The following is a 72,089-nucleotide window of genomic DNA, read 5'->3' as shown; positions in this document are numbered from 1 at the left end:
GGGCTTGAGCTGTAGCCAAGAAAAAGGAAAGTCAGCCAAGGTGCTATACAAGTACATACACAGTCTGTGAATAAAAGCAGTATCTGTCCTTTCATCTGAGGGGAGGTGAGGAGAAGCAGACAAAAAACCCCACTAGCTATGTGACTTAGCCTAGGCATAGCAGAGCTTAAAACACCACGTGAAAACAGTAATAAATTTCTGTCTTCCTGAAGAGGTCTGACTTGAGACATTTGAATATTTTACACACATACAACATTATCTAATGCTCAAGACACCAAAAACATAAAAAATCAGAGCAGAAGCTAAAATACATAAGTGGTAAAACCAGCCACAGTTTATAGAAATTGTTTATACTGGAGAGTCAGTGTAGCACCCCTAGGGAGGTCTGGGATATCTGGTTCTGAGTCTTCCCAAAACTCCAGCGTCTGTCAAGAGGTATTTATACACAGTCCTCAATAGGATGATTTATGCCACTTTTATCAGAATATCATCAGGAATTGCAAAAGCTGAGTCAGTTCACAGCTGCAGACAGCCAGAGAGATTAACCTCTCTCTTGTTGCTATTGCTGGCAACAGAAGATGAAGGAAAGCCATGTAAAGGTGGAAATGACAAGTTTTGTTCTAGAGCTGTAAGACCATATCAGTAATGAAGTAATGAGAAAGTTGCAAGTGGTATCACTTTGGGGCCAAAGTATGGTTTAAGTCATAGACTGTAGCAGTATGGGACCACTCTACTAAATCACCTAAGTACACGGCCTCAAGAGATCCCTGGAAGGATGTGAACTACCACAACCAGTGCCTCTCTAAACTGGCCTCTTTGCTTTCCTTGATAAGTTGTTCCACTTCTGTCAACAGAACACAAAACCTCTAAAATTTTCAGTTCTGCACTATTTGCAACCCAGGATTTCTTATGTGCCCTCCAGCAGTGAAAAGTGAAGGCTACTACCATCATTCTTGTAAAAAACCCTAATGTTGTGCAAACTCTCAATTTTTCCAACTAGGTGACTCCTCTCCTATTTCCATTTTGTTCAAGAAAATTTTTGCAGCATCATAGACCCCTGCTGAATCCAGTAAGGTTCTGGAGCAGGAACTCTGAATTTGATTTGAACAGTGCATTCTCGTGAACTGCTATCTACTTGGTAACAATGATAGATATTTCCTTTGGCAGGAATAAAAAAAAAAAAGAATAAAAAAATAGAATGAGGCTTAGAAAAACAACTAAAAATCTGGCTGACTATTCTTATATAAAAGATCTATGAAAGATTTTAAAGAGCGGCACAGAAGACTTAAAATTTCTAGTTTAAAAATGTGTAAGTGCATATAAAAAAAATCACACCTTGATCGATCTGATGTCTAGGGCCTTTCATTTATCAAAACAAGTTTGGAGTAAGCCTTAAAAATATTTTACAAACATATTTTTGAAATAAGTTCCTCACTGTGCTGGTTTTGGCTGGGATAGAGTTAATTTTCTTCACAGGAGATAGTATGGGGCTGTGTTTTGGATTTGTGCTGGAAACAGGGTTGACAATACAGGGATGTTTTCGTTATTGCTGAGCAGTGCTTGCACAGAGTCAGGGCCTTTTCCACTTCCCACCTCACCCCACCAGCGAGGAGGCTGGGGGTGCACAAGGAGCTGGGAGGGGACACAGCCGGGACAGCTGACCCCAGCTGCCCAAAGGGACATTCCATACCATAGGACGTCATGCTCAGCATCTAAAGCTGGGGGAAGAAGAAGGAAGGGGGGGATGTTCAGAGTGATGGCGTTGGTCTTCCCAAGTCACCGTTACACATGATGGAGCCCTGCTTTCCTGGAGATGGCTGAACACCTGCCTGCCCATGGGAAGCGGTGAATGAATTCCTTGTTTTGCTTTGCTTGCGTGCGTGGCTTTTGCTTTCCCTATTAAACTGTCTTTATCTCAACCCACGAGTTTTCTCACTTTTACTCTTCCGATTCTCTCCCCCATCCCGACGTGGGGGGGAGCGAGCGAGTGACTGTGTGGGGCTTAGTTGCCAACTGGGGTTAAGCCACGACACTCACGCAACTACAAGAGATTACGGTGCATAGCAAATTTTAAAATATAGCCCACTGTCTTCATTGAAAAAAAATCTCAGATGTTCGTTTGGATGTAAGGCATTATCCAAAAGACTTTCAATGGGGAAAAGATGAACATCAGCAACATTGTTAAAGATAAAAATAGATCATGTTAATGGATAAATAAAGTAGAGTACCTTGGGGGTTTTTGTTGTTTCTTTGTTTTTAGCTTATTTGGAATAACTGTGGAATTGGATTTAGGTTTCAATTAATTATCATCTGCTCGTAAAGAAGCTAAAGAAATCTTTGATCTTAAAGGAGTCCTTCTATTCCAAGTAAAAGACGTGCACGATAAGAAAACACAGTACATAAAATCATGTTGTATCTTGTTAGTAACACATGAAAGGTGTGAAATCAACAAGCCACGGTTTCACTGTATGCCACATGACAGAGCCAAGATTAGACAGCTGGTTTGCCTAAGCATGCAGCTAAAATGAATCATGGTCACAATGTTCACCAGAGACAGCCATAGCCCAGTTTTTGCACAACAGTTTTAATCTCCCCGTCTCATGCAAAACTGAGCTGACTGCCAGTCTCAAGGCTGGAATTTAGGGCCCTGGTACTGCGTTATGCATTGCTACACATTAAACTCCTGTTCCTGTTTTATTTGTTTTGAAGGCACCATCTAAACAGCAAATGTTAATGCACATTCCTTTATCTCTGAAAATAATAGGATCAAACATGCTGTGCACAGCTAAATGTGCAAAGAATAGTTCCAGGTCAATTGTGTATGACCTGCTCCACTCTTAAGCAGGATTTTCCTATAATCTAAATCAACATAGTTGCAATTGTTCTTTTAAATCGCCAGTATTCATCAGCTTTCTGGTCAAAAATTCACAAGGCAAAAACCTGTCATCTCCATTTCAGCTTACCATCCCTTCCTTGCATGTATTTTTCTCTAAACTAGTAGAACAATGACTGTGTAGGGTTAAGAGATTAGCTCTCCAGGCAGTTGTACTTTAGTGACAAACAAAGCCACAAAGCTAGAAAAATGTCATATCAAAGGAGTATATTTAGTTCAGGCAATCACTTATAAACCATTTTATGTTTTAAAGTATTTTCTTCTGCTAAGAGACATTATGTAAACAAAACAGCTTCAGCTCTAAGACTGGTTGTTATATTTCTGGTCTGAGATTTCCTGGGCACAAATATACGTAGAAGAGAGCACAGCTGCTCTGTACCGTGCACTAAATCCAGCACTTTGGAGATGCATTGGATTTGCCGCATATGCACAAATTAACTGTAAGTCTCATGCTTTCTCGAACAGCCAGAACGGCTGTGGCTCTGAGAGACAGTCTGCATAAGCGTGGCAGACACATCCAAGACTTCTAGAGCTGAACAGGTCACTTACAGCTACTGCAGAGCAGCTACGAGGGATCAGATTGCTCTATGTCCAACACCCAGACAAACACAGAATATCCATCTGAACAACAAGAATGATTCCTTAGGGCATTTTTGAACAACATTCAGAAGAAAGGAATCAAAAAAAACCTTCTAAGGGTAGAGCAAAACCAGGAACAGCAGTTACACAAATAATCCAGTCCAAGTGACAGACAGAAGCTGAATGCAAACCTAAGCTACAATAGCAAAGATGGATCAAATAAGAGCTGGAAGATTTCTTTTCAAAACAGGAAGGGTCTTCTTTTGGTTTATTTCCCCCTGCATTTACTTGGATGGCAGCAGAGACAGGAAAAGATAGCCACACTACTTTTAAAATTAGAAATAACTGTCAAAAAAGCCAAAAGGATTAATAGTTTGGCATTACTGCAGGATGGCAGCCCTTATTAATCTGTTTCATCACAGCATTTTATATTGCAAGTGGAAAAAAAATGTGCTACGGGGAAGTTAAAATCGACGGGTTGTATCACCAAAATGTATTCATGGAATAGTTCAAGAATTTTTAAAAAAATTAAAAAAATAAAAAATCTCACCCATCAGAAAACTCTGAGATGCAAAATGAAACACTGCTTTTAGGATCCTTAACTGTGCTCCTTCAAAGTCTTCGGGCCTCGGTCCTTCACAGAACACATTACCTTGCTTTCTTTGCTTGCAAAACCTAAGACAGCAGGTCAGATGATGTGGTTATTACTGTTCCTCACTACATCATTCTTTGTTCTTTTTCTAGAACTTTTCATAATCTGTACACGATAACTTGTCTACAGACTATCCAGGAGTTCACCCAGCTAACACTAGATGGTGGTGTGATGCACTGCATTTTTTGATTGCAGACTGATTCATTCTTTTGGGGAAAGGAAAGTCATGATGAGTTTTCATTCCAATGGACTGCTGTTGAAATAGTTGGGATGGCTTATTTCAGAAAAAAACCAGCCATAACTCTCCATACCCCAATTTCTTTAAATGCTAATTTGATTATATTCACTCTGTCCTAAACTGGGGATGGTAGCCTTAGGTAATTGTCTTAGAATTGCAAGATTGGAAATTACACACTCTTTCTCTTACATCTCCCACACTCTTTCTCTTACATCTCCCCATCCTTTATAAGTTTTCCATACCAAAAGAATCACCACTGACATTTTTCAAAGTTTGAAGAAAAAAAAAAAAAAGTATGGTTAAAAAAAGTTTTGTTTCAAGTTTTTATTTTTATGATGAAGCCCTGAAAATTATTCAGAAAAAGAAACCCTTTCTACAAATAAAGAATGCCTCATGAAAATCCCCAATTTTTGTAAATTTAGATAGAAAACTTTGGGGAAGGGCTTTAAGTTCCAAGATTTGCAGTACTCTGAATCCTGGGGCTTTCTGAGATAGGAACCATCTATGCGAAGCTGCCACATCTCCCCACCATTTCTTCCAGCTCTACAGCAACCCAGCTCTTGCAAAAGATACACCTGGAGAAACTCATTGCTGCCATCAGAACCACACTCTAGAGGAGAAACAAAAGAGTGCAAAGGCACAGAGCACTGCTGAAATGGAAGGCCAATCTCTCGGCCTTGAAAGAAACTGCTATAGAGAACAACTACCCCAATACGCCCTCTTAGGTCTTCATACCAACTACAGAAAGATCTCCTAAGAAGGAGCAGCGTATAGCAAAACCATATTTCTTCCCCTACCTTCCCAGATCATATATTCAAACCTGTTTGAAGTGGAAGAAAAAATATCTGTCATTACTTTGCAATCACTCACTTATCTGTCACTGGAAACTGAAGGAGTGAAGCCACTTTTTTAAATGTCATTTTAGTTACTCACAGTGATCTGTTCATGGAAATTTAAATATCATTGTAAATATCATTGGAGTAAAAACTTTAATCTGAACTATCTTACTAACATTCTTCTCTTTCTAAAGACTTAAAGAGGTTAAAAAAATTCATTTGATTAGTTTTTTTAAAAGTCCATTTGCATGTGTTCTACTTTCTTCTTGAACAAGAAGAATCTTAAGTTTCCACGACTGTCAGGCCATTTTAATGACTTGAAGAAAGTGTTTTCTTATAAATTATTCATCTCTTTCCTCTCCTATTTTTTAGTTTCTTCTCTTCTTGCTATATTATATTAATATTCTATATCCTCTACAACAAAACCCTTACTTCAAAATTACCACATTCGACTTTTCCACCAAAAAAGTATAATAAATTAAGTGCTGTACAGAATCCTGCCTGCAATTTCAATGCATTGTATACAATTTCATCCTTTTTCATCTGTCCTCCTTTTTAATTTCTTTCTTTTTATCTGGTGGGAGGATATGGTAAAAAGAATGAGGGAGGGAGGGAGGAATCTGAGATTGATGAAGTAGCCCTGGGAGTGTGAAGGTTCAAGAAACGCCTAGTAGCTTTAACTTGTCTGCAGCACTGGCTAATATCACATGCTTCAGGTAAAATATCTAATATTGTCAAAAAACATAAAGGACCTGGCTAGTATAGGAAGAAAAATCACTAAACCTATCTAATGATCTATTTATATCCTGAAGCATGAGAACTAATAGTCTGGTAATTTTATCCCAGCTAGTGAAACAGCAGACTCTATTCTTATATTCATGATAAATGAATTTACCCCACCAGTGATTTAGAGTCTTATTGGGACAAACAGAGATGAAGTAGTCTTAGCCAACAATAAATGACTCCATTGCTTTTGGCTAAGTAGAACAGACTCTCAAAAACATGCTTCCTTCATATACTAGTTATTATAAAGACAATCACAGATAGTGAAGCTTTAACACAAAATAAGCAGCTGAACAATTTCAGTAAATATTAATGCTACTTATTAGTCCTTCAAAAACATTCACATCTATCAAATATATATTGTAAAGGTTATACTTTACAGGAAAGTGATCACACAACTCCCAGAAGGAGATGCTGAGCTGAATTACTCAGAAACTTATCTTGGTTTACTCAGGAACTTATCTTGGTTCCTTGAAATTATCAGAAGGTGCCTAAAGCTAATAATTAGTACTTAGACTTCAACATCTTCTCTTCTCTCCCACTATGAAGATTATTGTGTCCTGTTCTTTCTGGGGATTTATACTCATTTATATTCTAGGGCTCGTCTCTTAAGAGAAACAACCCCAGCATGAAGGAACAATGAGTAGAGGCTACACACTGAGAAGGGTCTTAGAATTTCACTAGTAAACTACATAGCAACTAAGATCCACAAATGCCAAAAGGTCAGATAGAAAAAAACAGGGAATAAATCTGGGACAGGTTGCAGAAGTGAGGAAAAGTGATAATCAATAAAAGTGTCAAATCTTGTAAATCAATTTATTATGATAGTGCTTGAGGCTCAAGGATGGTGCATGGGAAGGAAACAAGCAGCTGAAGCTCCAAAGAGCGTACACACTATATGTTAGACACATACAGGGCAATGGAGTGACAAAACTTGTACAAAGAGTAAAAAAAGACAAACAAAAAAACCCACCAGAACATAATGATAGCAAACTGCACATTAAACCAACATCCTATGAGGAGTAGTTTCCTTTAGTGTTAGGCTACCATAGATACAGCCGCCACAGAGTACCAGTATCTGGAGCAAGTCACTATGTAAGTTCCCTTAAAATAAAAACTTCAGATTTATCACAGTATTACTACCTGGAGCAGCCTGAAGTAGTTAAAACATATGTCATACTCCCAGCTTATCACACAGGAACACACAAAACTGCAGAAAAGTTGCCCATAGTTTTACGAGCCTGCCTTTATCAGGGTATCTGTGAATCTTAGCCAAATTCTAATTCCATTTCCTTCAATAACAGTAGATCATTGAAGGTACAGAAAGGCTGGGAGACCGCTCCTCTGAAAGTAAGAGAGACTTCTGTTCCCAAGAGTGACTATGTCACATCATCTTCTGAACATATTCCATTTCAGACTAATGTAAACCAGTAGATTCTATGCCAATGCATTTAGAAGACTGTCCTATGCAAATAAAAGCTCCACGTTTATGCCCAAACTGAGCTAGTAAATCTATTTCTATTAAACAGATGAAATTTCTTTTGATTGTTCACTGAACGGGTTTTTTTTTCCCTCTCTGTTCACTGAGCACTTTTTTTTTTTTTTCCCCTCCCCAGAAGTGGACAAAGATCTTTCCTTAGATTTTGCACAGCATATACAACCCCTGGTTCTCAACATGTAATTTCCCAGTTTGCTAATAAGTGCCCAAATGCCTACTTGAGATGATCTCCTACAGTCAGACAATCAGAGCTGTTCTGGTTTCTTCTGAGCTTCACATAGCTTCTCTATTTAATTAACTTCAAGTGCTATATTCTCCAAGGAAGCAGAGGGAGAGTTTATTAGGAGGTGTGGTATAAATTACATAGTAATTTGAACAGAGTGGAAACCCAAGACAGCTTGTGTGCAAGAAATCTTTCTTTAACACACCTACTGCTTGAGAGGCTAAAGGCCAGAACTTGGTTTCCTGCTCTTATTTAAGACCACATGGCAGTGTGATACCTCAGCATCTCTAGCAATTTGATCCATTAGGTATGCACACAAAGGCAAGCTCCCAAAGGCTTTGTACAGATTTTTAGAGATTAAATCAAAACTACCATCCGAAAAACCACATTCTTACTCGTTGCCTCGGTGAGAAACTCACAAAATCTCCCCTTTTGCCTGAAAGCTTTTAAAGTTGCATCTGAAGGATCCAACCCTTAGGAGCCAGGTACATAAATCCCAAGTCTCTAATTAAGCAGAGGGCCTCTTAACACCCTTGAGACCCCAATCTATTAAGCATGCTCCAAGCACAGCTAATAGACAAGAGCAACTGTATTGGCTTTAAATGATTGCCAGAGTATCACTTCTACATTATTAGATAATAGCTTAATAATTAGAACAGCCCTCCAGGGAAGTGAAAAACAGGTCAATACAATCTTCCTCCAGAGAGGATTCAAGACCACATCGTTCACTGCTGATGACGATACCCAAGTGAGCATCCTGTAGAGTAGGCTATGTAGAAACATGAAGAGGAAGGCAAATCTTTTTGCAAAATCATGCCAAATTAACATGCCACAAGAGAAGAGTGTAAAATTCACAATGATGCTGCAAGCCTTGTGATTATGACACCCTGCCAGAAGGTGGAACGGTGACCCGAGGTCTGCTCTCATTACTGTTTTACACGTTTTATGCTGCACAAGCATTGGGTTAAGGAGGAAATAACTCACACGTAGAATTCTTTTGGAAAGCTAGGACTAAAACTACAGCTTCCAACACACTCTCCACAGCTATGCCTCTACCACCAGACTACCAGCAATTCGTTCCTTTGGAGATGTGAATTTATACTTAGGCTGAAGTATGCATTAATACTGGCTGTAAGAGGCAGGTTCAAAGCATCTCCTTCAACCATACTTTAAAATAGTAAGCCCTGTTCAACACTTATTTAAGAAATTATGTAACCGCATAGTCTAAGCAAAGAGAGCACGTAATACAAAGGGGAGCCAAGCAAAGTTTACTTCTTGAATACCTATGAAAAGCAACACCATCAAATCCACATACACTAATAATTTATTCTTCCCTCAGCAATCAGTTAAGTAGAAATGCAAAAAGTTTTGCAACATAAAATGGCTACATTTTGGTGCAAGTGGAAAATCTTCATGAATTCTATCATCAGCTTCAATTTTATTAACACGATTCGTTTTAACTGTCAGCATTAACATGCTGACAAAATGTAAATGATTTGGGAAGCCTTTCTTAATTGCCACATAATTATAAAGGGGAAAAAAATTCTCTTGCATCAGGTTCATTATTAGAAAGGATAAGTAAACAAATCTATGAAATAATTTATTCTGTTAGTTGCTGGGAAACCTCATTGTTGATATGACAACCATGGCACAGTAAACCAGATTACAGCTTGCTTGTGATCTGTGTGTATTCTATACTTTCATTAAGGGAAGTGTTTTCTATATGCTATGCTATAGTGACACCTACAGAAAAAAAAATATTTAAAGTGGGGGACCTGAGAAGGAATTGGATTAGAAATAACATTTTAAATGCTGCATAACCACACTTGTGTATGTATGCATGCAATATGTATTGTTTAAAATCCAACAAGGAAGCTTTTGAATACCATATGCCAGTCTCTCAGGACCCAATTTATAAATGTTTTCAAGGTAGTCATGTCAGAAAATCATGCTAATAGCAAGTTTCCAAGCAAAGTTGGTTATTATAATTGCTGAATATATGTTGCTAACATTTCTTCAGAGGCAGTCATTTTTACAGTTTTCAAAGGATCAGCACTTTTTTCCCTGTAGCACTGCTGAATTTACAAAAAGGAGCATCTTCAGAATCTGCTGTTGTTTTTGTATTGTTGCACTAATGTCGTACAATGTGTTTTCTCTTGAAAATGTACTCAAGACTTTGCTTCTGCTTTTGCAGAAGGAAGGAATATTCCTTTTTTCTAGGCCTCCTTTCCTTTAATAACTCAAAATGAAATGCTCTAGGATGTTATGCCACATCTTTTGAGGTTGATGACATCTTCAACATCAGAAGCCATTTTCAGTACTTTAATTCATTTAATATCACATTCTTGAATACTCAAAGCCTGACACTTTAAACACTATTTTCCTTTTCCTTTTCAACAAGAATCGGGCAGTACAACCTCCTGTTCTTTGTGTTCTCTTCCCAGTGGGCCTTAACACTTTTAGGTATTACAGTTAATGAAGAGTTAAATAGTAGCATGACATCAAAGGCTTCTATGAAGAGGCCTCTTTCTTTGAAGGATTTGATAAAAAAAAAATAATCTTGAATCGATTAAAAAAAGTCTTCATTACATTTCCCAATACAAAATTACAATTAGTATATTTTAAAATTAGTATGATCTTCCTGGAGAGGAAATTCAGTACTGAGGGTAGTACTAAGCTTTCTGTGATAAAAATGCAACATCCAGAATAATCCTGCTTTTATAGAACTACAACATACACTTCCCTAAGTGGCTGAGATTATAAGAAAGAGATACAATGTGTTAAACAATACCATTTTGGCATATCCATCAGACAAACAGATTCTGCTACTCAGAAATAAAAAGATGTTAGTGATATGCAACCTCAGCAAGACAGAAATCTTGCGTGGGCTCAGAGATTCTCATGACAAGGCATTACAGTGAATGACCACACTCTGGAGGTATGACAGATCAAGGAATCTACTGTTTCATTGATTTTTCCAGCATCATCATTTAATAGAGGCATCTTGGGTGTAAGAAGGATACTTTGCTTTTTAGTCGATAACAGTGCCACAACCAGAAGGGAAAGATTGTGTAAGGTTTCTTCTCCCCCATGTTCAACATCTGTATATAATCAGATGCTGAGACCTAAATATCTGGACTTGGACCTAAATGTAACACAACAAACAGCTCTTGCAGTTGCCTTTATTCACTCCTATTCATTTAACCTATTCCTATTCCTTTTGGATAAAATGGTTTTTTTTGAGTTTTCTCATTTAACTTGACCTCAATTGTGCCTGTCCTAGACAAATGTATTTGCTAAATTGTACAGATGACATTTATTTGCACAGAGCAGCCACTCTCATTAATCTGAGCAGACCATAAGGACTCTAAGCAGTGCTTGATACTGGTCTTAGGACTGCGATCGTTCCGGGCTGGTAGCAGACGGCCTCTGTAGAGTTCCCTGTGAGTCTCTGAATAAATATAAATAGTCACAAAAAAGTTACCATCCATAAAACATTGTTTTATTACTCCCTGCACTTACATGTTTATTCAAAGTCACAGATGGTCCTTTCTAAATCGAATGATAAATGAAAAGAAACAAGGAAGAAATGACCTGGCTACCCCTATAAGAGATAAGGATTACTTCCTACCTCACTCCCTACCCAAACTGAAATGGAGAAGTTGGAATAAATAAGCAAGATGCACAGACATTTTTGACAGAGACAGACACCGCCTGTGAAGGACAGGCAGGAATTTTTTGCTGTGTACAGCAAGAGTTAAAACCAACTCCATTATCTCCTTCTTTAGAAAGCTCCTCACATTCCACCTACTGTTAAATTGTTCCCTGACTTAAGTAATCATCTCTTTCAAGCCCTTAAGCAATAATAACTGACTGCAGCTAGGGTGAGTGAAAACCAAATAACATCAGTATCAGTGGAGGTAGCACAGCAGAAGCAGAGGTATTTCTGATATCAGCAAGTGTATAAAACATTTGCAGTTTAGAAAGGAAGGAGTCCTTTTACATATTACAGACACACTGCAGCTAAAATATTAAAAACCTGAGTGTTGCCCTAGGCATCTCAAAGTTTGTTGTACGACATAATTCATTTTAACAATTCTCTCAGACATGGAAAGCAAAAATAAAATAAATAAAAAATGTCAAGTCAGGCAAACCTGTGTTTTTGTGGAATCCAAATCCACAGTTCACCCAAAGTGACAGCTCTCATCTAGACCCCCGTTCTGATTCTCTCTGCTTTTTCTACGGCAGGAAAGGCAGCTTTTGGAGTTGGTGATGTGACACGGCAGGCGTTTGCCCTAGCACAAGAAATGAAATGGCTCCTCCTTCTACAGCTATCTGCTGGTGCTGCCCATTATTTCCCCCATATTTGAAAGCCTTATGTCATCCGTCTGGCTGTAGGCCTCTGCAGCTGTATCACCGTTTTCATAAAGAACTGTATCGCTGTAGTTAATGCAGTCAAGTGTCCAAGTGGATGCTTGTATAAAGGCATGGGTGTGGATGTGTTCAAGATTTTAAAGCACTGATGGCACTAGGTGTCCATCACGCATCAGACAGTATTGTCTCTGTCAGTGGATTTTTCATTTACTTCAGTATCTGAAGAGCTGTGACTGATTTTGGATCAAATAGCAGGGCCACCTTGACGCCCCTACTTTGTGGCTCAACTCTCATAAAAGTATTGCTGCTTTAGCTTCCGTTATGTTTTCTGACTGCTTTAATTTTGTTCCATGCATCTCATGCTGGTGAAGAGTCAGTTATTAGGTTTCCTCCTCTCCTAATCCTTCTCTGTAGGCAGGAGAAAGAGATTGTGTAGTATTTTCAAGCCGTATCCTGCAGCAATGGTAAAATAAAAAGGGGAAAATCTGTTCCCAGATGTCTCACCTAGCTCTTGCAGCACCTTTTAAACTGATCACGTCTGGGTCTGTTTATGGCAGTTCAGCATGTTATGCAACAGGAAACGAGAACTTACACAGCATCATTCTCAAGCCTCTGTCTTTGCTGTAAAATGAGCTTTACACTTATTTTGATTTGCTTCCTTTTGCTCTCCATTTTGAGGCTTTGGACTGTGGATGCCTGGAAAGGGCTGATCACACTTGTGGCAACCAAAATATTAGCACCTCTGGACATCAGCATCATTTCATCTTCCCTCAAAGCAAATCATCTTGGTGGATTTGTTCGGTAACAGGGCTTTCAGGTTTCACTTTCTGACTGTGGTCAATTTTTGTGTCAGAGCAGTATTTCAGCCAGTTCCTGGTTTTTTTATCATTCAAGATAGGAATAGGCTTATTTAATTCAGCTCACGTTCCTTCCTTTATTTCATTTTCTTTTCACAAATCACAGTCTCAAGTCCCATCTCAATATTCAAAATACACTATAAAAATATGCAGCACTGATCTAAAGAAAATGCACGTACAAATCCCCCCTCTATATTTAACTAAGCACTCCTAAACAGTAATTTCATTGCAGGAAAGTCCAAGCATAGCTTTTAACCTCTGCTTTATATGCTACCTGTACATAAACACAACATCAACCACATCACAGACAGGGCAACAGCGCATGGGGTAAGAGTGTAGAATTTAGATTTCTGCTATAATACCACCTTCAAAGTTTAATTTTATCAACAGTTCTGTTTGCTCAGATATCTCCCTACCACTTCAGCTATCGTATCTGAACACGTGGATTGAGACACTCTCAAGAAGTACTAGACCAAGACAACTACCGAGTGACACCTGTTTCAAACACTTCTGAAAAATCTCACTCTAAATGCCCTCTGAAATCCACCATTTATATTATACGTGGAAGCAGATGCACAGTCACACAGTGAAAAGAGAATTTGTGATGTATGATCATGTTACACATAGAACACATTGCACAGAATTTAATATTATACATTGGACATAAATCTCCTCAGCTTTCAGAAGGCAAACGTCACACACACCATACACCTCAACAGGCCAAACTAGAATCCTTGAAAGTCATCTACAGACAGATGTGTTTGGTCCTGAAAGAAGTCCAAAATATACACACAAATGAAGAATATTTTTGGCCACCAGTGCAATAGGTAAGTTCAGAGGAGTTCTGAGTCCAGTAAGAACCTGATAAAGCAAGCTACTCAAACGAATAAGAAGCCATCCTACCAAGAGAGGAAGGAGAAATGTCTGTGGTATCTCAAATAACCTCCCTCTATCCACTGCCCTTACACAGTTTCAGCCAACCTTAGCCAAGCACTGAGCAAGCAAAAGTAGTTGAATAGTTTGAATCTGATGGAAAAGCAAGACAGAGCTGTGCATCACAGGCATACTGATGACATTATGACTCCAGGGACTTGGACAGTCACTGAACAAAGAAAAAAAAGAAGGTAAATATTTGAGCTGAAGATCAGGGGAGCTGTACCACATTACAGGAGACAACCACCCCCGCTCCCGACCTCCCCCAAAAAATTGGAACAGGTAAAAACATTTTGTCTAAATTATTAAATCACAAAACCAATATTAATGCCATTATCAAAAGCTAAGAACTGGTTCAGTTTAGTGTCTAGAAGACTAGTCAGCCAGTTAGGTTACTTTACTTTTCCTTTTGCATGCAATGGGACATAACTTCACAGGAAATGACCGTAGCAAACACCACAGCATGAAAGGCAATTTTCCTACTAAAATGGAGTGCAGCAGTCATTCTACAAGCCTACTGAAACCCCTACCAAAAATCAAGATTCAGTAACTCCAAATGTCTGAATTAAGCACCCAGCTGTTGTGGCAGGCCCAAGATCCTGAGCCAGTCCAAGGGAATCATCCTTCACAGACAAATGAGCGCTCTCAAGATTAAAAAAAAAAATTGTTCACAGGTGGCCAGCAGTAAACTGGATATAAATCAGATTACAGAATTATCAAATGCAAGATGAACTGTTCTCTATTCAGTAGGGAAAGAAGGTTCTCTCCATTGTTATGTTTGCTTAGGAAATTACAGAAATCACATCCCTGAAAAATACACAAATTCTTTATTATTTATTGAATAGCCTTAGATTTGCAACATAATACAGCCCTCAAAAAGCAATGTAAGCTAAACCACTCCTTTAGCTTGGACACAGAGTGTTTCCAGTTACTGAACTACTGGTAAAAGAAATTATTTATCCTTGCATAAAGTTGAACACTGGATAGTGAGAAAATTGTTTAGCTTCCACTTAGCGACTTACAAATGTCACATGCTACAGAAGATCATTCTTCTGTAGCTAATTTTCTTAATTTTAGATAAATTTGGGCTACCGTGCCTGTCTTAAAACGCCATTATTTAAAGCATCTTATTTTAATGTTGTATGTAAGCATCAAGCTTTATTGGTGGAATAAGAAACTACGAAACTAGCAAATTTTCCCCCAAATTTACCAACTTCTGTTGATGAGAGCTTCATGCTTTCTCAGACTGTGCCATTATTTATTCTTATCACTTGATGCTTTGCAGTATAATTTTCCATAAGCACCTTTGATCAAAAGCATCCAAATGTTTGCTTCTAGCTCTGCCAAATGCCAGATTTCGCATCTATGCAACAAATTTTATGAGCATTATACAGTCAGTCTTCATGGAATCTCAAAAGTCATTCGCTTCATCACGTGGATGGCTGCATTCAACCTCTTCTAAACCATTTAACTACATTACTAAACAATGCATCTAGCATACCTTTTATACCAAACATAGCTGTATTCATAAAAAAGTGAATTAGTCATATGCTATTATGAGGACCAAGGGGGATCTCCTGAAAGAGAGTGTTATCTTTGATCAGTTTAGCAAAGTACCATCTTTTGGGTTTTAATTGCTGCCTCTCATTAGATACAATGAATTGAAAGAAAAGCACTAATGGAGAGAGAAGATCCATTTAAACTAAAAATGCATTTAAAAATAAATATATTTCTGATGGCCAAATAAATTAATAAATACAATCAAAGTTAATCTGGAAGTGAGATGAAGGTTCCAACTTGACTCTTAGAGCAGCAAGGTTCTGGAAGCACCTCCCAAACATAGTATCAACAGCAAAAACCAACCAACCAACAAAAAAAAAAAAAAAAACAAACCAAAACCCCACCAAAAAAAAACGTGCTCCCTGCAAAATAAGGATTAGACTTGCTGATAGACGACTGCTTCTTCTAGGGCCTCTAATGGAGAAATTTTTTCCTAGAGTAGGCAGGGAATTTGAATCCTCCTTCTAATATTACATCAACAGTGCCAGTGTATACTGAACAACGTAGCATAACTAGCATCTACATAAAGAATTACATATGCTGCAGCTTGATTGCCATTCAGCTAACATTTTCAAGGAACTATAGACAATGATTATTTCCCAACTAGCAAATTTAAAACTCATCCGTGACTGACTAGGGTTCCTTCCCACCCACAGACAGTAATTCATTTATCAATATTCAATTTCCTCTGTCATCCAATCATTTCTGTAAGCTTCCACAGTCAGTTTTAATTAGAATATTCTGAGTCATTTTGTATCAACAGCAAATTGTCACCTATTTACCTCCTTTTCCAGACCACATTTGTTAGATAGTTCAGGCCTTGTAATTGTCCTCCACATGAAAACATACAATCCTGTCCTTCAGTTCCTCTTTTTTTTTTTTTTCAATAAGTGATAAATGCATAAAAGGCCTACTCTTTAATCCAATGCTTGTTCAATTTCCTAAGAGCTTTTTCTAATTTCTAAGAGGCTTTTTGGAAAAATCTATGCACAATATGTAAATTATGTCACCCACATCAACATAGTTGTTAACTTCTGCAAGGAACTATGATCTTCCAGGTACTGTTTATCTTCATAAAAGTTACAGTGATAACTCTCCAACATATGTTTATCCATTCCTCTGACTACCTTACTTTTTTCTTATGCTGTACTAATAAGTCAGACTTACTTGTCTTTGAATTCAGCTACACACTGAAACACCAAAAAGGCTGGCGTAATAGTTACTCCCTGCTATTCCTTCTGCACTGAGGTAGATTTAAGTGGTATACCACAGCAGCAGTCTGGTAATTTCACATTTTAATTCCCTTAGAAGTATTGGGTGAAGACCATCTGGTCTTTGTGAAGTGTTACTGCTCAATATATTGATTTGTTTCAAAACCTGAGGATTGCTAAAGAGAATAAAGCTGTGTTACAAAGGTCAATTCAGTTCAACAAACCTTACAGAAAACTCACATTTTGCAATATCATTTACCTAGAAAAACTCAACTACAGATGTGGCCCCTGTTTTTCAACAAGACATAGCTTGTTTGCCATCTTTCCAGCTGGGTTAAGTGAGGCAGGTATCATAAGGGAATCTGACCAAAGTTGTAATACTAAAGCTGCTATATATTCCACAATCTTGCTACAAATCATTTGCCTTTCTTAGGCCATTTACATTGCTTTTATACACACACACTCTGAAAACATATGAACATAAGGTTAAGCATCTATAAATACATTGCTGCTCTTGCAATATGTAATCTTTCCGTTTTATAACTAGTTCCCCCATGAAAAAATATGAAACAGTTCCTTAGTTTCACAGTCATATACACATACTGTATGCATCCATACAATTAAACCTACTCTGTCTTTCTCTCTACCGTTCCTTTCCCTACTCCCCTCATCTTCTAAAAAATAACCTGGAACCCAAGCTGATTGTAATAGGGATTTGTCTACTGGATGCTACATGTCTAATAACCCAAAATAAGTAAATCATTCTCATTTGATGGAAATGTACGCATCTTCCGAAGTTAGAATTGGTACGGAAGAATCGTGTTGCGTGCATCTTGTGGGAGCTTTTAGTTCTTGACTGTCATACACGCAAAAGAATAGCAATCGATTATTTTAGTTTCCTGACCTGAGATCTATACAAAGTGTTTAGAAGGTACTAGCAAAATCCCTGCTGAGGGCTGCCTACCAAAGAGGAACACTGATGAACAAAATAAAGGCTGGAGCCAGAGAGCCTGCTGAGCAACAGAGGTCAAGGCACTGCCTAACAGTAGGGAATCAAGAAAAAAATCAGGAGAACCTTCCCTTGACTGCGGCAAGGGTTGGGGTGGAGGGGGTGGTCGGGCGGGGAAAGAGGCCTGGATATGTCAGTGCTGGAGACCAGAAATTTCTGTAGCAAGTGCCTGAAACAGAACTTACCATTAAAGACCAACTCTGCTGTGCAATCAGCCACATCTTTTTCTTGTCTCTTCTTCTCTCCCCTCTATTTGTTCATTACCAGCTACAATGGGAAGGAAAAGAAGAGATTAAGGACAAGCAGCAAAGTTTGAGGAACAAGCAGTAGATGCCTCCTATAACAGGAGATAAAGGAAAAGGAGAAGGAATTGCGAATGTTTACACAATAACAGTTTATTTGCTTTACCTTGCGATATATTGCATCTTGATTAGCACTACTGGAACGAAAGGGGGCAAGGGCGGTTGGAGAACATCAAAAGAAAGCACAGAAGAATGTGGGAGGAAACTGGCCTAGATCTCTAACGGTGTTCAACACCCACAGTGCTTTGCATAGAAGATTTTGGAAACAGGCAGTTTATTCAGAAACCTAGATAAAAGTTTGGCTGTTTACTGTCAAAGAGGATTACTGAAAAAGTAATTTCTAATAAAAAAAATACTTTCACTAAACAAAACAAATAAAAACAGCTACACCATTCCTCAGTTATCTTTCATATAACACGAACGTAAGAATGGAACAGCCGCCACATTTGGCTGACAATTTGGTTGACATTTTGACACATCATTCAAATTCAGAGCATTTTTCTTCTCTCTGAAGCAAATAGATTTTGCTTTAAATAGCCCATTTCATGCAGTGATACTTGCATGCACAAATCCTTGGTTGTCATTCATGAAAAAGTGTTTAACTGATTTGTAAATTATGAGTGACTTTTAAAAGCACAGAGAGACTTTCACATTATAAGACAACAGAATTTGAATCAAAATGAAGAGTCAAATATAGAATAGATATCACCAAAAGAAGGAGACATTATGCTCCTTTTTTTAATTAAGGAGAAATAGCAATAAGCACACACGAGGACATTTAGCACTTTTCAGCATGCTTTTCTTCAAGCACCTGTTGAATTCCTGGACGCAGTCACTGACACGTAGCGCTCCACGAGTGAAGTGGGCACCAACCATACAACTCGTGCTCTGCAACACGAGCTACAATGCTGTAGCAAGAGCCTGCAGAAAACTTGAAAACATGAAAGCTCTGTCAGTAGAGGATTCATTCATGTCCAATTCAGCCTCACTGTACAGAAAACAAATGCTGCCAGTAACATGCATACTGCTCTGCTATTTCTTTCAGAAAAATTTCGAAAGGTGTTTCAGTTTATTCTATTTGATTTCTTAAGTTTGTGCTTACAACCATATTTAACTTCTCGTTTTGACTCAAATTCTGTTGTCCAATAATGTGAAAATCTTACTGTGCTCTTGAAAGTCACTCAAAATTGACAAATCAAACATTTTCACATGAAACAAAGTTCATGCCTAGCCTCACAAGGCTTAGCTCTCTTCCTTTTCTTATTTACATTCATACAGAGACATTTTAAGAGATTATAAAACATTTTTAAAAGGCGTTAACTTAAGGCCTGTTAACCTTTGTGGAAACTGAGAGACTTTCAGGACACAGTCACACACCAAAGTAGCATGGGCAACGATGGTGGTAATAGAACTGGGAGATCCCAAGAGAAGAGCAACAAATCTGCTCGTCTCTTCTGGCTTTTCAAAGATCATTAAGATACCTCTTTTGGAGGAAGAATGCAAAGGAGGTGCCATTAGGGCTTCAGAGGTTTTCCAGTGGGGTAGATCTTTCCTGGACAGGACATCTGGCCCTAGTCATCTTCCTTCACTAGATGAACTGTTATTAAACATTACTGCACTTAGTTGTTTTCTTGCTTTCCAGAATGCACAGCAGAAAGCAGTAAGAGAGTCTTAACACCAAGCAGGAAAAATACTGCATTATTCTGACAGTGATTTTCCTATGCCTTGGCAGACTACTTAACGCTGTTAATACCTTGGAGTGGCCCATAACTTTTGCTATGTGTTTTAAACTGATTAACTTCCTAGGCTGCTTTGGCTTCTGAGCCAAGTTTTATTTTGACAACACGCTGAGCGTACAGCTGTCTGGGCAAGTTATCTGCAACTAATAAAACTCTACAGTTATTTCTTTTTCTGATTTTTGACTAAATGAAAAAAAGCTTTTGTTGAGCAGTAAGCATTCTGTTTTGTTTAAAAAATTGTCAGGAAAGAAACCTCACCATTCTTCAGCTGCCTTGTTAAATGTAGATGCCATACAAAGTAGTAATGATAAACACCCTGCAGACTGATCAAAGTCCTGTAAGTGAAAAACAAACCCCACTGTTGCAAAATAGTTTGTGTACTGTGATTTTCTAAGCATACACAATACTCCCTACATGCTGTGCCATAAGCCATGGTCCTAGTACTGCTACACAATTGTCGTTTCTGCAGGTTTATGTTGTAGGAACAATGTAAATACATGAGACATTAATGCAGAAGTTGAACATCCCAACTTTTAAAGTTTCAGTATAAAATGCTTCAGGGAAGTGGAAGGGAAATGGATTACTTTAAGAGTATTGCTATATTCAAGTGTTATACACATAAGTTATATAAGCAAACTCATAAACTTTCCTGGAATCACATTGCCAAATATATTCAGGTAGAAAAATTAACATGCGAAATATTCTCTAGAAAGCTATTTTGACTTTCAGAACAGAGTCATCTCATGCAGCATTAGAAATGTTACTTGGTGATGCTTATCTAAGAAAGTTAAGCAAGTTTTAATTTGTACTGCAGAATGGAATTGCATAGAACTATAAAACACCGTCTTTTGAAGTGTTGTAAGTTATAAATGTCTGTTACATTATGAAAAGATACTTCATGTTCCCAGTGCAATATAGAAAAAAAAATAAAGGGTAACCATCACATTTCTGTATTGGTTTTTGATGAATTGAACAGCATTTTAAACTGTAAACTCCTCAGAACAGTAATCTCCTTATTCTTTCAAGCGGTTTGTAAAACACCAGGACAATTTCCAGTACCCTTTAAATACAAATTATATTGTTAATTTCAAAAATTTTCCATGAAAGTAGGTTCTTGCCAACAAGGCATATAAAGTTCCTAGTAAAATTAAAGCTGAATCAGCAACAATAACATTCATAACTATATATGTTATTTACCATTATTGCTAGTTACTCTGTCTTAACTTTGGCCTGGCTAATAATGTCTTGGTTGAACCAGTTCTTAAACCTTCAGCCTACTCAAGAATTTCATGATCTAACCAGTTCTTAGACAGTGGAAAAATGCCTGCGATTGCTTCAATACCTCTGTTAAAAATGTAAACTAGCAAAAATATTCCATACAAAGCAGGTTATTGTCTCTAGCCATACTGCATCTCCTATAAACAGAGCAAATCTAATCTATTTAATTCAGCAATGTCTTTCCATATTGGCTATGAAGCTTTCCAGCTTGAAAACTGAAAAATCTAATTAGCTTGCTTAATATCTACATTGAAATTGAAGTTTAGTGCTGTACTCCATCAAAATGGAAATTCTTTTTTTTCCCCATTCCCATCTCAAACCCATACAAGGCATGAAATTTCAAAGTATTCAACAGCAAGCAGTTTGAAAAGGGAAACAGAGCCACATGAACATGATTTAGAATTGCTGGTGTCCAGTTTTAGTTTTCCCACTCTTGGCTACATCACAAGAAGGAAAGAGTAATTTATAACCAAGCTCTTATTAAATACTACAGCTTCCAGCATGGGAAATATTAGTCTACCTACAACCAAGCTGAAGATTTTATTTCCTTCCACATTAATCTTGCAAGCACTGCAAATAAGCACAAGAAATTTAGACAGCAGAGTGTGAAAACTTTTTGACTGTCGCTCTTAGCACCTACCATGACAATACCTACTAGTGATGAAATTTTGCGTGTCTGGGGAATTATTTTAGAAATCATATCATAGCTTTAAATAAAAAAGATGGACGGGGATTTGTAAAAATTGGGTAATCTAAAAGGATTTAATGGTTAGCTTACAGCAGCAGTCAAGCCAGTCACCAGATCACACTGGGTACAGAATATGTTCTCTGTACTAGAACATTTTTTGGAAAATTATTTCCTTAGCTCTATATTTCTCAGGCAGTTTATTAGCCTGAACCCTGTCTCCTACACTTGAGAGAGTTCATAGCAGTTGAAAGACTTTGGAAATTATTCCCAGGAGCTCTTCTCTTAACAAACAGTACATAGGGGTACTGCTCTTGACGCTCCAAGCCTCTCTTTCCAAGCAATCCTGTACATTAGGTTGACTGACTAGAGTGAAAGCAGATGAAGTCCAGTACGCAGTAGCGTCCATTACAGCGATGCAGAAAGATATTGCATTATGTCGTACGTTCTATAAAATGGATTCCAAAGTCATTTAAACAGTGAAAGCAAAAATGTGACTAAAAACATTATGTGCTTTTTCACTGGCAAGACTCCCACAGACTTTATTAAGAACAGATAGGCTGTCCCTGGATGTTCTTAAGATTTCATCATTCAAAATTAAGCCATTTGCATAATCTGTGCTGAAAGGGAAGCCAGGATATTCTCTTCTTTTTACCAACGGTAGTAAAAAGTTTTGACCTTCTCCAAAAAAATACACAACAAAACCAACTTGTCATCTTTTAAATGGATACAAGCTCTCAAAGTCACCTTTAAAAATGCAAAAATCAGAAGGTAAGAAAAAATGGGGGGTGGGCGGGAGAGGAAAGGTCATATCTATAACTGTAGCTCTTTCTATTCTAAAAACTGTTCTCGTAATTCTGTTCCCTCACTCCTTTCTGGCTTGCTTCTGAGGTCCAGCTTCTCTGAAGCACAAGCCATCTCACCTACAAAGAATGCTGAGTAGCAGAATGAGGCTTTAACCTTGATTAGCATGTTTTAGTACTGTTCTCACAGATATACTAACAACTGGGGGGGACACACGACCAAAAACCAGTGTAAGAACAGCTTAGCCAAAAGAGAAATAATCTGTGAAAGCTTAATGACTGGAATTAAAGAGTACAGATGATATGGTACCTCTTTGCCTCAAAAGTTTCTGGGATTTTTAAAAAAAGCTCTTAGTTCTTTCTGTTGCGTAGCTGGTGTTCTAATTGTGATCATAAAAGCTATCTTTACAGCACTTGTTTTAAGCAACACGTGATGGCTTTGATAATTTAATAGTAATTCTAATGCAATATAGTAAATAGGAAAATGAAATATAGTAGGGGAGAAAGTATATATGTATTTGGCAAGCTACAGTAGCCAGACAGAAACGATGCAACTGAGCATTACTTTTTCGGGGCTATATATTCATAGTACGTTAAGAAAAACGTTCACATTTTTCAAACAGAGCCACATTCAATTAACTTTTCTTCAGGTTTCCCTTTAGAAATGATTCAAACCTACAGCAAAAAAATAAAATGCTTTGTCAGGGCTCTGGTGCAGAAACAGCATTGGTAGAAAAAGTTCGTGCACACCACATTATGGGCCACTATATTTATAAAAAGATTAGATTCTATCACAGATGAGCTCTCTGAGCCTGAACAGTGAATCTGTACCATCCCCGGGTCACAGTGACACAAGGCAGACACAGGCTCCGGGACTATCTCCTTCCAGGCCCTGTGGTCTTGGCCTCCTTCACAACGGAAGGAGTCTCTCATGCTTCTGAGACACATCTGCCCAGACAAGTTCCCTCATAATTTCACCTTGCTGTGGGAAGCGTAAGCACAGAGCTACAGGGAGCAACAGGCACAAAGCAAGGAAATACAGTTTCTGTAGAGAAATACATCAGTACACAGAACACAAGTTTAGACTCAAAGAATCATTTAAGGACTGCAAATACCTCTCTCCCAACAGATACTTGGACTGATTTTGTTCAAAACCTCTAGCAAAGGTTGTCCTACACTTTCTCCAGCTCCTACTTCTCATTCATATGGGTTTCTAAACTAGACAGGCATCCTCCTTTAAAATAGTCATTGTTAGTCTTCTCATCAGTTGAGAAACTGAAGCTGTCCCAGCAACACAACTGGAGAAATACTTTGCCCTCTTCTTTCTCCCCTCAAAATAGTTTTCTAGGAAGAAAAACTGTGCAAAGTTGAAAGCCGTGCTGGCACGTATTCGATGGTTCAGTGGAGGAATATAGATAGCTTTCATTCCTCTGTCTCAGTCATTTCTTTATCGCATCAAATTACTCCTACAGAATGGATTGCCCAATTTACAGCCATTTATGGTGATAAACAGAATCTTAAGTAAATCCAAGCATAATTCCCAGTTCACAAGGATCACCTCTACATCTTTATGCAATTGCTTATTTAAGAGTTCCTGCATCCACTGCCATTATTTTATGGTACAGAAAAACTTACTACAGCAGAAAACCATGGAAGGCCTCTCCCAAGGGAATAAGGAGTTCCTTTAGCCAGGAATTTTCAACCTTGTATACACAAATCTGTAGTAAATGTAACACATGGAAGACTCACACGCGACAAAGGAAAAGAAAAGAAATTGATGGAGTTTTACTATTTCTTCTTGCAAAATAATTTTTAGAAAAAAGGTAGAAGTACCATAACCAAAAGACTGCCAAAAAAAAAAACCCTAAAAATTATGTTTGTGTTCTTCAACATATTAATACTAGGTAATTTTTGTTGTATTAGGTTCAGAGAAATGTTTTATGTACACATTGGGCCAAATCCTGAAGGATCTGCTGAGGGGTTTTTGTTGGGTTCTTTTTTTTTTTTTTTCCCAGACTTTTCAGTTAAACTAGTACACAGAATCTACTTCTAACCTACCAAGGTTTCTCACCTGCCACGGCAAACTTTGCCTGCCTTATTAGCTACTACTCAGAAGTGAGCCTGAAATGACCTTTTGATACAGACTCCAAAACCTGACCTCTGCTTCTCAAAAAGCCTGTGCAAACGACAGTTTTGACTGAAGTAAAACAAAACCACTGGAAAAGATATTCTGCTAATATTTGTTCCTTAACATCTCTGTTCTAATTCCTTTGGAAATCAGCATTTGAAATCCCTGTTTTATTGAAATCAAAGATAGCTTTTTTTTTTTAGGGTCTTTACATCCCTCAATATATGGAAAATCAGTTTTGTTTTTCTGAGGCTTCCATTTCTTGTGCTTGTTAACTGATCTGTAATATTAAAGTAGATCATCATGTTTCCCTCCCTTACAAAAAGCATAAGCATATTCAACAACCTAATCAATCCTAATTAAATAGAAAGTCACGGAACACTTCTCTCAACCAAAATAATTTAGAAATGCCCTTGTGTTGATGGCTTGCAATTTGCAGAATTCATTTTTCAAACGAAAAAGACAGATGTATTTTTCCCTGATCTAAAGGGTCTGGATAAATTAAAACTAATTGGTTTTATGTGTTTCTGATAATTGAATGAGATGCACACAAGCTATGTTATGATGGAGGAAAGAGCAACCCTTAATTTTTATAAATGAGATGCAGCAAATGACAGCATCTTAAAGTCTATTAAAGGTTAGAATCACACAGTAAAACAGAGCTCTGCTCTGTTAGAGTCTTAGAGCATGTACCAGAGACCTTTACAGTACCAGCACGAGTAGAGTCACGAACAGTGTTTTCAATGTAGTTCATTCATTGCCAGAACTGGTTGAAATGAAACGTGAACAGAAAAATCTCAATTCTCACTTTCCAATCTTAACACATTCTTGTGTGTACAGCCAACTACATTAGCAGAAGTAGATAGCACTTCACGTGGTTTCTGTAACTCGACTACTTGGATGACTGCCCCTTCTATATAAAAAAAAAATAACAAAGTTAGACATTATCAGGCAGCCAGCCAAATGGCAGCCAATTAAAACATTTCAAGGACTCCCAGGTAAGTGCTTTAGAAGCAAGCATTGAAGTGAAGTTAACAGCTGTTAAGTTTGTCTGTATTTTGAGAATGAGGCACATTCATTTTACACTGCAAATTTGCCCATTAATGGTCATGGAAACACGGCTGTTTCACATTAAGCAACTACATAGACGCACGTCAGAATCTGGCATAACAGCACAGCACCCTGGCTGGATAGTGCCCATCTGATGCTGCTTTACCAGCGATTCTGTGACCTTCCCTGAAATGCACTGAGATACCTAGAGGAAGACAAGGAGAATAGAAGTCTTGGAATTATAGCACTTGGGAATAACACGAATTTCACATGACTCCTTTATCATTACGCTGGATATTTCTATTCTGGCAAGCTGGAAGAAGAACTGATATTTAAAACACCAAGATACAGAAACTGACTGAAAAATATTTAGCAACTTGCTACCAGCTAGATTTACCTGCAAAAGTCATCTACTGGTGCCAGTCAGTCTGGTAGGTACCCAGGGAAAGGTAATTTCAAGAGAACAGTATGAGCTCCACTCGATGCACCATCAGTTTGGGGTATAAGAAAAAAAGAAACACTGGCTGGTAGGAAAGAATTCTGTAATGAACTGGGGCTAGTAAAGCTCAAAATCTTAACACATGGGTAGAGCTTCCCCATCAGAGATGGGCAGAAGATCTCTGTGAAGCACAAGCATTCCTCCGAGCATCTAGAAACATCTGATTCATGCCATATGCTAACCCTCATTGCTTAGATCAGCAACACTCTGACATGTAAACTGCACAAGTACGCTGCTCTTGGTACAGGTCATAAAGCTTGACAATAGACAGCAGACAATTCCTAGGTTTTCATCCTTCCCAAATTATTCCATTCTCTGGTACTAAATATATTTGCAACAAGTTTCTAAGCAGAAGAGCGGTGGAGTCAGATTTTTCTTGGGTCTCACACCAAGCTGTTAAGAAAAAAATCATGGGGAAAAAAGGCTGAGAGTGTTGGAATACTAATATTTAAACATCGCACACAAAAATCACACCTCATGTATTTTCTTTAGTTGAAAGGACAGAAAGGAAACATTTGCTCCCAAGATAACAAAGGAGCCCTCAAAAATCTCTCCAGTAATCTGATCCTTGCCAGGTTCACCCATTCTTGTACTGTATAACCAAAAAAAAATAGTAAGCCCACCTGCCCACCAAGCAGTCTTTTACATCAATGTATATTATACTGAGAGTTGCTGGAAAAGAGAAAACGGCCACATTCAAAAAGGCAAAAAAAAGAGACAAACCTGCAGAGTCTGCCAGACTACTGAAAAGTAGGTGTGTCCACATGAATCCTAGAATACTTTAATATATAATGAATGTGATACCTCTTTCAAAATCCAAATTGATTGCCAAGTTAATTCATAGGATTTATGTTTTGTAAAATCAGGTTACCAAAAGTTAATGTACACAAAAAGACATGTAGACTCACCCTAGAAGCTCAAAAAAATAGACTGGTCTTTCACTTTTTTCCTCGCTTCTGTTCTCTTTCTCTAAATGGACAGAAAAGATCCATTTTCTGTGCAAATCCCTTGACACTTGAGTTCAGCTCTAGCCATCCCTACAACAGGCACAGGAGGAAATAAAATAAAAAAAAAAACCCACCGAAAAAACCAAACATAACCATTTGCACATTGTATTTGTATGACGGCAGAAATGCAGAGAAGTACATTAAACCACATCCATAATCATAAGCAGCAAGCTTTCAACACTAGATTTGTTCTATTTGCAACAGAGACACAAGCAATAAATGTCACAGAACTGCATGAGTTCAGATGCTTTTTTTGGTCTTCTAGTTAGGATATTAGTTCCACCACTATATGTTGAAGATAGGGAAAAAAAAAAAAATTCAACACAAGAAAGACATCTTCAAGTGTGTTAAACCTAGGAATACAAAACTGAGATGCATTTAAATCATCGCTGACTAACCAAAGAGATTGCTAATACATTGAAGGAAGCTTATTTTTAGTCCAAAGTTTGTTAGAGGTATTATGAGAAGCACTTTTTTCTTTCAATAAAAAGGGACAGGAAGGGAAAACTGTTAAAATCAGATGTTGAAAACAGTCAGTGACTTTCTAGTTATCTCCAACAAGCACAAACACAAAGGATTAACCTGACTGTTGAGGGCTCTAGGCACACACTGCAGTAGCACCTGCTTCATTGGTTTTCTAGTTAAAAAGGGCTGGGAACAGCATGGGAGCAGTCAGCCTATCTGTGCAAGGGAAATGAGTGTAATAGGAATATTTGGAAAAGTAACTCAAAGAAAGAAAAGGTTATATTCATGAGAGAAAAGCACTGGCCTTAATCTGCAAAGTAGAAGACCTTCTTTCTGATTTTATTCTTAGAATTTCTGGCAAAGAGCCACTGTAATAAAACATCAATATACGGTAAACTCTATAAAGAAAACTGAAGTGGAAAATATGCCCTCACCTTAAAGACAAGAAATGAGGCAGGAAATCAAATCAATGATCTGTTCAGCCTGAAGGCTCTAGTTTTTATGAATTAGGGTTACTGAAGTACTTTTTCCTGTAAAAGAAATTGTTGAAAAGATTACTATGTTGTCCAATACTAGTGCATAATTGATGGGTGGGACAGACGACAAACGCATACTACATTAGAGTCCTATGGCGTGGGGAGAATACAAACAAGTATGTGTTTAATTGTCAGAACCTAAACAATACATTGGAATGTTTCCACCGATACATTAATGATGGTCACTTGCCACCTCTGAACACAGAATCACAAGGTTTTCAAGATAAGCACTCAAAGACATCTTTAAACATTTGAGGCTATAAACAAAATTAATTTCTTAAAACTACGTACAGTGTTGCTCTCTGAATTTCATCTTCTATAAATTCCTTATTTAAAGCAGTTATGAGAGAACCGTGGAATATAGATGGAAGATGTAAAGCAGGATATAAAGCTTCTCTTTCTATATGTAAGTTTCTGTGAACCACAATTACGATTAATTTCAGAGTTCCTGTCAGGTGATTTACCCGTAAATGGGTAAGAACAATTGTCAGACAAAAGCTTTTAATTAGTCCCACTTTCAAAATTTCCCAACACAATGAGACAGAAATCTTTGTGACTGCAATTTGATACACTTTTTTTGGTCGAAACTGGGGGGTGCGTGTGAAGCATTTAAGGTGCTTTCAAAAGCATCTTAAAAACCCCAGTGGAGGAAACTAATAAAAGAAGGAAAAAGGTGTCCACCACATTCAAATAGAACACGATGAATGAAAAAAAACTTTAAAGAAAGCTGAAGCATGCTGCTGTGTCTGAGAATCCTAAAGATGTTACCAAAAGACACCACTTAGATCATTTCAAAACCGTAACTTCCTGCCACCTCCACAGACAACTACTCAACTACTGGGTACAATTAAGCATCTCCTCAAAAAGAGAGCAGAAAGCCACCGAACCCTCTTTACATTAAAGTACCATGTCAGCATGTAACAGTCAAGTGACCTTTTACTGAAGTTACATTAATTGCATTTAACCTTACATTAACTGGGAAGGGGAGAAGAGGAGAAAGTTGAGGCCTCGTCATGATCAGATAGAGAAATTTAAATGGTTTGGTGAAATCAAACCCACCCAAGATCATCTTTTAACTGTATTTCCTCTTTGTTCTCTTATCTTAAAAGGCCTGTAAGATAGCAACCTATAGTACAGTGAAAGTAGTACAGTGCAGAAAGAATTGACCTCCCATCGATGCTGAGCAGAGGGAGCCAAGTTTACTGCTAGCATATGCTACCTGCTAAAATTAAGAAGAAAGGAGTGTAGCAGGAGAAGTAAAATACACTGTGTAAAACTGTTAATTTCTAGTCTGCAAGGCAAAAGTCCCTTAGTGGGAAAATATATGATAAGGAGTAAAGTATACTAGACCTATTACACTTTCTACTATGCATCTCACCATATAAAATTGGCCATATTGAGACCCCCAATTTAAGAACGCTCCATGAATACCTCTTGCACATTACTTCTCAGCTTGGCAATGTAAAACTGCATTTGGAGACGCAAAATTCAATCTGTGGGCAAGGAACCTTATATTGAATAAAAATTAAAGAATAAAAAAATCCTAAAAAAATAATAGCACAAGACCATTTTTCTTTTATTCTGTTATTTCTTCATACTAATAAAAAAGCCAAAATCAAGGGATTTTTAAAAATTTTTATTGACAATTTTACAGAACAATTCTTAATAAATAATATCTTGAGCAGCACTCAAGACACCTCTTCGTCTGCTTCTTGGTTTTCTATGATACGCAAAGATAGAAATTGCATTAAGTTCTTTGCATGTTCACTGTAATGCAAGAACCTGCTGCTTATCCTCCAGAATTTCTTCCTCATCATCCATTTGGCTTTCATCCCAGCCCCTTAAAAGAAACACACCACAGTGATTTTTAGCAGCTTAAATTCCTCAAGCTACTCTGCTTTAAGCCTTAGTAACATATGTGAACATATGTAGAACTGAAAGGCATGAAAATAGCTTTTGCTGTATATTTTGCAAGTATACATACATTACAAGCTACTACATTCATTTTTTCCCCCCTCAGTTTTTGTCACATACAGTTTCACCTCTTAAACAAGTAGGAAGTAAATAACGTCACTATTGTGCGTTAAGAGAGAAATCCCACATCCTAGAACAGGTAAGCTAGGAAAGTAGGTCTCATTTATAGTATCTGCACTATTTGCAAGTATTGCTTAGTTTTCTGCTGACCTGCAATTTCATTATTATGAACATTAAAAAAAAAAAAACACCAAATTCAAACAACCACCAATCTCTGAATCAGCTATATTCACACAGCACGTAGTTAACTCACAGTGTCTCACTGACCCTTACTAGTTATGAGACCATAGTAAGAAACCAATGACAGACAGAACTTTGGGGAACTTCCTTGTTTCCAGTCATCTCCTTAGTCTCCAAGGCAATATAACAGATACATCACAGACTATAGTGAGTTAAATGCTATTGGCTCACCTGCTCACAACTGCTCTTTTAAAAAGTACCTTACATCCAAAGAATTTAGATGATTTGTAACACACATACTTTATCAATCTCAGTGCTGTGTATTAACAAAAGCTAATGCATTAAAAAAAAAACATGATCCCAAAATTTATAGTCTGGAGTCTCAACAACAAAATATATCACTTAATTCTTAATCTGAGCTGCCTGAGAGTACTGACTTAGAACACCAAGATACAAAATGGGTCATGCTGACATTTGTAATCAGTATGTAAAGTACAATCAGAAAGTCAAGACTGTTTTTATTTCAGTTCTGGCAAGATGTCTGGCATATTGAGCGTTTTACAATACCATAAAAACATACTCAGGAAGTTTAACTTACCTGAGCGTATCAACTCTGATGTGGTCTTTTAGCTCCAGGTTTTTATGGAAATCTGTAGTATTTCCACATATCTTCTCTGAGTGTCTGCTGGAGGAGGCTACATCTCCAGAAGTTAAGCTGTAACGTTTTTCAGGACCTGAAATATTTTAGGTCATTTCAGGAATAAATATAAACAAAAAAATGCAGTATCTACACTATCAATTTTAAAGAATTTCACAGTATCAACAAAAACTTGCCGTTAAAAGTCTCAAAACAACTGTAGTTGACGGAGGTCACTACAAGCCCTCAAATAAATGATGACTTTTTATTATAAGGTTACTGTATCATCAGAAGTAATGGAGAGGGTTTGCTTCTCAGACATTTATGCCAGTACAATACAAAACCTTATACAAAAGGCCCACTAATACGTATGCGACCTCAAAATACAGTAGCAAATGTAGAACTCGGGTAGCTGACAAATGGTAGTACATGTTTAAAACAGAGTAACAGGATATATCCCACATCCACCAATATAAAAAGATGATCAACTGGGGTCACAGTCTATGCTTCTTACACAACGCACATGCAAGTATGTTACTATTTTCCCAGCTAGCCATAAGTCTCTGCTATGAACTTATAAGTAAGTGAAAAGTATTTCAAGAAAGTGGAACGAAAAGGGAGAGAAAGAATGGGACAGCTCAACAATAACTTCCCTCCCTATTCTTCTCTGAGCATATTCAGCATGGATGTTCATTCTTCAAGCGTTAACAAGAGAAACTCTTCCAAAAACACATGGGTTCTGATGAGTACGTATCAAAAAAGGAAGGACAACTGTCCTGAAATGTGGTATTTGGAAGCCTCAGAAGAGCTGTGTGAAAAAATACAGCAAAATCTAAGGTAAAAACATTTTAAAAGATAGAACGCTCTGGAATCCAGACTACTTTTGTTTACTGAAGATGCATCATAGCCAGGACCTGCCAATATAAAAGCACCATAGCAACTCAGAAGGGAGGGACCATGATACAGCCTAAGAGATGCAGCCTATCAAGGCTGCTTACGGCACAAAGTGTCTTAGACATTTGACCTATCTCCTCATTGAGATGGAACAGAAGTATCCCAATTATTTTTTTTCCTGTATTCAAAGAACAAAACCAGAACTCACTCATTCTGTTCAACCATAACCAACTGACCTTGCCCGCCTGCCACCTCCCCCACCCTCGAAAAACAAGGAGATGGGTTTAAAAAGATAGGGGAAAGATGGTTGAGTCAAATTCAAAATGAGAGGTAATACCATGTCTATTGTGCCTTATTAGTGGCAGTTCTCGTCAGGATAGATGTATACAATTTCCTGTCAATCTCTTTCCCTTCTTGCTACCCTTGCATCAAATCACATCCAGCTTCTAACAACACCTGGGGTGTTCATTATTAAATATCCAAGGAAAGGATACCTATTTAAAGAAATCTATGATCTGAAATAACACCTAGCACAACCTGTAGATTTTTGCAACAAAATGCAAGGGATAAAAAACTTAAGAAAGTTGCATGAAACAGTTTGCTTCTACTAAATTAAGGGTAGGTCAGAGTATGATCAAATGGAAATAAATCACTGTTCAACCACAAGAGTCTTGCATCATCAAATGATTTAGTACATTTTTCATCAAAATCAGCTAGATCTGAGAAGGCAAACGAAATACCTACTTGTTTTAATTATGTTACTTGTAAGCATGAGGAAAAAAAAAAAAAGCAGCATTGCCACTTACCTGTATAACTTTGTAATTCTTTTTCCAGAGTAAGTAGGGCTTCTTGGTCAGCAATATATTCCCAAAGATACTCATCTTGTTCAGTTACACCAAGGCACTTGTGTTTTGATATCTCAGTATCAACTCTAAACATATGCATAGGTGAACTCTTTGGTCTTGGCTGTGTGTTTGTTGGACAATTTCCAGCCAGTTTACAGTGTAGCATATTTGTTGACCAAGGTCTTCTAGAATCATTCCCTGAAATAACAGAAAAGGTCACAACTTCTAATAATTCAAGATTTCACACACAAAGAGAATTTTATCTCAGCTCATTAATGACATTAATTGTAGTTTGATTATGAATTCACCTGAACAGATTATTAATTTTGCTTAAGATTGTGCATTAATAAATGATAATAAAGAGTTTACAATTATATTGGGAAGTAGCACCTTATACTTCAGGGGTATCTTTCAGAAAAAAAAATATTTCATTTAAACATTATGTACAATGGCACAAATTTGGGGGGAGAGGAGAGACTGAGAATGTGTGTAGAAAGCTAAAAACTTTGGTTCTGTCTTTTTTTAATTTAAGGCAATATGAATAAAATATAGACACTACCAAAGATTTTTCTGGGATTCAAAACTGACAGTTTCAATTTCCGCACATAGCGTTTTTAAAATTAAAATGCTGAACTGGTTGCTTAAGATGAGAGAAATAATGTAAGCTACGTTCCTTGAGATGGAGACAGTTGAAATTGAGAAAAGTAACTAAAAAGTGCAGATGCAGTTATACATTACTTGTTTCCTTGTTTCTTATAGTTCATGTAATAAGACTTATTTCAGTAGCATGAAGAAATCTTTTATTAGATCAAAACCATATTGTACTAGATGCTGCAAAACACACAGTAATACATAATCTTGTTCTAGACAGTTTATTATCTAAATATTGAAGCTAAGAGGCAAGTAATGGGGTAGAGGCAGGAGTAGAAACTAAGCACAATAAAAAGAATTATTAGTGACAGCTGGAAAGAGGTAATTTTTAACTCAAAAGCCCATTCTGATGAAAACAATGCCATGTATATAAGCCATTATACCCAAAATACAAATACACAGATGAAGATATAAAAGTGACCTAAATTCAACAGAATCATCACAGACAGCGCTTCTACTTTGTACATGGAAAAATTAACCTGTTAAAGTAGGACCTCAAAGCTGTTGCTATCCTTACCTGGGTATGACCTCCACGCTGCCGTCAGGGGAGAAATTCTATTTTGAGTCTCCAAACCACCTGAAGGTCTATTCAACTGACTTTCTAAGACACCTTGAACTACAGAGTCATCAGCATATTCACTTAAGCTCCTTTCAGTAACCCACTTTCCATCTCCTGCAATTAAAAAGTATTAGAGGAAATTACTTGCAGGTTTTGTGTTAATACACATTTACTGTTACTATACTTGTGCATTTAATGTGTGTGATTTAAATAAGTCATGCAACTACTTTTCTACACATAATGTAAAAAAGAAAAATCATATATAACACACTAACAAGCTTAAATTCAAGTGATATACTTGATGGAATTAATATTCATGTTCACCAATCATTTCACATGTTGTTTCATATACACCATTAAAAGCATTTTTTTGTGATGTATATTATGCACAAAGAAAAGCAGAAATTCCTAGTGGAACCAAATTCTCAGGGGACATAAAGAAACATATAAATCTATGGCACTATATTGATGTAATTTACCTCAAGGCAGGAAGTTTATTTTATCCTTCCACAGCACCATTTGTGTGTGTTGGCATGACTGTTACCCTGAAGTGACTTCTAAAAGTAAGCTAGATCCAAGTTACATGAAGAGAAGGATGTCTTACAGCAACAGGGATAAATATGTATATTGTTTGAGGATTTTATTCATATGCCATTACCTGGAAACGGGATACTACTGTCCATAGGGCTAGAGTCAGCACACCGTGAAGAACGTGCTTCAGGCATTACTTGTTTAGGGTTTGTACCTACAACAAAGAAACCTTCAAGTCCCCAATACCGCGTAGAAACAGATTTCTGTCTTTTGGCTACATCCTGTAACTTGAATAAAACACAAAGATATTAGAAACAGGAAAAGAAACAGGAAAATTCATAAGTTGCCCTTGCAAGTTTATATTAATAAAATGCTCATTTCATAAAACTTGGAATGATTCTGATAGCCTACTGTAATAGATATTCATAAGGATGATGGTTTTGCATGATATATGCTTTAAAATCCTATAAACTTCAATTGCTAATGTTGTGAGAGTTTGAGTCCATTCTTCCACTGTGGACATGAAAAGCAGTTTTTGTTTGTTTTCGCTTATCTTTGTGTACATCAACCAAAGTAGTACTGTTTAACAATGACTCCAAATCTAATGTCCCAACCTCCTCCATGATTTTTTGCTTTCAGTAAAACACCATTTAAATAATTTAGGTTAGATAAGAGTATCTACAATTTTTGGCATTCATTCAAGAGGTGAAGTGACCTTGATACTAACATGGGAAGAGCTGCCTCCTCCCCCAGCACACCTTTTTTTTTTTTTTTTGTCTGAGACTAGTCTGTTCTTTCTTTTTCTTTTTTTGAACATCAACAGAAGACTGACAATACAAAGTGGAAAGCATAGAGGCCTTCATCCCCTAGATATGAAATATAGTAGGCAGTGACAATTCTCTGATTAAAACTACACTCTTGATTGCTTTGGGGTGGGCTTTCTGGAGAAGAACAGGGAAAAGTGGTAGAGTATTTCATGGTAACCATACAACTATCACTCTCTCCCAACTGATTCAGGAACATGGTACGTTGCCTCATGCTAAACTGGGAAAGTAGATTAAGCAACATAGTTTATCTATTTAACAATCAAAGAAACGATATTTTACCACTGAAGACTTTGTAATTACAGGCAAAACCAAACTGTGACTACTGCAGACACTGTCCAGTTCTTGTGAATCTTTATTGTTTTTCTGCAGTTGTGTCTCAAGGTGATATTTGGTGCTCATTAGTTCAGTAGGATTAGAGATCTTCTCAGGTAGTTTACAGGAGCTAAGTGATCTTCTCATAGTCTTTAGTTTAATACTTTCCCTTTGCACTGCATTTCTTTCAAGATGACTGCAGACAATCATTTTTTCTACAAGAGTACAACAAAATCATGAAAATAGGAATTTTTTTTTTATGGCAATGAATATGAATTATAACCTGCAAGTCTACTGTATTTTCTTCATGAACTTAAAATATGAAACCTCCATTGCAGTTACCCCTAAGCCACAAAATTACAAATAAGAACAGTTAACTTTCATTAGCTTCCTGCCTGATATCCAGAGATGCCAACATACACAGACTAGACTTGCCAGGCAGTAGTACCAGTTCTGTATCTAATGCATATGTTCCTGTACATCATTGTCTATGAACACATTAGATCTTGATAATAATCTTAACACGTTTCCAACTACTACTTCATGCTAATGTAATTTTTTACATTTAGAATGCTATAATCTAACCAGAGCCAGTGTAAGAACTGCAATAATAGCAATTTCATAAAACTTCTTTAAAAGTAGTATAATGGTTTGAAATACATACTGTCAGGCTGGGAATGATTATGCAAGCTGTTTTTCTTTGTGTATACAAGACATAGCCATTTTATTTTTTATCCTGTGCCCAAAGAAGCACATAAATCACATCTCATTAGTCAGCTCTGGTTTGCTTTTTCACATTTGAAGACTTAAATAAGCAGTTTCTTGAACTAAGCACAAAGAGAACAAGTGCTAGGTCCTGAAGTGCTGGAGCAATTGTTCGGTACTTGCAAGAATAAGAAATTAATTACCCTTACATTCTAACTTATTTCTTAATATTTAAAAAGTGACAATATATTTTACATAGTTTTAGGACATGGAGTGAGATCTTTGGGACCCCTTAAGTGCGTCACAAAATAAAGCTGCCAAACTTTCATGGTGATTTCACTGACATGCAACAAGCACTGGAATACTTATACAAAAATGATGATCTTTCATGCAGAACAGGTAATCATTTATACAGTTTCTCAATCTATCTACATAAAAGTGTTTTTCTACATAAAAAGGACACGTGCCATACATTAAATCTAACACAGTACAGATAAATTAAGAGATCTGTAAGATCTCTTCATCTGCTTTATAATGGGTTTGTTTTCAGTATACAACTCATATTGGGGCAGTCTCTCCCTCAAATATGAGCTCACAGCTGTGAGATTACTCTCACAGCAGATGCCTATCATTTCAAAATAGTTTGTGCAGCCCATCAAATTGTGGTCAAGGGACCTGCATAGCTCAGGGAATGGTACATAATTTAATGATCTTTAATTATTTTTTTCGGACAACCATCGTAGTTGACTACCACATCCTATATGAGAATGAAAACTGTATACACTTATGTATATTGTACAAATAACTTTCAAAATTTACCTTGAGAAACTTCTTTAGAAGAAACAGGGTTTCTGTCAAGAGGAAGAGGTAAAAAATATTGAGTGTCAGGTGTGGACGTTAAATAACAAGATGACTTTCTCATTATGCCTACAGTTTCTCTTTGCAAAAGGTCTTGCGCTGCGTTGTTCTGATCTGCAACTGCTGAACCACTTTGAAACAGAGGAAGGAGAAAAGACCAGAAGAATAAAATATAACAAAACAGATCACATCTAATCATAAATAAATTTGGGGAGATCAGAAGAATTGCATATGTATCATTAATTATTAAGACTCTCAGTTTTGCCTGGAATTACAAGATTAGTTGAGTGAGAGTATCTTAAAAGTACACAACACTGACCAATTACAGATTGTCTGTATGCTAGTCCCTGCTCCTACTGAGATAAGAGCATACAAAAGAGAAATTCTACCTGTAATTCAGGACATACACATATAAAGAAATGTGTCTTACATGGTTTAACATTGGAGTGATCAAGCAACCAAAGAAATTTCCAAGTGATGCCTCTCTAATTACAGGCAGTTAATATACCTTGGTGGCTCGCTGACAAAGTCGAAGACACAAATTTAATATTCACTAACTTTGATGGTAAATGTGTCATACGCCTGTTAACTGCCAAACTGTTCTTAGACGGTCTTACAAACTACTCATCAAATCATTAGGTCATGCAAATGAAAACTTTCAAGGACAAAAAACACCAATCACAGACAGGACCTTGGAAGAAATGTAAAGGAAGGGAAAGCAGTAACTAAGTGTCGTGATACTGGCACAGACCATGTCTTGCACCAAGGATGAGAAGACGTATATCTTAACCATGCCTTAAAACAATTTACAATTTACAATCAAGGCTTCTTCCCTTTCATATGAAGTATGACTGTCTGCAAATAAAAGCGCCTGTTTCTTAGGAATGTAACTAAATCAGAAGATAGGATTATTCCCTTTTCTCTTCTAAATAATCTCTGCATCTCTGATACCTTCCACACTGCTTGAGTGGTTCAGTTTTTCCTTGCTTATTCATTCCCATAGACCCAGCTTCCAGCACCAAAAAGTTAGATGATTCTTCCAAGTCCTTGCCATAAGACTAATTAAAAAACAAAACCAAAAAACCCATATTCAGCAGCAGATTAAAATTCAAAAAAACATTAACTTAAGTGATTAAAAGCCTGCAGATTTTATTTTTAATTTCTATATAATTTATATATAGTAAGGGTCCCTGGACACAACAGGAAAAAATTACAGGGAACCTTTGGAAAGATAAATTTTCCACATTTGTATGGAAAAGATAAACAATGCACCAATATTTTTTTTTATTACAAATGATTTAACTGTTGCTATTTTAAATATTTAACAGATCAACATTTAAACAAATCACTTCAGATCAATGTGAAGATTCATTAAGTCCTTTATTACATACTTACATCATCAAGGAACTCAATTTTCAACGAGGACTCTGCACTTTCAGAAACAGCATTGGGTACTTCCTCTCTAAAAACAGATGTCCAATATCTCTTCACCTCTTCAACTATGAAATACAATTAATTTGATGCATTTCATTTTTTCCTGTTCAAGATACACTTACAAAAACGCAAACTTTTTATTTATTATGAAGTACCATAAATTTCTTCTTTCATTATGGTTACTTTCTTTAAGCAGAAACTGCTTAAGTATGTAACTGTTCAGCAATCATAGCAAAAAAAAAAAAAAAACAACCCAAGAAAAAGTACTTAATAGTTAGATTCAATAAACAGAAATCTATTACACCTGTTAAGTCATCAACATCATCATCACCGTCATCATCTCCTTCTCCCCCTCCTCCAAGCACAGCCTGATGTACACTCAGTGTTTGCACAGGCCTTAAATCTTTAATGCAACTACCAGAAATTTGATCAACAGGAGTTCTAAAAAAGGAAAAGAAATCAATCTTAAAAAGTCATCATTTTTTTATATATAATATCACAGTCATTAAAACAAAAAAAACAAAACACCACACTAGTTACTGCAGCAGTATTAACTGCTGCTGAAAAGCAGCAACTCTTCCTAATTTCATTGACATGACCTTCGCACCTCAGGGACTAACAAAACAACTCTGTAATGTTTATAAAAGTATCCAGAAGATTGCACTTTCTTTTTCTTATAAAACTCCTGTAGCAAACGCCCCAAAATTAAGCAACCAAGTATCGTTACCAGTCTTCAAATTCTAAAGTAAACTGATAGCTAAGAGAATCCCTCCAAATAATATTTCAGAATTACTGCAGAGGTAGCAAGTCATCAAGTCTGGTTATAATGGTTATTTTATTAAAATAAAGCACCCTGTATACAGTCACCTTAAGTCCTGATAATATATCTAATATTTTAAAAGTTTCAATGGAATTTTTGTTAATGCTATTAAGTATTTCTGATTTCTTTCATTAGTACCAACAACTTCAACAATACCTTCTGTATTTCTTAAGCAAGAGTTTCTCCATGTAGCTCAGGCCATCCTTCTTGAATTCAATTCGGATAGGTTCGTTCATAACAGTAAGATTGGTCTGTACCTCACAAATTCCCACAGATTCTATTAGAATTATTTAAAAAAAAAAATTTATACAGCTATTCAGATTTATAAACTTGCTATTTAACTACATTATTTTCAAATGAATGTCACGTTAGTAGCCTATGCCTAGCTAAGTCTGCGTAATTCCAAAATATAAATGGCCAGCAGTATTATATTTACACACCACAGTCAGTAGTGGGGGTAGCCAGTAAAAACTCATTTATTACATTTATTCTCACATAAAGGAAGATTACCACATTGCAGGGTGGGGGTGGAGGGGAATCCATGACTCCACAGATAAAAATCCCACCATATCACAGGAAAGAAGAAAAAAAAAGAAAGAAAAACAAATCAGTATAATATTTTTTGTACAAAAATACACTAAGAACGAACACCATCCACAGACTAGAGGAAAGAGACTAGCTTGCACAAATCCAATCAGACAAGAGGTTTTTTTCATATTTTTCCATGCATACTTCAACTGATTGCATCTTTTCACTGGGACAAAGAAATATTAAGAGCCTGTGGAAGGCAAGCAGAAAATGTACTTTGATACAACATATGAAATCCTGAGCCATACACATTCCTTGTCTCAGTTAAAAGCTGTGACTTTATGCTTGAGCATTACAGTTCATATTAAAGTCTCACGTGAGAAACAATGCCATAGAAAACTACAGGGACACAAGCTAAACAATCTGGCCAGTGCCACAGTTCATTACAAGAATTGGGGTAAACACTAATCTGCACTTTATTAAAAAAAAAACCAACTTCAGAGGTTGTTGTTAATTTAAAGGAACGCAGAGAGAAAACTTAAGAAGAAACACCTACTATTCTAACAGAACACCTACCTTCACCACTCAAAAATCTGCTAACTCACCAAAATGGCTCCTAATGTTTTTAAAATGCAATTAAAACAGAAAAAAATCATACCTGATAGGAGCTCACTGGCACGCAGTTGTTCTCTGTGATCACAACTACCTTTTCTCCATTGAAGCAAAGCTTCCTGAAAAGACTGTGCAGATTCCTCCTCATTAAATGTACCATTTAGGAATAATCCTTTGTCCTGATTTTCAAGGCCTGTACAGGTTGATTCTGAGGACAGTTCCTAAATCAGTGCCACAACATAATTAATACAGCACTTCTGATGATAATCCTCTCCCCAGTTACATGCAATAGCATCAATATTTTTAATATCAGCTATGGAAATGCAGCACCCTGTTTTCTGGGCTTAGTCTAGCTACCCTGAGAATCAAGATCACTCAATTTTTATGTGGTCTTGCTCACAACTAAATTGCAATGTTCTATCAAGAGCAAAATAAAAAAAAAAAAGTTTGTATAAGCAAACAAAAAAAAAACCATTTAACTTAAATGCTTTTAGTAGGCAGAAAGCAGTAGCTATGGATAGCTCACATCCTATGTATAGGATGGATATTATGTTGACAGACATGAACAGTGGTCAATGGGCTGTGCAAGTCTGACAGCCTGATCCCTCACCTGGCACACTGCAGAAAAACCTTAGGACATCTTGGGTAGAGTGGCCTTAACAAAAAGAAGGTTGTTTTTTTTCCGAACTGTACACTACCTCAGCGCTGCCTACTGATGCTAGGAGAGATGAAAACTTGTCTGATGTGACCTGATGCTTGCTGTTTACTTTCTTCTGCTCATGATTAATTTTTGATTCATTCAGATTTACTTCTTTGATGAAGTGATCAACGACTTCCAATTTTCCAACATGTATATCAGCTTCTGTCTGTTAATGAAACATTATGAAACCATTAATTTATTATAAACAGACTCAGACATTCCACCAAACAGCATATTAAAAGCACGTAGGTAACCACATATTGAAGAGTGATGGTGACATAAGCACGTAATAATTTCAATAATCAATAGTGTGCAAATGTGTGAGCAAAAATTCAATAATCTGAATATTCCATTAGGTACTACACAGGACAGACTAAGTGAGGCATTTTATGCAGCACATATCATTTAAACAAATTTATGAGCTATGTACTTTATTAATGAAGTTCTGCTTACTGAAGCTTTTCAGTAGACAGAAGCACATCTGTAGAGGTCAAAAAGAGGAAAATGTTCATTTAAGGAACTGACTGGAATACACATTCACACACAAAAAACCAGTCCAGGAAAGTCCAAACTATAAAGAACTAGACGAGTTTGACTGAAAACAGCTACAGAAGGAAAATAACAGTTTTACTCACACTGGGAATTTACTGATTTGCAACCTTCATTAGAACAAAGAAAATTACTGCGGAAATGTAATATGAAGGTTTTGATTGTCAACTCTTGAATGATTATCAAGCAAAACCAAAAAATACTTATGTTCATCCTTTCCCTATATGCCCTCCCTATGCACAGAGACCAGAAGGAAAGATCCTTTGTCTATAAAACCCTCGAGTAAGGAACACTTTCTTACCACAAAAACACAAGAGCAGTAAAGCTACAGGCAGAAAGTGTAATCAGAGAGAGTCAAAGATGTCAAGCAGCCACTGCAAAACTAGAATGTACTCACATCTCCTCCCTTCCACCTACTCTACGCTATAATCGACCCTGCGACTCTGCAGTTGCTTGTTGCACATTAAATGGTACTTGTGACGTGCCAGCGAGTATGCAGGGAGACTAACCACTTCAAACAGCAGTTACTTTTTTCCTTTTGCAGCCTTCTTCTGATTCTTCTACTGCAATGCAGGATGAATAAGGTTCAAAGTTTACTGTATGAACATGTGTGCTTTGTCTTCTTCCTCAATCCTAACAGCTCATAGTCATCCATAATTGACAGCAATTCTTTTTTTCCCCAACATCACCAACGTGTTCCTAACACACACGGAGATCACAGAAGCATATACTTAAAGAGGGGAATTTCTCTCTGTAATTGCCCTTCTCCTTGGTTCATTCTGTCTCCTATAGCACATGCATTCAAAAGTACATAGCTAAAGATTGTGTTGATTTCTTTTTCACCACATGAAGAAAATAATCTTAACTTTACAGTGGAAGTCACATTCCTTTGAATAGTTGCATTATGTATGGTTCTTTTTGGTACTCTGGCACACAGTATATAATAGCAGATCAATATTTGAAAGGCTCACCCTGCTGTGTTATTTGTATAAACAACATGAACATCTTCATTGAGATTTTGCTCAATTGCTTCAAAACACTTAAGCAAGAATTGCAAAACTGATTTTTGAGAATACTTGCAAAGCTTATTTGTTCTGGCCTCACATTAAACTTCCCAGAAGCTGAACTCAGACACTAATCTTCTCCTACTTCAATGCCTAACCAACCCAAATTGGTTACTCAAAAATGTCTACTCCCAAAGCAGCAGTCAGGAAGGGGGCAGGAAAGAGTCCAAGGCAGAAGCAACATGACCCATCGAGAAAGCTGGAAAGCACTTCTCTGGATTCTCACAACTAGAGTGATTGCCTTGAAATTTTCTATTGCATAATTTCTCTAAAAACAGCCTTTCCTCCTCACTCAGACAGCTAGAACTCTACATCAAGAATTACATGACCTCTCTTGGAGTGTAATATCTTTCCCCCCTTCGAAAAAATTGAATTACAGCTACTGTTTTCTATTCCAAATGCAAAAGACACCTTTTGCATCTCTCTACTTCCTGCACCCTTTTGTTAGCTCCCTTTATTAATAGAGGCAGTTTCTACTTAGTTTCAGAGTAGGATTGGAGAAAAGATGGAAGAAGACAAGGGGGCGAGGCAGAGAGAATCACAACAACTAAGGTGGAATTCTCCTTACGCCAATGGAGTGATCATAGCACTCCATGATTCTCTGTTTAAATCCTTGTGTTCTTCCACTGAACCGCTGTATGACCTTTAATCCCCACAAAAAAACTTCCAACATCTCAATCCAGTTTGTTTACCACCAAAAATGAGATAAGTGGCTTACCCCTTTAAAAAAAAAAAAGTCTAAAAGAGAACGCATTACAAATGTCAAGATTTATCACTGTTATCTTACTACTGCTACCACCCAGTTTTCAGTTCTAGGTTTAAAAGATCTGCTACAGTCTATTTAAAAAAAAAAAAAAAAAAAAAAAATCGTAAACAGTCTGCATTTAGATGTGCGTGGTGAAATATTTTTATATCCATGCAAAACAGCTCATGGAAAAACTTTTATATCCACTGCATAACTCAGGATAGCACATCATCCCAAAAAGATTATTTACCACTGGCTTTTCGTTACTCACAGGATGGTGTATCCTTCTGTAACTGCCTTAAATTCTCACCTGAAGTTTTTCCATCAAATGATGTAATCTTTCTACTAACATACTATAAGCAAAGATCATTTCGACAAGGATGTATTTATCAGGCCAATAGCTTTAACAATTTACTGCATTACTAAAAGGATTACATTTCTGGGAAGAAAGAATGAGATCATCAAATAAATTTTAGCAGGATAACAGAATGACATACCCAATGACACCATCAAAAAGTAAAATTTGCCTTCATGAAAATCTCATACGGTAGAACTGAAATAGTTAAATCGACTTACACTCAATCAAGACCCTATCTACATTTTCTATGTTTATGTTAGCTTGCATTCTCAGGATAAAGTAACTTTGATTCTTTGTAATCATACAAATGAAATACAAATCCAAACATCTTTTCATAAAAAGTTCTCGACATGGCTTCTCTTTGACTCATTAAGTCCAGCTATAAAACAGTCACCATTAAAAAGGAATGAAAAAAAATGAAAACAAGCATAATAATACTTATTTGGAAAGGTATTAAAAAAAGTAAATCATGGCATTTATCAAAATTAAATTTGGAATAACCTTAGGAGAACAAAAATAGTGGTTTTGTCCAAAAGATAAATTCCAAAACGTAGGTACAATTTGGTCCAAAAAAGAGTTGTTACAACACATTTATGAACTGCAATCAAATATTATGCATGAGAAACTTAAGTTTGTTACAATTAAGTGTTATACAATAATTCTAGGAGAAATCTTTACTACCCTAATTATAAAATTTTTATTGTTTCATAACAGATCTGCGAAAAAGTTGTACGTTAGAAACTGAATATTACTGAGCTGAATAATAAAATTACACACAACTTAAGTCTCCGCTGTACTGTACGACATTTACTTTCATCACAGTTTATTCCTTTGTGAGTGGAATCCAAGCATGAAAGAATCAGGAATGCTCAAAGTGGCATCTGACAAAACAGACATAATTCAGAGTTTCAAGCTTCCTTATAACTATATTTAAACTACAAGTAACATAGACTGTTAAATATACTCACAAGGGTATATAATTGTCTTTGATGAACAAACACACACCTTTGGCCATTTTTAGTACTGACAAATTTGTTTTTCCTAGAATGTCTGACATCCAACAATTTGGAAAAGTCTCAAACAATATACCAATAACAATATTTCAAAGAGCCTGTGTAAAAATCTCCCAACTCAGCAATTTGTTAAATATTTCCAACCACATAACACTACCATTGGTTCAATTTAACTCAGTTTTCTATGAGGCGTACATAACTATAAAATCCATCAAGGCACAAGAAAAGACAGCATGGGGGGGGGGGTTCAATAAGCATTGCAATAAAACTGCTATGCTACTTGCTTCTATGAAAACTCTTTAACTGAAAAACTTTCTACTGAGTAAGAAAGTCACATGTGATAGTGTGAAAGTAATCCCTTTGTAACCTAAGCAGCGTTAAAACAATGCCTTGTTATCCATCAGTGTTGTCCTGATCTTATAAGCGCTATACATGACCTACAAGACTTCCTGGAATCAAGAATTAAGTACCCAGGAGCATAGCTTCACTTACTGGGGGGGGGGGGCATTAAGGAAAAAGCAAATCGTAGTTCAAGTCATCATAAAGGTAACGATTCCTAGCCCACCCACTGCTTCAAACGTTTGAGCAGAGCCTCTGCGAGGTGCAAGAGCAAGTCGTGTCACGCACGGCGAGGGCGGCAGGGGCAGGGCCGGCTGCCGCCGCGGGGGCGGGGCCTCACCTTGCGCGGGAGCGTCCCGTGGGGGCGCAGCGCCGCCTGGCGGCGCGCCCCGGCCAAGCAGCCCCCGTACCCCAGGCGCGGGTCGGGCCGGTGCGGCGGGGCTCCCGTCCCGGGGAAAGCCCGCCCGGCCCCGGTCACAAATACACCCCGAGGAGAGACAGCCAGCGCCGCCGGCGGTGTTGCTGCAGCTGCGGCTCAACCGATGACACAGAGTTCTTAACCTCTTCGTTACAGCAGCTTCGGCAAAACGAGGTACCGGCTCGTACAAAAATAGGGATTGACAGCGCGGGTGGGCCTGCGCGTTAAAAGCTCGCAGGAGGGAAAAGCGCAGCCCTGGCACTGCCGGGGAGCTGCAGCTTGACTGCACCGGCGGGGTGCTCGTTCCTAGGGGAGCGCGAATGAAGCGGGAGGGGGGCGAGGAAAAAAAAAAAATAACAAAGAATCAAAGGAAGCAAAATCCCGGTGGCTTTGATGCCAGGTAATCTTAACAGAAAGTTAAAATCCACGGTATTTTTTCCTAAGGAAAACCATTAAAAAGACCCACACAAATAAAATATCTGTTCCTTTTGTTTTGAGTGTTAGCAGCTCCAACTGCTTTAATTTGCCGTAAAAGCAATACAAATATATCATGGCATGTATTACGGGGTGGGGGGGGGAATCTTTCTAAGACAGGTGCTCCTTTTTTAGAATAAAAATGTTGTTTCTTATTCAACAATGGAACTACCCTATTTGCACAAGTTACTTCAAAAATCGAATAGTATGGGGCTATATCATATTTTGGAGGCTCGGTTTCCTATTTATACTTGCTAAAAGGCAAAATCTCTCTATTAAATATAAATTACCTCATACTTCATAATACTAATTTCCACTCTAACATAGCCAGCAAGTGCCAGCTCAGAAAGCAGTCAGAACTAAAAAAGTGCCCTGGTGCTTATCAAAGTATTTAAAATTACAAAATATTCATGGACCACTCAATTTTGCCCTGTTTGCCTGAAACCATACGTCTTATTTTAATCGTGTGGTAGTGTTCTTCAGTTAAGTTAGAGATCAGTCCTCTTCAGTCACATTCACATGCTGGGCAAATTAATAAAAATACAGCTTAAAGAAAATGCCTGTTAAAGAACTGGTAACAGTTCTGATAACAGAATCATTTAATCTCTGTCCTTGCCATTCCGGAGATCAGCATATAAAACCTCCCTTTACCTTATGCGCACTAAGTAGTTATCACAGCGAGAAATCCTAGAATCAAAGTGGCTATCACCAACATATTTTGGGAACAGATGAGAAAAACTATAATTTCAATTCCAGAAAGAGAAGATATTTAAATAAGTAGGATCAAATTAATCTCAAATATTTAAGTAATTTTTTCTCTTTTTAAGTTGCTGCACATGTAGTAGTCAATATGGCACCTCAAGCTGACCATCTTAGAGAAGTCTTATTTTTCCCAGCAGAACAAAATGCAAAAATAAGGTATTAAAAAAATCTTCAATTCACCAGAAAAGCTAAGGCTAAAAGTTCAAATGAGCTCCTTGACTGTATCATTTCAAAGTAGCAATACTGCCATCAAAATGATTCCTTTTTACAGAAGGGGCGGAGGCCGCCAGTACAACGACTTCCACAAACTACCATAATACAACTGCATTGCACAGAAAAGCTAGCATACAGAAAGCTAACATAATACTTAGACTTGCACCTGTGTTTTAGGCACGCACATATGTATTTCCACATATAGGTCTCTTCATAAAGGAGCCTGGAAGTGAATTCCAGGTCAGACAGCTTGTCTGTGCAGAGCACACACAGCTTACAGCCTGCACAAACCCAAGGTAATTCCTTTTACAACATATTACACTATATAATATATGTATATCTAGATACTGCCACAAAGCTACTATATATACCCATTATATTCTGTTGCTGTAGAGTAATTTTTAAACCATTTGCTTACCAGCAGCACACTCTTAATTTCACATAGTCCACATGCTATCCCTTTCACTTCAGATTTTTCATGAGCTACAGCATTTGCCATTTCGTGCTCAAATGCTTCTTTCACTGGCTCTGGGGAAAAACAAAACAAAAAAAAAAAAAAAAAACCCAACAAACAACAAACTCAGTACTCCAGTCTCTGATTTCTTTATTGCTTAATTGCAGCAACCTCCAAGAATCAGATGCTCTACCAGAAGTTTGTGAGGTTTTATTTAGTTAACAAAGATGTCTTTACCTTGAATCTGTTCTTTGAGTATTTGCAACTTCACTTTTCCTGAAGAAACCTATACAGAAGAATATTTACATATATATATAAGGTGCTAATGAAAATGAATAAAAGCATAACTTTTATAGAATTAAAATGTTACTGTTTCTAGGAAAATAGCTAAGCACGTATTTAAAGAGAAAACTCCATGTATTGCTCATGACAGCCGTTAAGTCTGCGACCAGTCTCCCTCCGCATTCACAAAGTGACATTGTCCGTGTTTGCCCAGCCAGGTACGCAGCAAGCGTTTTCCACAAGCGCAGACCTGCAGAACCTTCATAACCATAGCGACTTAAGCTCAAATGTCAACCAGCAAAGTCTATTGCACATATCATCTGCACATCTATCTACCTATAGTTTGTTGAATGGGGGAGGTGTCAGTTTGTTTTCCTTCTGCTTCTCCTCATTACCCTTCCATGATGTAGCACCCCAGTAACTAATAATTTTCAACATTTTTGCTCCTCAGTTTTTCCCTGCAAACAGAGTCCACACTGCATCCTCACTTCCCCCCCCCCCCCGACTCTTATACACCTGCAGGCATTTTAATTTTGCCCTTTTGAAAATCCTGCCCCATGCATCGTCTCCTTAGCCATCACAGCTGAAATCTGAAGTCTTTGAAGTAGTAACAGCTCTGAGTTACTTGTCGCAGAGAAGGGGAAAGAGAAAGAGGTGGGTTAAAGAAAACCTTTTCATTCTGATCCTCTCTTCTACTCACAGGCAAGTAGGCAATTTTATTGAAATTGAGTGTGTTGGCTGAGAAGACCTTCACACCACACTGCTGCTGCTTCAAAAGACTTCAAATAGCAACTGCGACGGCTTAGTCCAAAGTTGTCACTGTCTGTTCAGACTTGTATAAGCTTTATTTCAGCCAGTTTCAAATGGTGTCTCTTAATTAACAGCTCTCACTTCAACATAGCATACATAGCATGGCTTCCAGGAAAAAAAAAAAAAATCATAAGAGAAAACTCTCTTTTTGTGTCCCACTCGGTCCAATTTGCATGCCCCTCCAGACACACCAATATCTGCTAAAGGAAAGAGGAATTGAATTAGTTTGGATTTGGGGATCCCCTACAGACTTTTCGTATTAATTCATGGAACAAATAAAGAACATAAGCTCTGTTATCGCAATTGGTATTTTAACAGCACTCATGAACATTATTTGATGACGGATACACCTAATGCTTGCTTCCATGATGTATAAAGCCTCAAAAACAAGAGCCTAAGCTATTAAAATGATGAATTTATTTCACCAGAGAATGGAGTATTAAGACTAGGTTATTACAGTTGGAAGTGATAACACTCCCTACAAGGTCCAGTCTTCAGCTACTTACAAATTTGACCAACTTTTACCATTCCCATACGTCTGCCTTATCCTTAATGCTTTTTGAGAGTTTGAGCAAAATTGCCCTAGTCATTTCCAAAAGGAAATAAGGGGAAAATACCCCATTGCGTACATATTAAAAATTAAACGGATTTTCAATGATTTAGCAGTAAAGTTCTACATCCCTCCTTTTAGGCCTGAGCAAGGATGTCATAAAACAAGAGTCAATTGATAAACCTAATCCACATTTTAAAACACTCAGAAGCATTCAGTGTCAGTTCAAGAGAATGGACTGAGTCCAGTCCTCGGACAAGAGAATGCTTCAAAGATCTGTTTAACCCACACTTGACCAGCTGGCATCAGTCCTCAGGGGATGAATGTAGGACTTCTCCAGCTACTGTGGGCCAAGTGGCAAGTTGGGTTCTCAATCTCCATCTGTACTTACTGAAAGAAATCCAGAAGCATCATAATAAAGATTACAGGACATGCAGAAGGTGGGGGCGGGGGGAGAGAATGAACCGGAGTCATATGGGAGTTCTACTGTGAATGCAGATGCCATTACACAGTGACTGAGTTAAAGAAAAAACTTTAACTGTAGTAGATTTTAATGTTGTGTGCCTTTCTCATAGCCTTTATCTATGAAGACAGAGAACTTGTACTCAAAACTTCACGTGAAGCCTTGTATTTCAGATTCATAATGGACATTAGACATTTGAAAGACGGGCTTTTGACTTCCATCACTACCAAATTAGACTCTTACAATATTAAATCTGTAGAAGCAATGATAATTTGCTATCTATTGCAATTAAAAAAACAATAGATCACCAAACAGAACTTGATGTTCCTCCAGCTCAAAGGGAAACATAAGCTTGGCATGGAAAAATAAACAATCAGAAATTTCTAAATCTTCTTTTGTTTTAAATAGCTTTACCTGCAAATACACTGATTGTGTACTACCTTATTATTGTTTTCTTTGCTTTGTGACAAAACTCGGGCTTGAATGGTCATTGGTCCTGCCTGTCCAGATTTCCAACGATAAGCACTTGATTTCCTATGAACCAAGAGCAAGACAGAACTTACAAATTACGTCTTCTGTAAGCAAGAAGAGCATAAAGGTTTTCCTTCAGGTTTTTAAATAAGAACAGAGCATCACAAAAATAAAACACTTGTCTCCAGGATCATCAATTCCCCAAAACAAACACCTCCCTTCCATTGAAAGCTGCTTAACATCTACTTTAATAGTAGTAAATGTATCAAATGTCTAAGAAAGTACTTATTTTTAGACCATCAAATTGGTCTAAGTTTTTAAACATAAGAAAATCCCATCAATTCTCTAAGGTTGGTTTTAGAAGAATAAAAATGTAACAGAAGTACACTTCAGACAAGTCTTCATTGTCCCAGTTTACTCTAGGGCATTCGTCCAGCACAGCTAAAATGCAGCATCTTTTAATAAGCCAGGAACACATACCTACAATTAAGATTTCAGTGAATATCAGTTTAGATATTGACTACTATGATGAACATGGAAGATAGTGGGGAAGACTTTAAGACTAAGGGAGATTAAACAGTGATTTTCAGCTTTAGCACACTGCATAATACACTATTGCATAATATTTAGCAAGTATTCAAATGACTGATCTACTTTGTTTTACAGAAAACCAAACATAGAGCAAAACAAACTACGGCATACAAAACAAGGGGTAAGAAAAACCTGTAGGAGGGAAGACGGAGGATCTTCCCACCAGTGGTGCAAATGCCAATGATTCCTGTCATTTGAACTCACCGTAACACCGCTATCAGGGTTTGCAGGTACAAGGCCATGAGAACAATACAAGAACAACTGCATGAGAACAACATGGGGAAAAGAGTGCCACGCACTATCTGGAAAACACTGCCTCAACAGCTCAAGCAAAAGTTTACAGAGCTGCAAACAGCAAGCCCTTAGCATTCCCAAGACTAAGGCACCAACGTATCCAAGGCACTTGTATTTCCGGTGACAAAGTACGTCAGGCAGAAATACAAAGAAATGGAAGCAGATGTTGCAGAGACTTGCCAGCTTTCAGAGTGAGTCAGTAACAGAGCTGAGAGATTGAAACTTCCACTTCAGCATTTGCTTCATTACATTATGCTGACTTTCCAAGCCATGTTTTCCATCACACAGAAAATGTCTTTCTGAGAAGCTACACAGATGCACGCAAAACAGGATCAAAGCAATATTAAGAACAGCATCCTCTTTAGAAACTTCAGAAATAAGACTGAAGTAGTGCAAGAGAAACTAGTTTCTGTCTCCTGCTTTAAAACTAAGGTGACAAATCCAACCGGACAGGGGAAAAAGGCAGAAGAGACAATAAATGAGGAAAAGGGATCTCTGCCACTGAAGGAATATCCCTGCCAGGAAGGATTTGTTAGTTTACTTCTTTTTAAAAAAAAAAATAAATAAATCAAAAAGTCACATGGGAGTTTAAAAATAAGAAAGTCATAGGGTAGCAAGTTTATCATTGGGATGAGAGATTGGAGAGAGGAGACTGAACACTATTGCAAATTCCAAATTTGCAAGAGATCCCATCTGGGGCAGGGGGAGGTGCGGAGGGAGCATCTCATTAGATTCCTTTTTTTGCAACAGAAATTTAACCTACTTTCTCTCTTCTTTTTCTCTGCTCATGTTTGACTGTAGTTGCCGTAATTTCTTCTCCATCTCTTTGTTTTCTTTTTCTAACTGTGCTTTCTCCAACTGCAATTCTCTGACAGTTCTGGAGGAGTTAAAGTAGTAAAATATTCATTAGCAATTACATGAAAGACAGATAAGCTTTAGAGTGGCCAACATAAAACTGATACAATTGTGTCTGTATTCAGAAAGGTTTGTTGCTTAATTATATTAAAATAAACTATGCCAGTGAATTCTTTACAAAGCATATATGTTAGATATACAGAGTTATAAGACCTATAACTTACTCAGAAAGTAGACTAAAGCCTAAGAAAATAAAGTCTTAAGGATAAAAGTGTAGGGAAAATACTGGAAAAGAAACACGTCATGATTCTTCTTGCTCTTACACAAATAAACTTTTCTACTTAATGATGCATTAAAACTTATTAAAACTGATGAAAAAACATCTCTATCACAATCAGATAAGATGCACTTACTTTGCTTTTAATCTCACCGAGGTTCCAGGTTTTGAGCCTGGGAGTATTACAAAATCATTGATGCTCATGATACCCAGTATAACCGCTTCTAAAAAAGAGAATTTCAATGATCTACAGTTAGCAACCTGTTGAAATGGGAATTCGATTGAAATTAAAACAGTAAAAACAAAATCCAAAAATATTAGTGTATAGAAGGAGAGAAATGGAGGACAGAACTTGTTTATATGAAGTGCCAATAAAATCCTGGAGCAACTCTAAATTAAATTTAACTGAAAGAAAAACTTTCTATTACATTTATGATACCAGGGAAAAGATTTACTTGTCTGTTTCATTTGGGCAATTCCCTAGAGTTCAATGAAAGCAGTTAAAGAAAACACAGCTTTCTTGAACCAGACCCATAGAAAGCACAGAGAAGGAGAAAATTGTATCAATGTCTATGAAGTCAAACCATCTCCACTGACTTGGAAAGATAAATGCCTTCTGTCATATACAAATTGATACAAAAGAATAGGGTAACTGGCAGAGCAGAGTTATTCCCTACTCTCAAAACTTCAAGACAGTGGTATTTTAAAGACAATTTTTTCCCCCAGGTTGTAAAATACTCTTCCAACAAGCAAGTTCATACAGCACAGAGTCCAAACTGAAGCTTAACACCCATACCCTCCCTGCGCTAGAATGTTTGCAGTATAGTACAGACTAAGCAGGCTGCTGGAAGAAACATGCCAACACTCGATTTCAAGCACAGTGCCAAAGCTGAACATTTACTTGTGCTGCTGGGGTGCATATGGAAAAGGAAAAAAAACTTTATAGTCCAGAGACTTACAGCTGACAGGATGTTTGGAAACTGTTCTTCAACTGTTGGCTATCAGATTCCAGCTGAAAGCAGGACCTAACTGAAATGACGTGGAGAAGCTTAGTAATTGAAATACAACAAAAGTGTAACTGAGCTCAAGAGCAAAAGCTCAGCTGCCTGTTGGCACGTAAACCTGAAAATGACCATTAATACAGTTAAAATGTGTCCAAATAATACCTCTGTCCATGAGGCAAAACGCCTGTCAACAGCACGTTACAAACAGTTAAAACATCTGGTGCCACAGAACCTAAAAGCAAGGACATTTCAGCGCTGACAGAGACGTCAGATGCGCGCACAAAACATGTTTCTTACTGTGCCGGAAAAACTGAGCACTCCATTCTTTCTTATAATTTCGAAACAATTATTCTTTTACCACATTTTAAGATAAAACAAGATTTTATTAACTTTGAATCAAAAAAGGTTCTTCTGTTGGCGAATGTGTGCTAGCAGGACTAGTGCATCTACACAGGCAGGGATAACACACTGGTTTTGATGTAGCCCAAAGACTACTTAATAGTAAAAACGGAGGTAAATGACAGAAGCCAGCTTACCAAGCTCAAGGAGGGAAATTAGTTAACTCATATAAATGCTATTTTTTTATAAACTTTAACATATTCCACTGGAAGCAAGTATTTAAAGAGGTAACTTAAAAGTTGTGATAGTATCAGAGATAAAACCATCTACAAAGTTTTGGGAATACAGTAATACTGGGTGGAAAAAACAAGCGTCAAGTTACAGATAACAGGGGGTATAGATAGACAGAAGGTGATGAAAAACCTGAATTGTTCTGCGAAAATACATGAATTCATTTAATAGCTATTAGAGCATAATCCTATTTTTTAGAGGAACAGCTGTTAAACACTGAGACTGTGATATTCAAAGTTAAACATACCCCATTTGGGGAAATATGCACCCTTAGCTTGTAAGACATCCTTAAGTACCCATGAGATGGGCTGCCAGGACTGCCAGGGAAGTCCACCAAAGGGAAGGACTAACGTGGCAAACCCAAACTCCTCAGAAACAAACTCCATACTTGGAAACAGACTTGTAATTTAAATACAGACAAGAGTTCCCTGTTTCTGTGTGCTTTTTGTTTAATGAATCCTTTTTCTCTTTCTAATACATAAGACAATTTTCCAGTGAGGCAAACAGTAAAGCAGCTCATCAACATAAATAAATCAAGCATTAATTATCCACATCCTTTCTGCCTGCTCTTCTACACACACTAGTACTCAAATTTCATCATTCTAGCGGATTCCTCTGTGCTGCTAATGGATATACAGTGCAACTGAACAAAACAAAAACTGGTGTTTCTGCTAAATGAAATTTAAGTCAACTTAATTTTAAAGCCTGCATAGCTAAATGAACATAAATTCCATATACCCTATATCTCGGCTTAGCTCAAATGTCTTCCTAATCAATTTAAAGATAGCTTTATAACTTAAAGACAGCTGAAGATGGGTGCAGTTTATTTCAAACTACAGGAGTTTAACTAGAGCAGACTAAATTCCAACAGCTTTCTCACATCATAAATCCATGAAATCCAAAGGGATACTACCGTATATGTAATAGCTCACATCCAATTATCATAACCATGAACACGGATTTCATGCTAGACTGAGTCCTATCCGCTTACCAATAATTCAAACCAAACTATTTCCTTTGAAGAAGAATTCTTAGTGTAACGAAAAAGTTGTCTAGCATTGCTCTCCACCCATTTGCTGTTAATTCTATCAACTGAGACTCTGAGTCTTCTGGTCCTTCCAAACAATGCCCTTTAACGTTTCACTAATTAGTAAAAAAAAAAAAAAAAAAAAAAAAAAAAAGGTGACATTAAAAAAAACCTCACACACAAACTTTGATTGCCTTGTAAATCTGCTCCTAACAGCTAGTCTAAATCCAGCAGTCAGGTATGCTAATGTAATCTCAGTCTCTTGGGATAAACTCATATTCTCCATGCCCCAATATCTGTGACATCAACAATTTCAAACTTCATTTTCTATTTTTAAACAAATGATCCATTTCTATGTTTAATGCTGTACAACATGCATAAAGAAAGATCATGAAAACCGAATTAAAACAGGTAAATGATACTTTCCCTAAATTATTTTCCCACTTAGCAATTTTGTCACACATTGAAAAGATGTATTGTCTCAATGACTCTGAGAAGTCAACACCTATTTCTACCAGTTGTGCATCTTCACTGTTTAACCAAAAACTATGATTTCAACTACATTCTAAGTAACTTCAAACACAAAAGACACTAGCAGAATGGGTCTCTGTCTCTCCATACAGTCTACTAAAAAAAAAAAAAAAAAATCACATTACCAAGTATGTTTCATGAGATAAATGCCTTATCATCCACATTAGATAGCTGCAGTAATTGCCCTGTGAACTCCTGCAAAAGCAGAGTAAGTGAAGAAGCAGGTGGGGATAAGAACAGGTGAATAAATGGAGCAAAGTCAGTACTTGCCTTTAATGCTTCTATCAAACTCTAGTCTCTGCTAAGCAAGGCTCACAGATTTCAAGCAGTCCAGACAACAGCTCTAGGAAGACACCGAACAATGCACAAAGGCAGACAAAAAAGGCATAAAAAAACCCCTGCTGTCAAAGCTGTGGGCTTTTTTTGTTTGTTTCGTTACCGATGGCTGTGTTTTTCAAGAAGACTGATGAAAGGTAGGAAGGACAGGGAAGAAGGAAACTGCCTAGAACTGTAACCTAAAACCAGAAAGCGGGGGGGGGGAGATAAAAGTGTAGAGGACGAATACAAATTCAGACTGTAAGGGTAGGTGGCGAGGGCATTCCCAGGCAGAATTTGGGGGCACTGGCACCTGCCCCCAAATATTCTCTCAGCCCTTCGGCACCGGCCTCGTGGCGGGCGGCAACTCCCGGGCAGGGACGCGCTTGCTCGGGCGGGAGCCTTCACCCCTGAGGGGAACCCCCCACGGCGGGGCCGCCCCCCACGGGCGCCGGCAGAGCTCGCTGGGCCGCAACCGCGCCACCCCCGCCCCGACACAGGCTTGGGCCTCCGCCCCCGGGTCCCACCGGACCCAACGTTCCCCCGGCCGCCGGCGCGGGCTCGGTCACCGGCTCCGGCTCACCCCCGCGGGGGATCGGTCCGCTCCCGCTCCCGCTTCCCCTCAGCGCTGCCGCCGCCGCACGCCGTTCCCATGGCAGCGGCGGCGCGCTGCGTCACCGGCAGGGGGCCGCGCCGGCCGCACGGGGAGAAGGAGAGTCCATTTGACGCTGTGGGGGTGAGATGTGGGGAGAGACCACTCCGTGCGGCGGGGGGGGCGTGCGGAGCTGGGCTGGGCTGCGGAGAGGGGCCTCCGCCCGCCGCCGGGGCCTGCGGCCCCGTTCTGCTCCGCAGGCCCGGGGCAGGGGCGGTGTGTTGGGATCCGGCTCCTCTGGAAGTGCCTGTGAGGCCGTGTTCGCACTTAGCTAAATTCAAACCCTAGGCCAGCACCACCTCCGGTGGGCTACGTCTCTCAGTTGTCCAAGGGCTGCCCTGTGGGCTCCAGCCCGGCAGACATTTCCATGGGTGGCCCAGGAGCTCCGCGCTCCAGCCTTCGCTGAGGAGGAGCAAAGCCAGGCCCTCATCACTCCCGGCTCCCTCTGGCTGGCCGGGCCTCTCAACTTTTCACTCACTGGCTTTAAAGCTGACCCTCAAAGTCCCTTTCTATCGAGTCGAGCCAGTGCTGCTGCCGCCACAGGCACCGTTAACAGCCATCGGGCCCGCAAGGCAAGAGCGAGGCCCTCCAAAAATCCTCGGATACAGTAGCGCAGTTACAGCACTACTATCCCCTGACTTTTAAGTTTTTCAGGATGTACTTTCTTCACGTTTTTGCCCCCACAATAAGTGCAAAGGCTTTTAAACAGTGAAAAATATGTGGCTGGTGTTTTCACGCTCCTGCATGGGGTAATGCTTGCGTGAGCTGCACCGCTCCCAGCAGAAGTGGTAGGGGATGCCCTGAAAAGCACGGCAATGGGGGAATTGCCTCAAATTGTATTGACTGTCCTCCCGTACCAGCCGAGTTAGAGCTGGCTTGGATCCACCTTTCAGTAGATAAGCTCAGTCGGTACATGGCTGTGCTGCAAAGTGAAGCCATGTCTTCTCCCCAGCACCCACACTGCTTCTGCTGCAAGCCTTCCCATCTCATTTCAACCTTTATTCCCAAAGCCACTGCAAAACATGCCTCTGTTTCTCTTTGTATCTGGGCTCTTCTATGTTTTCATTCTAACCTACTGTTTATTCAGAACTTCATCTCTGGAGGAACCAACATACTCTTCCTGCTGATTTAGTGCCATGCTTTAAGCAGCTAAATCTAAATCAACCTAGCTGAGTGCAAGGAGGCTTGGAATAGCTTTTTACACAAGTTAGCCCATTATCCACTGCTAACACGAACCTTTAGTTTGTGCTCAGGACCCAGAGGGCTATAGGGCTTCCTTGTGACATTGAATTTTTCAGAAAAGCTCTGTCTATGCCCACTCTGTAGATAAGTGCAGTTGTAGATCTGTGCATCACTTCTTGGCTATTCCAGACCAGGTACTTATGTATCTGCCAATAAGCAATAACTCCCATGCCATTCCCTCAAAGGATACCTAGAGTGCATGGCAAGATTATAATTTTTTAACCAATCATATTTTTTCAGTTTATTTGCTTCGAGTCTAGCCCTTCCAATTTTGGTGGCTAGACCATTATTTATAATTGATGCTCCTTTAGGGGGAAAAACAGTCTTTACAGAAAAGCTGGCATTTCAGGAAAAAGCACTCTGTTTGTGATCCAAGCCAAGCTTTAATAAGTGCAAACTATTATCTGTTTGAAATTTATGCACTCTAAGCTGTATTTCATTTGGAAAATTTGCATCTGTCCCATACGTATTCAAGCTAGGAGGCACAAAATAACTTACACTGTTTTTCTTGACTATATAATCTGTCTGGCAGTAATTTTCCTTCATCATCCTGGTTACAGTACAGTTTTCAAGATTTTACCCTGACAGGCAATTTGTGTTGAGAGCCTGTGGAAACACATATGGATTTTTTTGATCTTGAGAAGGAACCGTAGTTCGCATAATGTGTATCAATCTAAAAATATGTCCTAATGCTCTCTTCTTTGAAACGAATTCGGACTTGTTTTCTGTTTGACCAAAAATGTTTTGGTGAAAAAGTAGAAATAAATTATTATCTTTTTAACAAAATAATTCCAAACACCATGCAAACTGCAGCCAGCTTAGGCTCTCTTACCTGGCAGTAAACGAGTACTTCAGAATAAAAAGTGACATCGGCATCAGGAAAAAACACTATTTTTAGAAGATGTTTACACAAACCTCATATTTAAAAACAACCAGTAGCTGAATACAGGGGAGGCTGTATCATCCTAAACCCCGGTGTCTGCATCCTTTTGTCCTGTCTTTGTTGTGACAGAGCAGAACGGTGTCCACAGTGTCACTGTGCCATTAGCAATAGCCGATGTGTATTCTGGACAGTATTTGGAGCATTATTTTGTAGCATTTAAACATGTTCTTTCCTGTAGGAAGACCATGTTGTTAGTAGCCACGTAAATACAGTTCTTCATATCACATATTCTATAATAATGCCTTACTGAGAGGCATTGTACATGGGTGTCCTGGTTTTGGCTGGGGCAGAGTTAATTTTCTTCCTAGTAGCTGGTATAGTGCTGTGTTGTGGATTTAGTATGAGAATAATGTTGATGATAACACACTGATGTTTTTAGTTGTTGCTAAGTAGTGTTTATACCAAGTCAAGGATTTTTCAGCTTCTCCTGCCCAGCCAGCAAGAAGGCTGGAGGGGCACAAGAAGCTGGGAGGGGACACAGCCAGGACAGCTGACCCAAACTGGCCAAAGGGATATTCCATACTATAGGACGTCATGTCCAGTGTATAAACTGGGGGAGCTGGCTGGGAGGGGCAGATTGCTGCTCGGGAACTAACTGGGCATCGGTTGGCGAGTGGTGAGCAATCGCATTGTGCATCATTTGTTTTGTATATTCTAATTCATTTAGTATTATTATTGTCATTATTATCATTATTTTTCCTTCCTTTCTGTCCTATTAAACTGTTTTTATCTCAACCTACGAGGTGGGGTTTTTTTTCGATTCTCTCCCCCATCCCACTGGGTGGGGGGAGTGAGGGAGCGGCTGCGTGGTGCTTAGCTGCTGGCTGGAGTTAAACCACGACAATGGGATATCTTTAAAGAATGTAAAAGTAATACATTATTCTAGATAAATTATGTCCCAATCATTGTTACAATACTCAAGACTACTTTTAATTACAAAGTTTCCGCTAGGAAAAATGCAAGACTTGCCTTTTAGTTTATATGTAAGGTAATTTTCTGCAGAAAAATTGGGATTCAACTTCCAAAACTTAAATGATTCATACTGACTTTGTGAGCTTTGGATCAAGTACTTTAGCTGGAAGAGTATCAAGAGCCTGTTTTGTGTGAGGTTTGGACCATTAGATTTACATACATGGGAGATGAAGTAATGCAGAATTTGATGCTGGCATTCTATATGTCACCATGTTTATAATTAAATTATTTAAGTTTCAGCCATTTTATGTGTCTTCTCTGGTGTTCAGTTCTATTTTTTGTTTCATTTGCTTAGATCTGATTTTCATAATCAAACATAATTTTGTATTTTTGCAATCAACTTTCACAAATGTAGATCACACAAAATAAAGGAGTGCATGCCTAATTTCTCCCAGAGTCACTTTTCTTGGAAGTAAATGTAAAGTTTATAACCAACTGAAATTCAACTAAAATCCATCTGGTGGAGTTGTGCTATAAGTTATAAACCTTCTGTGTTTCTTAAGGCTGTTCCTGTTTCCCTTATCTACCTTTGTTCTCATACTGCTCTTGACAACAAGGGAAATCAGATTTGTTAACTTTGTGGCTTTTGTCCATTCAGTCCGTATTAAAATATTTTTAAACTGTTTTTGAAACTCTGTATTTAAAGCTACTGTTAGAAAGAACACCTGAGCACAGAGGCAAGAACCTTACCGAGACTGACTTTTAAGGTTTTGTGCCAACCCACATTCCTACTTTGATTTGCAATCCCTTAAATTTGTTTCAAGCTTCAGTTTCAAACAAAGTAAAAGGCTGTTTGTTCCTATTGTGCAATAATTGGAAGCAGCTTTTATTGCATCAGGACTGAGGAACTCCAAAACTCTTAAGATGTTTTTAAACAGATTTTCTCTTTAAATTTAGGTAAGGTACATAGGACTTAGCCCGCTCATTGCAGAGCTGAAAGATGCAGAGCTGAAAGATGCATGGGAAAGTAAGAAGGTCTGTGGAGTTCAGTACTGGGCAGTTTACGGATAGATGAAGACCAGGCATTTGGGCATTCCTAGTCAACTCCCTGCATCGCGTTCCGTGACCACATTTCCATACCGTAAGGCTCAGCCCTTGAGATGGATGACTGTTCTACAGTTTGTGGCCCTCAGGCTTGATCTGGCCAATTTTACTTCCATTCACAGAGGACGTGAGTCGCTGAGTGCAGCTGCATGCCAGTCCGAGAGGTGGGCCGTAGGGGAAAGCTGCCAAAGGAGGAGAGAAGGCTCCTCTTCAGAAAAGTCACTCTCCCCGTCCTTCCTGCGTCTGTGGTGGGCTGTGGCACCAGTGTGCCTACAGCAGAGACTGGTGGATAGGGAGACACCGCCTCCTGCGAAGGTGAGGTCCCAGACCCAAGATTTCAAGCTCTCTGAGGTTGGAGAGCTATGAGTTACATTAATACTGAAAATTAAGAAGGAACAGAAAATATAATCCTGTTTTTTCTCAAGCTCCCTTTGTTCACTTTCCACAAACATTCGTGCAGTTCAAATTCCACTTTCATGAACATTTACCAAAAGCCAGTTTTAAAATCTCATAAACCAGTATTTGCAGGAAATGAACTTCAAATTTGCTCTGGAACAGCTTGTTCTTATGACCAGGCAAGAAATGGAAAAAACATCTTTTTACTTACCTGGCCATGCACCACTAATACACTTTCAATAAAAGCAGGGTATTTTTAGTCTTCAAGAGGAGACCGCATTAGTTATTAGTTGTGAATTATTTGCTCCATTTTGTCATACAGCAAGAACCTTGTTTTCCCCCTTCCTCCACCATTTTTGGCTGCAGATATGTATATGGAATGAAAGCTGCCAATCAATCAGCTGTGAAGCATGTTATACTTTTAGTCACATCAGATCCCATTTAAGATCGTCCGGAGTATTAAAGCTATTTAAATGCAGGCCAACCCCTGAACAGCATAATCCCCTTTGCTGATAGGAGAGGGCTGGTTAAGTCTGCTGGGAAGACAAACCCAAGCAGGGTGCACGTTCAGGGAAGACGGTGGTGGAAACATGCCAGTTATCCAAGGAGCTTACTTGACCCTTGTGGTCAGTGAGCTGAAGCTCATGCTCCGAGTCATAAAATACTCCAGCTTTTCAGCCTGTCATTCAGTAAAAACCCTGAGATCAAAGTCTCTATTACGTGTTTGGTTTACTGTCAAAACTGTCCTTCACACTTCCCAGAACTCCAGGGCTACGTTGTCACGTTCAGTAATTTTTTAGCATTCTTCATAAATAGGGATTTCCTTGCTCAGCCAGAGCTCCTTGTTTGATTAAAAACCTTGAGTTCAACCTTGGGCTCAGCTAAGCACATGCAGAAATGAATTCAAAACTGCACAGAGGAACGCACATCAAAGCATCCGAGTTCACCTGACAAGAAGAGAGATTGTTCACCTTGAGGAGTGGTGTGAAGACTAGGTAATTAATTTGTGCTTACAAATGCCGTGAAGAAAAAACACTAGTGCCTTTATTGGCCCTGCTTCACCCAAAATTCAATCAAAAGTATCAAAACATGGAGGCAAGTTTCAAGTTTTTTGTGAGGCCAGGTGAGTTTCAGGTTTCATTACCAAGTTTCAGGCAGCTCTATAACCTGCAGCCTACACATCTGAAGGTAAAGCAGGCTGATACCTACAAAGAAAAGCACTTTGCAGTAATAAATGGAAGGGATTATCTTCAGTGCTTCCAGTGAATACAGCTGCTGGACAGTGTTTTATTTGTTCACTTTGTAAGGATAAAAAATAATGAACTTGTCTTAAGCCATTCAGGTTTAAGACAGGCTTTATCTCCCTGGTTGGAGGGAAAGATTAGCACTTATTAGAGCCTAATCTTAATCATATCCATTTATAAATAGGGCTTCAAATTGTCTGAAATATTTAAACGTGATGAAATGGAAAGACTTAAGACAGCTGAAGTCTTAAGAGAAAAAAAAAAATCGAAAACCTGAAGATTTATCTACAAAGATTAAAGTAGCTTTCATGGCAAAGCCCTAAGAAAATAAAAGAAAACAGAAGATCAGAAGAAGGAAAACAGCAGCCTTTGCTAGTGACTGTACAAGGCAAATTAAGTTATAGATGTACTAAAATGGCTTAAGAAATTATAAAGACTTAACCATTTAGTTGCTGTTTCATAGCCAAAGAGAACACAACCATTTTTCTTTGTCTAATCATTTGTTTGTCTGGTGTTTTAGACAGCCTTTGCTTTTCATATAGAAGAGTGTTACAGCATTCAGGCATTAAAAATAGAAATGGCACTTCTTCCCAAACTGTAGGAAAGAGAAAACAACTTCTTGTTTGTATGCAGACATTATAGTGAAGAAGCAAGAGAGTTACTCGCTGATCACAGGGTGAGGCCAGGTGGCAAGCGTTGCCTTGAAGACATTCCACATTTTAGCCCCCTGAAATTTCTGCCTCTGCCCAGGATCGTCCTTCCCTTTTGCTCAAAAGCTTCACCATCAGAAGTGAAAATGGTCTCTTATGCCCGAACCTCTGAGGAGCTTGGATATGAAAGGCCTTTTCTTGAAGGCTTTTCAGTAGAGAACCGGTGCGAAGAGCAGGATGGCAAGATAAGCGCAGTGATATCCATTGTTGAGAGGGGTTTGCTATCATGTTTAGTACCAACAATGGCTTTTTCCACGTGCGTGCATCATGAGATGTAGCCATCAAGCCTGAAGATTAGCATGTCAGTACTGTATTCAATCAGATGGACGGCAATTTTTTTCTGGGTAGACAGGGAATTGGCAGTTGGGTTTTTACGGAAGGATAGGCTGAATTTGGTTTGCTCCTTCTCCTCCCCAGGTACTGATCTATGATAACACATTTTTAAATGCCCGAGGTTATACAGATGTGAGCCTAAACTCACCTTGCATCCATTCCTCTCTTCCTCAGACCCACAGCACTACTTTTCTTACCTGATATCCCAAGTCTCTCAGTGCTGCTTTTTCGTACAGCCGTTTGTAGGACTGTTGCTGCCTTTCCATGACTGGCCATTAATATAGGTCTCATATAGGTCTTAGCTGTTTTAGGGCAGCATTTACCTAAACTGAACTGAGCAATTCTGATGTTTGAAGTGGTTAATAACCTTTTCCTTCAAATTTCACAACTGCAGCATCTCAGTTTCTCTCCATTCTGGAACAAGAAAAAACAGGAATCAGGAAATAGTATGTCTAAGATTATTTTTGTTTACAATAACATGCACAAACTTCCTATAAAGATTGAAACTAAGAAATCCTCAACTGAACTTTGTATAGCGACATTCACTTGACATGGTTAGTGAGTGCACCTCAGTTTTGCAATTTATTTCTGTAATAGCTTTGTAGAGCTTCTTCAAAGACTTGCCAAGGTATTTCTATGTCATCATCAACATTTTCTTCAAAAATTGGATATGAGAAACAGTAAATGGGCAGTTTATACGTGAATAATGAATAGCTTTAACAGCACTACCAAATTATTTCCCATAGCCCTAGTAGAAATAGTTCAACTATTTCACATATATAAAAAAAGTGAAAGAATAAGACACAAAAAGGAACGCAGATCACAGTCAAGTTTTACAGCTAGAATGCCAACATATCATCTTTTAAAGAACTTTCACTGGAATTGCTTACAAATATGAGGAAATATTGCTTATTTAGCACATCTGTAGGGGAAAGAGAGATGCTTCTCTAGAGAAGGAGGTTTTTAATATAATCATTAAAAAAACTGGGTCTAGCAAAAGTTTGCAGTTTTGCTTTTGCTAGGCTTTGCAAGACTGCAGTCTTGCCAACTTTTGCTAGACTTTTACTGTTCTTTTGTTCCAGCTCCTATATATTTAGTAGACTATGTGCAAAATGCGATAAGGATGGATTGGTCTGCTTGTATTGAAATCCTTTCGTTGCTAGCCCACTGCAATGGCATATTGAAATAAGAAAAATCAAAAGCTCAGATCCTGTTTTTCTGGGCTTGTAGGGATATCAGCTCTTAGAAGCACGTCATATTGCTATCATTTCTAACTTGCTGAATAACTTTTAACAAGCTGTACAGAAAGCACCGTGATCAACAGACAAATGTTACTGGAGTCATTGACATTGACATTGGTGCTAGGTGGGTCAGAAAAGGTGATGGAGCAAAACTGATGTGCATCTCAAAGTCTTTATTATATTAAAAAAAAGAACTCGCCTAATTCCTGTGTTTAAGTTGCTGGGAAACTTTCCATTATAAAAGATCTTTGCAACTTTTCCAGTTCTGTAATTAATTCTTGAATTGTTTGCAGCAGGCCTTCAGAATTCAGAAAGTCTAGAGAAATGACTTCTGTTAGTTCTGTACAAGTTTGCAAGATGTAAATTTTGAAAAGATTTCTCTCCTCCAACAATTTAATAACAGATGTGCTTAGCTCCCTTTAGGCCCGTAGCTCCTGGAGGGGTATCTGTATCTCTGGATGAGCTATCTAAATGCAGTGCACAATGGATGGATGAGGAAGGCATCTCAGGAAGCTCATCTACAGCAATGATTGTGCAAATTCTTTCATTCTGTGTGAGAATTTCTTTCTTGCTCTCATTTTAAGAACTACCGGTGTAAATATATCCACCTCTAAAATACTCGCTCCGTATCCCTCCAAAAAAGGGGAAGACTTTGTCCCTTGATCATCTCATCAAAGAGGTCTCAAATGAACATTTTTGGCCTCCCAGCAGACCCTCCTTTCCATAATTAGCAATTTAGATAGAAATGTCCTTGGCTCTCCTGTTAGTGAGTGGGTTTTCCCCAGTCTCCTTCAGGCTACATCAGGGTGTGGCTGCTACAATATAGGGGGTGGCTGCTGGCTACAGCTGGGTTAAAACTACAGCCTTGGTCATGGCTCCAGCAGAATTTTAGATGAAGCAATTAGCATACGTTAGATACTTGGCTATCAACAAAGATGTCTTTATAGTGTAAATTTTGTAGTCTAGTTATTGGATCATTACCGAGAAAAGAGAAGACGGAGTATCTGTCAGGAAATTGCTGACAATACCACAAATAAAGAAGAAAAAGATTCAAGTTGTGTCTAAAAAAAATGCAACAAATAAACAAGCAAGCACAAAACAGCTGTTGTATTAAGAACAAAAGAAGGAAAAAAAAGGAAAAAAAAGAAGCTTCACTGTAGAAGAGCTTCACTGGAGTCCTTGTTTGTCCCAAAAAGCAATAGAAATTAATCATCTCTGCTGGCATGCCACAGTTACAGACTAAAACGTTAGTCCTGCAAGTAAATACAAGTGAAGATCTCACTGTTAGGAAATTCATATAAAAATCATTCCAGCAGAGGAATAAGATCAGACATTTTCTTCCAATTCCAGCAAGCTGACAAAGAATTAGACATCAAGTCACAGTGTGCATGAATTAATCAATATGGATTTCAAATACATCTCTGTGATAGTTGTATTGAGATGAACAGACAATTATTGCATGGGCAAAGAATACGCTGCTAGAGAAACAGAATTTTTATTCTGAAATTCACATTTTCTCATCTTTTTAACACTTAATGAATAAAAACAGTACTTAACTATTAATAATGAGATTGTAATTTCAGGAAATTACATCTTACTATCTTTATGTGATTATTCCATATGTCTTCCACTTCTTTGTGATCTTTTTCAGCGTTCCCAAAACAGCATGATGCCTACACAGTCAAAGGAAATGAAAATTTACTTAATGCTAATCATTACTGTGAACTTTGGTTTTTCATCAGTTACTAAATGTCCTTGGCATAGAAAATACCACAGTGAAATGTAATGTCACAGAACATTAACAATTCCATTTTGCTTACCAATTAAGCTGACCTTACCTGCACTTATTATTTATTTGAACAAGAAAAACCTAAACACATAACGTGTATTATAGTCAAACTACTGTTGCACATCTCTCAAATTGATGTAAAGTTGACTGCTTTTGTGCTACGCGTTGGGGCTTATTCAGCATTTGTTCAGCAGAGAACTACTACTTAAGGTACAATTACTGATATTACATTCTCATATAGTTCCTTGCCTTCAAAGAGACCTACATAGTTCTCTAAATGCCTATCATTAGTCGAGACTCTCCATAATTCGCTTCTGAAGACACTCCAATAAAATTACCGGTTGTGTAATCATTAAAACCAGGAATTTCTCTTCTTTTTATGGCATCCATTTGCATCTCCTACAAATGATCTGCCATGGCTTCAAACTCATAATTTAATAAGTAGCTTAGTTTTCACATCATAAAACAGTAGAAGTTGTTTTCATTAAGGCATATTGTTAAAAATGGTAGTGTGAAAGGGTGTGAGCAATTTCGTGTCTCCCCCTCAGCACCCGTGTGCTGATTGCCATCATATGATGCTGTAATAAAGTCCCAAAAATGCTGCCTTAAAGTAGTGAAATAAAGAAATGAAATGTGATTACTATTCCCCAGTTCAGCAGTGCCAAACGCTAGTACAGTAGTTGTAAGGGACTTGAACTGTCTCTGGATGAAGTACAAGGAAAGCTGGGATGAGGAATTAGGAGTAATTCTGAAAAATATTCCAATATAAGTGCTTGTTTGCTTTAATGCTTAATTTTATTCAGAGCCAGTGAAAAATCTTAGCAGAAGGACTGCTGTGAGAAGGAGGAGTAGCTGAAGATCAGTTAAATTTGATATAATAGAGACAATAACACAACAGACTTCTGCTATATTCTAATACGGGACTCTATGATTTGTTCTTTTATAAGAGTAAGTCACTTCTCCACTGAATGAAGAAATAACTTTTATTTTTCCCTTTTTTATATCAGCTACCCAAGATCCATCTTTTTTACCAAAGTCTGCACTCAGAATGATTTTTTTATTATTATTATTTGCCCAGAAGAAGAGTCGTAACAAAATTTGCAAACATTTCCTATGAAAAATTTGCAACAGTATGAGCCATTATCTTGTAAATAAAATTAAAATCTAAAAGCAGGTACCACCTGGAGTCTGTCTACAGAAGCCTGTCACTCCTACCAGAAGAAAAAATTTCTTTCCTTGTGTGAGCAGAAGTGTTGATACGTGTGAAAATAATTTGTGTTCACAGCAAGAATTTGTGATACGTGGCAGTATGTATCCTTTTGCAGAAGCAGATTATTATTTTTGTGTCAGTAGCGCACCATCCTTCAGAGTTTAAAACCCTTTATAGTCAAGGAAAATTTCCCTGCTAAGAGTCAAATTTCTGGTTGCGGTAACGGTCAGCGGCATCGTTAGAAGTCGTTTACAAGACAGGGACTTTTTGCTTGGGGAGTTCCCAATATCACAACTCCTTAAGCTTTAGAAAATATCATTCTGTATCACAGTATTAAGAAATGCTTCTGACGGCTGAGAATCTAAAGAAGATCACTGATGTTCTCAGAGCAGCTTAGCAGCTTTCCTGTCCTTTGCAGATTAGCCGTTCTTGTGAACAGGCTATGGTGGTGCTAACTTCCAGTTCCACTGAGCAAAGTCTTCAATCTGTCACGGATCACAAATTCATTGTAAAACAAACATTTAGGACATAGGGGAAAGTGGAGAATAACTGGCAAAAAAATGATTCCGCAAAAGCTGTAGAGAATTTACCATCTGTTTTGTTTTCTATCCAGGTACTTCTGGGCTCTGAACAAGCTTTTGTGTCTTGGAAATTCACCAGTTTTATAGCCGTCTGAAAAAATTCCTCGTTGCTATGGCAATACCATTCTTTCACGATGAATCCTTCTTGAAGGTAGAGGACATTGGCAAGATTAAATAAATCTTTTTTTTTTTTTTTTTTCGGATGGTGTGACAGACAAAAGTGGCTGGAGCGGAGAGAATTCCTCACCCCCAAACCAAACGTTGCTAGTATCATCTTCATTTGAACAACATAAAGCATCTGTGTAATAGCGTTGTTAGCCATCCACAAAACACATCCATAATCCCCTGAAACTCATGGTACGGTGCCACCAGTGCTGCTTTGTGAATGAGTTGCAATGTTCTGAATGTTGCCTTTATGCCCGGAGGTCTGTTTTAATGAAACAGAAAAGTTGAGAGAGATCAATACTGATCTCCCCTTCCAAACAGCCCGTTAGCGCAATCTTTGTAAAGGTGATAGGTAAGGAAATTAGATGTCTGCGAACACTGGCAACATGCTTGTCAGGTTCACACAAAAGAGGCTGCCTTGTCGTTTGATGGCAAACCACAGCAGGTGGAAGCTACCTGCAGATACAGGCAAAGTAGTGAAGGCTGAAGAGTGTGTGTGAAAACAATGTGATAGCAAAGCTCTCTCTTTTTTTTTCCCCCTCTTTTTTTTTTTTTCCTCTTTTTTTTTTTTTCTCTTTCCACCTCTTTTTTTTTCCCCATGCACTCTCTGCCTGCATACCAACCCACCTCCAGCTACAAGTACCCCAGATCTGGCCCTCGAGATGAGCAGCACGACAGAAAGACAGACATGGTAACGCTTCATATCCTCCTCCTCACTCAGAGCCCTCCTATAAATACAATCTGATGGCTACTGAAGCCGCTATCGACCCTGCTTGTGTAGAGTGGAAAATAAAATGAAGCCACCCCTTCAGCATTAAGACCTAATCTATCCTTCTGCAACTCAGACATGTGCAGTGATTTATGACCAAATTCATTCCACCCCTAAAATGCACTTAACATCACAAACAGGCTCAGGGACTACTCAAAAAAATTAAAACACAGCTCAGCATAAGCATGGCAAATCTGCCTGTTAACCTTATGAGTTTCTTCAAAGGGTAAGAGCGAATAAAATTAATTTCAAAACCAAAACATGAAAAAAAGCAATTTAAAGATAGCGTACCAATGAGATCTTTTGGTTCTCTAATAAAATTGATGCCAGGAGCTGAAAATATAAAGTGTGTGATTGCTTTTCAGTGTGGGTAGCATGTTAGAGATACAGGTGCTTTTTTAAGTCACTTGTGTGCTTTGGCTGTCGTTATTGAGAGTACTCATGTTTTGAAATCTCCAACTTATTGACTACATATTTGATTCTAATTTTTATTTTCGAATCCTGAATCAACTGCAGTTCCAAAGCATCTCTACTGATGTCACTAGCATTACAGCTTTATGCTAGTCAATCAGTAGTTCAGGTTATTACAGCCTATTTTTCCCTCTCTTAAGTTCCATACTCATCTTACTCTATTCTTCTGATGTTGTCATTTTTACAACCTTTGCAGGATATGAAATTCATTCAGTGTTGCGGCCACCTACTGCCGGTGCTCTGCTCGTGCCATGTTGTATCAATAGGCAGCCTGAAAAGCGACCTCTCCGCCAGTGACTGACTGCAGGACGCTTGGCAGCAGTCAGAGAGATGGTGTTTAATGCAACTTGTCTGTTTAAGTATTTCTAATGGTGGGGCAAACAAATGGTAAGAGCTAGTAATCACCTGCCTGAATTTGGTCTATGAATACATGATAAAAGCCAGGTTATGTCTTGGTAAGTTAATTTTTTTGAGAGTCTGGAAAGGGCTCTGGTAGGAAACAGTGGTTCAGAGCAGCATCAAATATGCTGCAGGCTTTTTATTCTAAGTGCAAATCAGTGACTGTACTTGTTAAGATTGTATTAGAATGATAAAATGTAATTAACATAGACTTTCTAAAATTGCCTTTCTAAGTTTTGAGATACAAATACTCCTGCTTTTAAAAACATGAATTCATCGTTTCCATACAGGTTGCACACATTTTAAAAGTATTATCAAAAACTGTAGAATTGCCTTGTGAAGTATTTTTGTAATCTTTCACTGTCTGTCTGTCTTTTCTGAAACAAGACAGTTGAAAACACTCATTAGGGAAGGCTGAGAAGAGAATGGAGCTACAGCCTTTTTCTGACACAGGACCAGAATTTGACACCAGAAATTCTTTGTGATAGTGACAAATGTTTCATTCCCTCAGTAATTTTAGTGAGGAGCTCATGGGTAAAGTTTGCACACACGGTAACCCTGGGTGTCAGATCGTACCTGCGCATGCACGGCCACAAACCCTTTGTAGGGACCGAGTCCTTTGTTTGAGATGTTCTGGGTAGCTACGGCTTCCCTGTGCAAGCTGGAACTGAACAAATGCAGCACAGCGATCAAGGACTAAGGTCTGCAGCCATCACCTGCCCGGTCCCACCGTCAGCAAGGCTGCAGCTGAAGGGTGCCTGCGGAGCACCAAACGCACTCAGACGATGCATCCCGAGATCCTCATCGAAGGATTTGATTTCGCCTGTATTGAAGCCAATGACAAAACTTCTGACTTCCGAGATGTGGGATCAAGCTGTAGACAATGTATATTCGATTCCAGATGCTTTTTGGTTTGTTTCTTTAACAGTGTATTTAACAGAAGTGGCTACATAATCAGCGTGCTCTGAAGGTCAAAGATGATCGTTTTGACAGGTATCTTTAACATACTTTTCAATGAATCCATTTCTTTTAGAGTTATTTGCTACATTGAGTTGTAGTTGTTACCACGTGAAAAACGCTTCAAAATAATACTCTGCTCCAATTTACGCCAGCAGCAGGGAATCCATACCTTTGTTACACAGTACAGACAACAGGAGATCGGGAGTTACTCACCATCATCTCAAAGCTTGATTTAAATGCTTGTCCCTCAGACCCCCACTGCCCCATTTCAAGAACCAGAGCAGCACCAAAAAGGGCGAAGAGCCTGCTGGAGATCCACCCCCAGCCGCACAGTGCTCGGCGTCGCAGGGACGGACTTCGTCTCCAAGCCAGGGACATCGCAATAACAGTGAAAGCAGAGCTTTGCTATTAAGCACTTGTCATAATAGCACAGTTTATTGCACTTTTTCCCCTCTGAATGATTGAAAGCAATTAAATTATTGAAACCAGGAAAGTGACTTATCTTCAAAGTACTATACTTGTCTGAGAAAATTAGATAAAACAGTACTGACTTTTCTGAAGTTTTATTGCTCAGTGTCTTTAGCTCATATGTAAGGAACTTGTCTACATCTTTTGGGAGCGTTATCTCTGACCTGTAACAGGACTTTGTGTATATCTGCCTTCTAAAGTAAACTTCTGTATCTGAATGGATGTCAGATCTAATCACACAAAAATCCATGTAAGTGAAAGTTAAAATTCATATTTATGGCTTTCTTACAAGTATCATTTGGCTTAAGGTGACACTCCTTTAAATGCCCCACTCACGGACACAATGAAAATTGTTTCACAACTAAGAGAGAATTTCTTCCCTCCTGAGTTCGATGATTGCCTTGTTTCCCTGATTTGAGCAGCAAATGCTATATGCACCAATGTTGTGTCACTCTTACACACGATACCAAGCCGTACATTATTTTAATCATTGTGAAATACTCTGTTGCAAGTAGAGAGTGGCTCTCATGGCAAATATGAACCTGGATTTTCAATTGTACAGTGCCTCCATCCAGAATTTTTAAGTCAAAATGACTAAAGGTACTGGTATAAATCTGGCCTTAAGTGACATTTAAAGAATAAGAATTTTTTCACTGAAGCTTGGAAGCCCAAGTCAAACTTCCCTTTAGAAATGCTAGTTGCAGATATTGACTTAGAAGTACACTTCAAAAGGATCACCAACACCC

At 38.1% G+C, this 72,089-nt stretch overlaps 1 protein-coding gene across 2 annotated transcripts; it reads right to left on the bottom strand.

Annotated features, from left to right (window-relative positions):
- Window positions 1-29,772: 29,772 nt before the first annotated feature.
- ZBBX (zinc finger B-box domain containing) lies at window positions 29,773-53,272 on the bottom strand. Of its 2 annotated transcripts, XM_050902599.1 has the most exons (21): window positions 53,207-53,272; window positions 52,384-52,471; window positions 51,879-51,992; window positions 50,200-50,293; window positions 47,892-47,940; window positions 47,619-47,728; window positions 46,477-46,479; window positions 41,264-41,431; window positions 40,612-40,786; window positions 40,506-40,508; window positions 39,582-39,702; window positions 38,910-39,046; window positions 38,567-38,670; window positions 38,123-38,229; window positions 37,133-37,164; window positions 35,576-35,823; window positions 34,591-34,756; window positions 33,897-34,052; window positions 32,690-32,926; window positions 30,951-31,086; window positions 29,773-29,978 (listed from the first exon to the last, which is right to left on the bottom strand). In XM_050902599.1, the coding sequence occupies exons 2-21, from the start codon at window positions 52,449-52,451 to the stop codon at window positions 29,903-29,905; spliced, it is 2,304 nt and encodes a 767-aa protein (XP_050758556.1). In that variant the 5' UTR covers window positions 52,452-52,471; window positions 53,207-53,272; the 3' UTR covers window positions 29,773-29,902. The 2 variants fall into 2 exon arrangements, with proteins under 2 accessions (XP_050758556.1, XP_050758555.1); XM_050902598.1 differs by lacking the exons at window positions 40,506-40,508; window positions 46,477-46,479 and having other exon boundaries at window positions 34,597-34,756; window positions 37,133-37,302.
- Window positions 53,273-72,089: the final 18,817 nt, after the last annotated feature.

The sequence above is a fragment of the Gymnogyps californianus genome, chromosome 10, assembly GCF_018139145.2.
Source record: "Gymnogyps californianus isolate 813 chromosome 10, ASM1813914v2, whole genome shotgun sequence".
Taxonomy (NCBI): domain Eukaryota; kingdom Metazoa; phylum Chordata; class Aves; order Accipitriformes; family Cathartidae; genus Gymnogyps; species Gymnogyps californianus.
Note: the sequence above shows the minus strand (reverse complement) of the source record. Positions and strands in the feature narration are given on the sequence as shown.

Coding starts and splice junctions, on each gene's coding strand:
- ZBBX (XM_050902598.1), bottom strand. CDS start 52,451: ATGAGCATCAATGATTTTGTAATACTCCCAGGCTCAAAACCTGGAACC. Junction 39,047..39,581: donor TTGCTTAAGAAATACAGAAG/GTATTGTTGAAG, acceptor TTCCTTTTTTAG/AACTCCTGTTGATCAAATTT. Junction 35,824..37,132: donor TTCTAAAGAAGTTTCTCAAG/GTAAATTTTGAA, acceptor GTACTCTTGTAG/AAAAAATGATTGTCTGCAGT.